General features: G+C 38.6%; 1 protein-coding gene across 1 annotated transcript; it reads left to right on the plus strand.

Annotated features, from left to right (window-relative positions):
* The first annotated feature begins 34,496 nt into the window (after positions 1 to 34,496).
* TMED10 (transmembrane p24 trafficking protein 10) lies at positions 34,497 to 58,913 on the plus strand. Its single transcript, XM_081315115.1, has 5 exons — positions 34,497 to 34,897; positions 38,763 to 38,883; positions 44,846 to 44,919; positions 50,462 to 50,588; positions 53,907 to 58,913. Exons 1-5 carry the CDS (start codon positions 34,583 to 34,585, stop codon positions 54,026 to 54,028), a joined length of 759 nt encoding a protein of 252 aa, XP_081171241.1. The 5' UTR covers positions 34,497 to 34,582; the 3' UTR covers positions 54,029 to 58,913.
* Positions 58,914 to 61,296: the final 2,383 nt, after the last annotated feature.

Here is a 61,296-nt window from a genome sequence, read left to right on the forward strand (position 1 = left end):
TTGGAAGTGGCTTGCCATTGCATTCTTTCTAAGGTTGAAAGAGAATGATTGGCCCAATATCACCCAGCAGACTTTGGGCTTAAGGCCTAAAATATATGGTCTCCTGCTTTATAGCCCAGTGCCTTAACCACTCCATTGGCTTTTTAGTTTTCAATCTGAGATTTTAATTGCCCAATTCTGTAGACTGGGTGTAGGAGGCCCAGTTATAGAGTGGTCCCACTGTTACTTGCATAGTTCGTTACAGGAAATGGCATTGGAAGGTGGGAATTTTATTTAATCTCCTGGGAATTGTTTTCTGGAATTATTTCCTATGCTATTTAACAGTTGTAATGAGAATCCCCCAGCTCAAGGAATTAGGATGTGTTCATGATTGGTGGACAGTGAAATATGCTTGCAAATATGCATATTATACGGTATGTGATATACAGTACATGGGTTATAGGTCAGCAAATAAGTATGTAAACCATGAGTGTCAGCTTTAGGAAGCTGCAGTTAACTGTAAGAGAAAACACAGTTGTAAAAAGTCATAAAAATTAAAAGTTTCTAAAAGTTCAGTCCCATTTCTCTGTTTACAGGTAGCAGTACAGTATTCTTATGACCTAAAGTCAGGGTGAGATTGCAGCAACATTATAATCTGAGGCAGTGTGGTGAAGAAAGCAATGGCAAGCTATTTCTTTACATAAGCCAAGAATAAATATAGAAAGAATGGACGTTCCTCCCCTTTTCAGGAGGAAACCCTTTGGCTACTGGGAAGGAGGATAAAGGTTTATCAGGAAGATCTAAGCAGTATAATGTGACTAAATCAAAGACTTTGGGAAGTCTGATAGCTGATGTCTGCACCAAAAGAAAAATCCAGAGTTTATTGAAAACACTTAGCACAAGAATATTCGTAGAACTCCCACAGTATGAATCAGGGAAACCAGACACTACTAATGGGCAACTGACACAGGCTAGGACTGGCATTCTCAGAATAAGTGAAGTAGTATGAACTTTTAAATTTTAGTCTCCCACCATGCCAAAGAATGGTGACTTTAATTTTTTTTTAAACAATGAAAATTAAAGTTGAGCACGACAAGTAAGGACAATTACAAAAAAACCTGACTTAGTCAAATTTAACAATGGGAAAGTTAAGGGTATGAAAGCGTGCCCCCCTTCCCTTGGTGCCCTAAGCATATGCTTATTTTTCTTCATGGTTAATCCAGGGCTGCTTTGGACATATTATGTGAGGACCTAGCTCTTTGGAGAAGTTTATAACACTGAAGTTAGAAACAGATTGAAAGCCACAAACCTTGTGGGCAGAAAGTCTGAACAACTGTAGGAAGAAGTTGAACGGATTGTAAAAGGAAGCCAGAAAACATAATGAGAGAAAAATAAATCAAGGACACATTGGCCATAGAAATTGCTAAGAAAAAGAAGACTGACAAAAGGCAGAAGAGATTTTAGAAAAACTGAAGCTGAAGCTTCTGACTGCTCATCAAGGGCAATCCCATGTAGACCACATCACAATGGTCCAATATGGAGATCAGAAGGGCATGAATGACTGTGAGTAGGGCCCCACCAATCTAGGAATGGGTGTAACTGACACACAACACAAAGCTACACAAAGGCCTCCCTAGCCACAGCTGTACTTTCTTTTTGAGCAGGAGTCACAAGTTCAGATTGCATATTGAATTTATTTGTGGCAGCACCCTACCATCCAGAATCAAAGATAGAAGATCCTCACAACAGGAGGTCCAAAAAGACATTCAATTTTGCTCAGGTTGAATTGATGCCTTTTTTGCCCCAGTCAGGCCCTCTGAGCTTTCTGGCACTGAGGCAGAACCACCCTAGCATGACTTAGGCAGTAGTTAGTCTAATGAAATACATTTAGTTTGGTAGGTACTTGTATTTAGAAAGCTTAGAATTCAGAGTTCTATGCATACTTATTGAGATAAGAAGTTCATTTACAATAATGGAACATACCTTTGAGAATTTATACAGACTTGCACTTTAAATTTTCTTCCAAAGTAACACAGCAGCATAAAGTATTCTTATACATATATAGATTTTTTTTTAAAAAAAGCCATGGTGGCACAGTAGTTAGAATGCAATATTGCTGGCTGATTCTACCCACTTCCAGGAGTTCGATCCTGACTGGCTCAAGGTTGACTCAGCCTTCCATCCTTCTGAGGTCGGTAAAATGAGGACCCAGATTGTTGGGGACAATATGTGAACTCTGTATACTGCTTAGAGCAGACATGTCAAACACAAGGCTCGGGGGCCGGATCCGGCCCGCGAAGTGGTTTCATGCGGCCCGCGAAGCCATCCTGGAAACAGTGAGGGAACGGCCCCCACTGCCTTGGCCCTGGCCCAGAGACCCTCCTTCTGCCAGAGACCCTCAGATCTGTCCCACTCCTGCCCATGCCCCCATAGGTACCCTTGATGCAAACGATGTAGAGCTGGCCATACACACTCTACCCACGCCCACCCAGTAGGCCACGCCCACCCAGGCCACACCCACCCGGCCCCCTGAGGGCAACCGCAATGCTGATGCGGCCCTCCATGAAATTGAGTTTGACACCCCTGGCTTAGAGAGTAATGTAAAGCACTATGGAGTGGTATACTAGTCTATGTTATTGCTATATAGATAGGTAGGTAGGTATTTATTTTATTCCATTTAGTATGGTCACTCACTCTAGAAGACTGTGGGCAGCTTAAAATGTTATTTATAAGGATAGGCATTATATCTGCAATAAAAGAGATATCATCTCTCAGTTTGAATTATTCCCTGCAATGTTAATACTGTTTGAATTATGGAGACTCTTTTCAAGCCTGTACACTATTATCTGTCACATGGATATCAGCTATATTCTGTATTTAATCTACTTCCCACAATCACATGATTTATAGGTTATATAATACTGCAAGAAGCTATGCTGGATTTATATTCAATATTAGCTATTTAACTAACTCAGCCTACTTTGTAGACAACAGAAATTACAGAATGAGGATATTCTGTAATTGCTTTGATTAGAAAAGTGAATAAACTATGAAATGCTAAAAATGTGGAATATAAGCTTTTCTCATTTCACTTACAGAATATGGCATAGAAATGAGCAAGATGAAGAGAATTTTGTCAACTCAGAAGTAGACTTTGTTGTTTTAGCCTCAATATTTACACATATTATTCCCAATATAGAATACATATACATATCCTGCCAATCACCAATTGCATGTGTATAGTATTTATTTCCTGTTTGTTGGTTGTTCCCAGAGATTACATTTAAAAATAAGCTCAATTATTATTTTATTATTATTATTTATTATATTTTTATACCGCCCTTCTCCCGAAGGACTCAGGGCGGTGTATAGGGCAATAAATACAAAACAGGATACAAAAGTTAAAAGCGATTAAATGCCCAAGGTTAAAACAATAATTAAAACGTATTTAAAACCCCAACCCTAACCCATCAGACCAGGTCAGACTGCTCAAATAGATACGTTTTTAGATCGCGCCGGAAGGAGCGAAGGTCGGGGGCCGTCCGGAGCTCAATTATATGTTCCAATAGTCCAAGTCTTGCACGCAAGGAGAGAAGAGAAACTTGCTGTGCAAGTTCACTTCTCTAACTGGCATCTGTCTAATTCTGGGAAAGCAGCCCAAGCCTCCACCTTTCCAGAGTGCTTACATAGGACTAAACTCTACCTTTACTCCACAAGAAAAAGAAAGCAACGTGGAGATAAGATTGGGAAAAGATTTTCCATGATTAAGTAGCAGTGATAGAGAAATGTAGCAGTTGTCTTCAATATTTATTTTCTTCTGATTTTAAACTCTCCAGTGGCTGTTATAAAAAACAACAAAATCAGAAAAAATATGTTGGTAACATATTAGTTGGCTGTGTCTCAACCCCTTTTCAAGCATACGGTTTTTCCTCCTTTAATCACTTGTAGTGCTAGCAATACAAGTTTGCACTTGCTAATACTTGTCGTCTGTTGACAATCACTAACCCTATGACTTACTGATTTTGAATTCCCTTGCAAATGACTGTAAATTCCCAGTTGAACAATTTTCTCTTCTTAACTCTACCAAGTTTACATAATTTTAAGAGAGAACTGGACACTTTAATGGAAAACTGAGTTATCAGTGGATATTGAAAATGCTTCCAGAGGAACAGGCAACATATTTTAAATGCCAGTTGCTATAGGAAGTAGCAATCTATTAACCATTGCTCCATGTTTGCTAACTTCCTGAATATATCTGGTTGGCCCTGTGGAACAGTCTGCTGAATTAATTGGTGTATATGTGCATTTATGAACAAATACACATACAGCTGCATGTACAGCTGCCTTATTTGAGGTTTCCTCCATAGGTATTCTCTTTAAAAGACATTGCATCTGAACACCCTCTATTTCTGTCTTTTTCTGCCTGAATCACTGATCCAGGTTCAAGGCAAGGTTGCTTCACCTGTTCAGGCTTGAGCGAAATGTTCCCCTCCCTCTAATCTGGATCGGCCAATCTCATTTCTGTTGCTGAGGCTTGGCTGTTTAACAGGCCGTTGCTCTGGAGACGAGCATTCAAAAACAGACTGACGTCAATGTGCAGCATCCATGGGAGTGAATCTCGCAACGTCACCATTCTTTCGCCCTTCCCTTTCAGCTATCGCTGGCAACGCAGACTGCAGCGTCAGTCGCGGAGGGAAGGGAAAGGAGGAGGCCCCGGTTGTCATAGCAGCGCAGGGAAGTAGGGTTCCGTTGCCAAAGCAGCGAAGAAAGTAAGTCTCGGTTGCCATGACAGAAAGAAAGACTGTTTTGCTTGGGGAGTGGAGCTGTAATTAGCGTAGGCTTAGGGCAGTGAAGGGTGTTCCAGGTATAGAGGCTTCATACAGAGTGGAAAAAGCCTCGGCTTTGATTGCAGAGCTCTCCGGCTGGTGGTTCAAATTGACGCCCCAGGAATAGCTCTTGGAAACGGGGACGATGGGAATTGTGACGTTTCCTTCCAGGCGTTTGAATCTGCTCCCATTTTTGGAATATCTGCACTTTAAACAACTCTTCTGCGGAGAAAAGGGAAATCCGTGTCTGACGTATTAAAATAATCACCTCAGGGGAATTAACTAAATTTTTCTCTTTGTTAAGGCAAAGCAAAAGATTTGGAGCTTTATTTTATTTTTGATTTCCAGGGTTAAAGAAGCAGAATTTTAACCAAGTTAGGGGAATATGTAAAATAGTCTGTGATCAAGAGTTTACATAAGCATGCACTTTGTATGAAAAAAAATATTGGTGTTGATTTTTTTAAAAAAATAAAACCTAACAGATTTTATTTCATATTTCTTTCACTTAAATTGACCTGTATGTGTTTGTCCATTAGCAAGCATGATTTAAAAGCAGGTCAACAAGGACAAGAATTATCAAATAATGGTTTAAAAATGCTGAATATTCATTGCTTGTGATTCTTTACACAACACTTCCTTTTTGTGATACATGGAAGTTTGCATAGAGCAATTTTAGAACCCTGGAAGGGAAAGCCATAATCGTTTCATTATTTAAAAACAGTAACTAAACCAGAGACTTATTAATTGTCCAAATATCATAGTTACTCTTTGCCTGACCTTGGGGTATATTGAAAATTTTTGAGTTTGGAAAATCCTGATTCAATTATTGTTAGAGCTATTTTAAAGTCAATGGATAATTACCGTTTCCTAGAGGAAAAGAATAAAATATCAGTTTCTAAGTATATGTCATATGCAATGCTCAGGCTGAAGAATACGGTCCAGTTAATATTAACTGGGAGTCAGTTTGGTACAAATAGTCCTTGACTTAAAGCAGTTCATTTAGCAACCGTTTGAAGTTACAACAGCACTGAAAAAAGTGACTTACAAATGTTTTTCACACATATGACTGTTGTCAGATTACTGACTTAAGATCTGCAATGATTCAATTAACAACTATGGCAAGAAAGATTGTAAACTGGGGCAAAATTCACTGAACAACTGTCTCACCAATAGAGATTTTAGGGTCAGTTGTGATCGTACGTTGAGGACTACCTGTTTAGTGGTATAAGCATGAGACTAGAAACTGGGAGTTCACCAAAGGCATGAAGGTGGTTGAATTACCGTACTTTGGGTAAGTTACACTCTCTCTCAGCCATAGGAATAAGCAGGGCTTTTTTGGGCATAGAACACTCAGAATGGAGTTCCGGCACCTTTTTCTTTTACAAAAAAAGCACTGGGAATATAAGGAAGTGAAAAACCACATCCGAAAATTTTGCCAAGAAAACTGCTGGGACTTCTATGTCAGAAATCTATGTATGTATGTTTGTCTATACATATACATATGGAAAGTTGTCACATAAACTAAAATTAGTTCTAGGACAGCCAGAAAGCTATTGCCACAAAGCAGCTAGGCATTAAAAAACTCATCTGTGAAATGCATAACATTTTAAAGATCCTATGCATCTTAAAATCAGAATCAAAAACAAAATTGCAATTTTTAGTTACAGCATTTGCATATCTTTCTATATATTTTTCTTTCTGCCTATGTTAGGTGAAACTATATACTTTTGCCAACTGAATCAGCAATAAATACTTTCCTCATCTAGGTTGTATGTAGACCATTTGGTGTGCTATGGAGCACTGTGTTAAAGGTCATGAAGTTACTCTTTCTTCTATTGTTATCTTGCTGAAACCACACACTATTTTGTTAAAATTCCAGTCTTTTGAATAGCTATAATTTCAGACTCAATAAATTTCAGATCCCAAGATGCTTCATAACGACAATGAAAAGGGTAAATAAACATGTGGCCAATAATATTAATAAAAATTGGGCTTCTGTATATGTAGAGCTGAGTCATATTATTTTAATTGGAGCTGACATCACTATTCCTATCTTCTAGACATATAGGGAAGTTTCTTTAAACATGTTAGGGAACATCCAAGTGCAGGTGATTCCCCAAATGACATCATGAAGTACTGTTGAAAATAATAAACATAAAACATAACAGTAACATATATATAATATAATTAATATAATATTTTAATTGATTTTATAATCTATATTCTTCTCCTCCCAGTGAAGCTCAGAACAGCAAGAAAGAAACAGAAAATTTAAAGAAAATTGTAATATTACATGCTCTACTATAGGCACGTATGTCACATTCAGATGAATCCCAAGACAAAACAGATTAGTTCAGGCTTCAGAAGTTGTAGACGTGTATCTTTCTTTGCTTTGTTTGTTTGTTTCAAACAATTCTGATGAGTCTCCCAAGGGAATTTAGTGATTGAAATTTAGAAGTGTTCAGAAATATTGATAAATGTATCTTCAAACAGTGCAACTCACATAAAAAGGGATGGGGTCAAATCATGTGATTGTGCCCACTACTGTGGCTTTCTTAAGGTCCACTTTACCACCAGTATTCACTGGCAATCACAGTGAATGGTTAATCAAAATTCTCTATAGGCAGTCCTCGACTTGCAACAGTTCGCTTATTGACCTTTGAAAATTAAAATTAAAATTAAAATGCCCTGTTCACCGCCCTGAGTCCTTCGGGAGAAGGGCGGTATATAAATAAAATTATTATTATTATTATTATTATTATTATTATTATTATTATTATTATTATTATTATTATTATTACTACTACTTATGGTTATTGCGGCATCCCCATGGTCATATGATCAAAATTCAGATACTTGGCTACTAACTCGTATTTACGACAGTTGCAGTGCCCCAGGGTCATGTGATCACCTTTTACAACCTTCTGACAAGCAAAATCAATGGGGAGGCCAGATTCACTTAACCACCGTGTTACTAACTTAACAACTGCAGTGATGCACTTAACAACTGTGGCGAGAAAAGTCATAAAATGAGGTAAAACTCCCTTAATGAATGTCTTACCTCCCAACAGAAATTTGGTCTTAAGTCAAGGACTATCTGTATTTGATATATTGGAGGACTGTTATAGTGAAGGATCATCCCAGTATTTCCAATAATACTCTCTGCAAGTCCATTCACCCATGAGCAAAATATTGGAGAAATTTTGTGATCTTTTATATTTAGGAAGATGTAGAAAATTTTCTTTTGGAAATGCATTATATTAGTCTTCACAATCTACCTTCCTTTGCTATGATCTAACAATGTCTTGTTACATTTCCTGTGACTTCAATGCAATTGTTTTTAGAGATCTACCCCCTTTGCTTCAAAATGTTAATTTTCAAACAAATGGGATAAAAACAAATTGATTGAAAGAAAAGCATGCTTTTCTCCTTCCTCCAAAACCTTCAAACAAAATAAAACAAAATTCTTAAGCGCTAATATTTTTTAGGTTTTAGATATGCTATATTTTTTTCCCCATAAAATTTCACATAAAGAAAATCACAGAGGAATCAGAGCAAAACCCCAGAAATAGAATGGCTGCTGTTGGATAAAACCTTGGCTATTAATAATGAAATTTTACTACTTGATGTGCTCAAAATTTTGAACATGTCATGAAAGCTTAATTATTGTGACAACAATTGTATTTACAAAATGCCTTTATACAAAAAATTACCTTTTTTAATATCTGAAATTTGATAAATGTCATTCCTCTGTATTAATTCTCTTATTTATGAAAAAGCCATCCAGTTAACACAAAGGTATTTTTTTTTTGCTGGTATTAAATAGTCAATGAGAAATAATAGAGATTTAGCTTTTTAAACAGAAATTCAGCCCAGTGTTGAAACAGATGATTCCTAAATCAGACAAATATTTTCCAAATTACCATACAGAGCAAATCTTTTACTCTATCATTCTCATTTGAGTAATACAAAATAAATGGGAATAAATAGAATTGATAAGGTTTGCCTGGTCCGCCAGTTGCGGCCCTATCTAGACCGGGATGCCCTATGTACGGTCACTCATGCACTCGTGACCTCTCGCCTGGACTACTGCAACGCTCTCTACATGGGGCTGCCCTTGAGGACCACTCGGAGGCTCCAACTGGTACAGAATGCAGCCGCAAGAGTTGTGTTGGGGGTCTCCCGACACTCCCATGTTACACCTCTGCTCCGTGAGCTGCATTGGTTACCAGTTGTCTTCCGGGTGAGATTCAAGGTACTGGTAATGGTGTTTAAGGCCCTACATGGCATGGGTCCGGAGTACCTTAGGGAGCACCTGCTGCCAGCATCAACTTCCCTCCGCCCTGTGCGCTCCCACAGAGAGGGCCTCAGGGTGCCACCGATCAGAGAATGTCAATTGGTGGCCCCCAGGGGGAGGTCCTTCTCTGTGGGCGCCCCGGAGCTATGGAATCGGTTGCCGGTTGAGCTCCGGATGGCGCCCGACCTTCGCTCCTTCCGTCGCGATCTGAAGACACATTTATTTGAACAAGCCGGCTTGGCCTGATGGGGGATGGGTTGGGTTTTTATTGTCATTTTTAATGTATGTATTTACTGTTTTTAGCTTGGGCATATGTTTAATTCTTTTTAACTTTTGTATTTTTGTATTTTTTATATGTCTGCCCTGTTCACCGCCCTGAGTCCTTCGGGAGAAGGGCGGTATATAAATAAAATTATTATTATTATTATTATTATTATTATTATTATTATTATTATTATTATTATTATTATTATTATTATTATTATTATTATTATTATTATTAGAAAGGAATGAATTTGTAAACTCTGAAGTAATAGCCTTACTCTAATTTAAACTTTCTTTTGCAATTTATACCTTTTTGAATTCTACATATTTTTCCAGGATAATGTAATTATTTGCCTGTTTCATTGGTTGGAAATAATTGCAGGGTTCCTGCAGTACAAGTAATATTATATATTTTCTGCATGAGTCTTACTCTGAATGGATGGGAAACAATCTGATATCTCCAGAACTTTGGACATTGGATCCTATTGTTTTTATCCAGGATCGTCAGTGATATTGGCAATTTTAATCCAAAACTTCTGAAGGATTCCAAGTTACTTACCTCTAAGTAAGAGATGATACATATTTCCATGTTACTAAAGGCTTCATCTCAAGATGACCAAGCTACTTTTAAAAAGATAGTAACAAGCCAATATTTTTTTCTTTCCTGTATATCAACTCAGTTAACTACTGTGCTTTGTTTTAGAAAAGTGAGAAAATAAAGTAGCCATCTGAGTTGATACACAGGCAAGAAAAAATAGGATATTATTAAAGGTAAAGGTTCCCCCGCACATGCGTGCTAGTCGTTTCCAACTCTAGGGGCCGGTGCTCATCTCCGTTTCAAAGCCGAAGAGCCAGCGCTTGTCCGAGGACGTCTCCGTGGTCATGTGGCCGGCATGACTAGACACCAAAGGTGTATGGAACGCTGTTACCTACCCACCGTAGTGGTCCCTATTATTCTACTTGCATTTTTACATGCTTTCGAACTGCTAGGTTGGCAGAAGCAGGGATGAGTAACAGGCGCTCACTCTGTTACGCGGCACTCGGGATTCAACCCGCCAAACTGCCGACCATCTGATCGACAAGCTCAGCGTCCTAACCCACTGAGCCACCACGTCCCTTATAGGATATTATTAGGCACCCTTAATTCAGGATCAACTCCTAATAACTGCATTAATTCAGATCTTTTGGCAACATTATTACTTACAGTTTATCACTGTGTGAAACTTGCTATATACTGTATAACATTCCAAATTATTTCAGGAACTTTGTGTGTTTTGAAACTTTCCTTATTTCTATTGGTACATCCCTTTCCCATAGGTCAAAGAGGTAACAGTCTATCAGCATATGAGTTTGTTTGATGTTGTGCAGCCTTCTAACATGTTGAGCTTGCCCATTAGTGGTTTAAGAATGTCCTGAAGCAGAGAAGGAGAAGTAATTTGGATGACGCACAATATCATTGTGCCTTCTTGTGTAATAGCCAGTCTTGTTTCTAACCTTGCCCAATATTTGGCAAAATCCAAACAAAATTGAGTTTTTGCTAGTTCATCAAGGTCAGAAGAGAGGGGTGAAATCAATTCTTGTATAGACATTTTGTCCCGGCTTAAATTTCTCTAATTTTTATCTAAGCCATCAAAGATATCATATATGAAAAATCATATATGGTTGTTACTTTTGTAAATGTGCAAATGTTTTTATTTTAATTTTGTTTTTCCCTACAATCCATATTTACTAAGCTTCCTTACCTTCTCCTTCTATACAGTTATATATAGATTTTGAATATATATATTTTTATTAAGAAGTTTTATTTTTTCTTCTATTACAATTTAAACCTATTACAATTTAAGGTTAAAGATAATAGAATAGAAAGAGCAAAAGTGCAAGAAAAAAGGAAAAAAAGAAAGGAATAAGAGAAGAGAAAAACTATTATCTCTTATTGCAAAAAGAAAAATATGTAAAGAAGTGACTTCATCACAAGAAGTATCAATCTTCATCACAAGAAGTGTAAACAAATTCAGTGACTTTTTAGCTGACAAGATAGAAATGACATCAAAAGTGGTTCTATAAATGACTGGCCAAAAGAATGACTTGGAAAAGAATGTCTGATTGGATATTTAAAGTGGCTGATGTTTTAAAAATCAAAAGAAAAACACAAATTATTAATCAAGAAAGTGATCTAAATATTTTTTTCTTATTGGATTTATAAAGATGTAAAGAATTCTGTGTGATGGGTTAAAGACATGACGAGAAATAAAATTCTGTGACAATATTTAAATGAAGATTGAGTAAATGAAATATAAACTTGGTTTATTTAATTGAGATTAAAACAAGATATGTTGTAACTTCTGATAAAGCCTTATGGACTTTCTGCTGACAGCAAGACTGCAAAAATGAGATTTTATGGATTTGCCTATAAATAAGAGATGGAACTGGGATGAATAGATAATTGTTTGTAATGTTAAAGCGGATAAATATCATGACTGATCTTGTTGCTATTAGGGCTACTAATTTCAGGCTCCATTCTATGGTAAAAGTTTCTATATTCCAAATATATCTGGACCCTTAGTCCATTTTTAACTCTCTAAGATCAAAATCTTATTTAGCTTTTTGACGTTCATTTCAGATTTTTATGTTCTTAATTTTATAGTTAAAATTTTCTTTCAGGATTGAAGGCAAACTCACCCCACATTTTCAAACATGTTCAGAAGATCTCTAATAGCTTTAAAGTAGTCAATAAGTCATTTCCAAAAGTGATTAGAAAGTAAGACTGGCAAATATGTCCTTTAAAAGGTGCTGGCAACAGTTGCAAGCAAGATGGCTATTCTCATCGTTTCCTAGCACTCACATCTGAGGGAGAACTTGCAAGGTGCTGCAGTCTATGGGCAATGTCCTGCCCTCATCTGAGAAGATCTGAAGAACCGTCTAATCACCAATTCTTTGCTGCAACCATTGGCACCACTTTTGTGGAGATATCTTCAGTCTACCATTCCTCCCTCCGGAGCCAGTTGTGAATAGGTTACATAGATTTTATAAGCATGTTTACTTGTTTTTGTGGTTTTTATTTTGGTAATGTTGCAGAGTGTACCAAGTCATAACATGGTTTGTTTGCTTCTGTGAACTAGATTTGTAGTTCACTAGTATATTTTAGAATACCTCTTTTTGTTTATTAGCCTGGCAATGCCTCTGGGTCTTAGGAAAGATTTTTCTTCAAGTCTTATTTAGTGCTTTATGTGACATAACTGGGAGAGCCTGGTATGAATTTCCCAATAGTGAACACCTTCCCTATGAAGACATAATATTGTGCTATTGGGTAATTACCCACACATTAATTTTCAGTGAGAGTTATAATAAATAATATATTTATGGTGTGGCACTATGATATATGAAAAAGATAACAAAAATTGTCATCCTTTGCTTATCACGAACAGAATTTTTAGCAGTTTGATATCAGTGGGGCAAGAGTAAATATGTAAGAAGAACCATTTGGGGCTGGTGTCATTCAGTATGCAATGACAGTGGCAAAAAAGATCCATTCGATGAGTCAATTTAGCAATGATGCAAAACTGGAAGGAATTATAAATGTGTTAGTGGCTAGGATAATTGTAAACATTATGTTATTAAAAGGAAGAATGAAATGAATAGCTAAATGAAATTCAGTGCTTTATGTGACTGGAAAAAATTAATGTATAAAAGGATTGTTTGAAGTTCAATCTCTGGCCAGGTTCCAGAACAGAACCAATTTTTATTTCAACAAGTCTAGAATGAAAAGGCAATTTACATTCAGGATGGTGGCACTTTTACCAGGGAGAGGATTACGACCAACAGTATTTTAGTTAAATATCTGGTCAGCCCCTAGACAGTTGTTAGCAAAATACAATTTTAGAAGTGTTAATAAGCAGAAATAAGAGGTTTGGTTTTGTTCAAAAATTCTGCTATTAGGCATTTCTAAAGAAATATGTATACATCCGAACTAGACTGTGTTGTTTCTCTGTGTCATATATGTGTTGTATGTGGGTATATGCATAATTTTTTGGTTATGTTTATGCAGTGTATATTGGAGGTGGTTACCCTTTGAGAGCTGAATGCAATGAAATTTCATTTTAATGTATGCTGATTAGTGTACATTTAAAAGGACAATAAAGTCTATTCTATTCTGTTCTGTTCTGTTCTGTTCTGTTCTGTTCTATTCTATTCTATTCTATTCTATTCTATTCTATTCTATTCTGTTCTAAATTGTAAATGAGTGAATTGATTGCTAAGCACATTGATTTGTGCTTAGATTGTAAGCTGCCCTGAGTCTTCGGAGAAGGGCAGGATATAAATGGGATTAAAATAAATTTAAAAAATAAATAAAAAAATGAGTGCATTGAAGCATTAATTCCAAGTAGAGCTTTCACAAAAACAGATTGCCCTCATGCCAACCTTTACTGTCCATTCAGACAAAGAGTGATATTCCAGTAGCTGCCTTTTAAAAAATGATCAAATGATATTGAATTAATGTATCCTTAAATATCTCATGGGGAAATATGAAATCTGCCAAGGAAATTATTGAAATTATCAGTTTGGGTGAGGTTGATTTTGCAAAAGATGAAATTCAAGAATCCCCTATACTTAGACATGATACAACTAAAGCTTACAAAGAAGTACAAAATTTGTATAGCATATGGCTCATTCAATTCTATTATTATAGTGGTGATTTTCTAACCAAGGGCCAAGGTTATTCCAACCAGCTGACTGTCTTGACTGGACCAATGAAATCTGGGTATTTGCAGGAACTTTTGGATGGGTGGAAAGGAGAGAAACTGTAATATGGGTTATGATTGTAATTTTATTTACCTAAAGCCATATTTCTAATGTGTGCTACTGGGTATTTTTGACTGTTACAGTTCTTTTCAAAATTAGATGCCACATGATTGCTTAAGAAAATTGTACTGTGTGTGATAATAAGTTATCTTATATCAAATCAGTTCTTGATTCAGTATGAGGTTATGTGTGAGGTTACCTATGAGGTTCAGTATTGTTTTTGCTGACTGACAGCAGCCGTTCATGTTGGACTCTTTCCTGGCATACCTGAAGACAGCAAGGGCTGGGAGTGAAAAGAACATGACATCACCCATTCCTTCACTCCAGGAAGCTGTGAGCTAACAGAAAGTGTCAGTGTCAATCTGCTTAATGACCTCAGCCCCCAAGGAGAACGGAAAGAGGCAAAGAGGCAAACCAGATAAATCTGTCCCCATGACTGAAGCATTAACACCAGTACTGCTAAAAGCTGTTGATGTATTCATTGTGGGAGAGTACATACAGTACATAGATGACAGAATGTACTGATATATATTGTTAGAAGAAAATTCTGTTTTGATTTGGGCCTGGTTCAAAGAAGCAAGGGCAACTGCTTGGAGCGGAGGAAGAGTTTATTTGACAGCGAATAGGCAGTTTAGCTATTGAAGGTGACCAGAAGTTAAAAGGCAGGGACAGTAACGTTTATAGGAAAGCCTGTTCTTTGTCTGAGAAGCATGCAGACATGTTTGCGGTGTGTTTAGTCAGCGTCAATAAAGGAAGAAAAACTTAATGGGTTTTTATATAATTTATTGTTTGTGGGTTCACTGTCAGGTCAGGAGTGGCCAGAGTTTATGAGTGGAGTGGATGGCAACTGTGGCATGTGGGTTTTCCCTTCTCACAGCACGAATGCCACAAATACAAGAAAAAGGATTACTTTGCTGTTGGCTGCCATATTTGGAAGATGAGAGAATTGGCAAAACATGGTGGTATTTACGGGCACCAGTTGTATGACTTGATGACTTTGCTAATCATGGAAAGCATCTTGATGGATCAATAACCACGCAGCATACAGTATTATAAGATAATGCTGTCTGGTAGAGGAGCAAATATAACTGCTTTCAAAATCATCTAAGTGGCTTTTTAGGATATGCCTGGTAGAATCTTAATTTTTTCCCACTGAACATATTGTGGCATATCAAAAATTTCTTTTGAAGTGTCTTTTAATTTCTGAAGTTTTTGATCTATTGAGATAGTAACATAGTTCATATTTGAAGATTCTTGAAGCAAAACATCTTTGGATAATGCCCTGTTTGGGAAATTTAGTCTTTTGACAACTGAGAAGTACATTATAAAATGTGTTCTATTTACCGGTAAGTAGATTTTAATTGAAATTTTTTACTCTATGTCTGCTTTATTACTCACTTGCTTGAAACTATAATGATAAATGGTTATTCAGCCAGTAAAGAGTAAACTATACAGATTGAACCCAAATGTGCTTGGGAGAAAGAGTCTGTCTTTTTAAAAAGAGGCAGAGTTTCAATCCTCGGCCTTGAAGTCTTAACACATCCCTTTTTAGTGCTATCCACAAAAAATACTGTTAGCATTGGTGAGAAAAAAATGAGGGAATGTATGATGCTGTTAGCTGTATTTGAGCCAGAGAGAATACAAGGCTGCTCTAGAGCAATATGGGTCACGGTTGGATGCTTTATATAACCCAGAAGCACAGAGAAAAACCAAAATAGCTGCCTCCCTGCTGCTCAGTTAAGTCTCCCCCATCAGACATGGATAAAATTAGAGCAGGTGGTGACGTGCACCTACGTCTACATAAGGACTCTAGGGAGATAGAAAAAGTCAGGTTCGGGACTCTGGCATGTGCGGGAGAAGCTGCTGAGACTTCAGACAGAATCTGTTCCTTGGGCAAATGTACATGAACTCAGAAGGCAAGAAAGGGGAAAAGGACAAGTTCAGGATGTGGAGTCATTCCTGTTATAGAGAAACACAGGAAATGGTGCTGCTTACATCAAGCATGTACCAAAATATTGGCAAGTGCACACTGACCGCACTGATTTTGAAATTATGGATTTGAAATTTTTTATTCAATCTACGTTAGAATTAAGGACATTTAATCAGTCCCTATAAAACAAGCCTGTTGGAATTTACAGCAAACATAATTGGGGTAGTTAGTAATTCTAATTAGGATACTCCTTGTGTTCCAGGATGAGGTTCCCTCCAATGGATAAGGTTTTTAAGGAAGAGGCAAAAATGCAAATTGCATCATGTTGAAAAGAAGCAGGCAAATTCTGAATATATTGCAAAGGAAAATGAGATAAAATGGCCCAGAGACCGTATTAAACAACCTGATTTATATTTAGGCATATAAATGCGCTTAAGATCAGTTTCAGAGATGCTGGCCATAATTCATACTGTCTTTAGGTCTAAAATAATTGCTTTTGAAATTGAGGTCAAAGCTTATTAATGTGCCTATATATGAACCAAATGTCAAACCTGAATCTCAATGTTCCAGCTTCAGCTCTGCTTCAGACTGAAGAACAGGATAAAGCTACAGATGGATTCTATTGAGATGTGTTATTTCAGGGGAAATAAAATATCATTGTTCAGAACTGTATTGTGTGTTGCTATAGTATAGTGGATGAGGGAAAATCCCATCCGAAGAGATTCAAACAAAAAACTTAAAACTTAGATTTTATTTGTCAGTCAAAAATAAATCTGTCAATTTAGATGGAGGTCAGAAAGCATCAGACTACAAAGACCTGATGAGGAACAGAAAAGTTAATCTCTTAGGTGGTCTTTAAGTAGGGGACAGGATACTGTAGTTTCATTTTGTCTTTTTTTCTCTCTCAGGAGGGAGCATTCCTCCTGGTACTGGCTAACTGCTAGGTAAGAATGTGCAATCCAAGAAAACTGGATTGCAGGTCTAGGAAAAAAATAAAATGCATAATTAAAATCCTGACTTTGTTTATTGAAAAATTATCTCAGTTGTGGTCCTTTGCTGGTCCCAGTTTGCCTTTGTTTTGCTTTCCTCTATCCTATTTCCTTCTATGTATTCCTGGTTGGAGAGAAGTAGGTTAAAAGGAACCTCTTTGAATTAGTTCCAATTCTTCCTGAAACTATCTAAATTAAGTCCTGTTATTTAGATTCTACCCTTGTAATCATCTGGTAGTCCCTTCCTAAACATTTATCAGTTTCACCTTAAAACTTGGTATATATAGAACTGAACACACGGCAGTAGTCAAGGTGAATGATTGTCTCCTGTTATTTGGAAATTATACTTCTGCCAATGCCCTATGGTGGGCAATTCTCACTGACCTTTCAGCATCTTTCAATATCATCAAGTATGGTATCCTTCTGGAACAAATCCAGGGTTTGAGAATGGGAAGGGCACTGTTAACATTGGTTTTTCTTCCTTTACGAATGGTTTTAGTTAGTATTGGTGGGAGGGGAACAATTTAGTTGTAGGCCTGTTTCCCCACCCTTTTTAATCTACATGAAACTTGTCATCTGTTTGGCATGGGGAAAATACCAGCATCTATGATGGTACTTGATTGTACCTCTCTGCTCTGGATTGTCCAAGTTATGCAGTCAAAGTCCCCCTGAAGTATCTGAAAGCCATGAAGATGTGAATGAGGAAGATTACGTTCTTACTCAATCCCAGCAAGACCAGGTGGTTATGCTTTTGTGTCCCTCTGATTCTGGGATGATTTCTCAGCATTGGTTCTGGAATTCTACTGCTCAGAATCGGTCTGTTATTTGGAAAATTTCCTAGAGTTAAGTAGATGGCAGCTAATGAAGAGCACTTGTACTGTACAACTTTAGCTGGCATTCAGATTGTATCTGTTCCTGGTTTGTGAGGCTCTGCTTGCACTTACTCATTCCTTGATGATTTCCTGGTAAGGTAGGGCACCACAAAGCACTCTACATGGAGCTGCCCTTGAAAATCATTTGGAAGCTGCTATTGCTCCACAGTGCAGAAGTGCAGGTAAGTTATGGGAACACCAGGGTACATTATGTAACATCACCACTTCACAATCTGCACTGGCTCCTCGTTGTCTTCTGGGTGCAGCCCAAAGTGCTAATTATCATCTATAAAACCTACATAGTACAGGATTGGGATATTTTTTTCAGAACCTTGTATCCCTGATTATATTTTCCTTATATATTATTCTAGATTACATGTTGCAGTTTTTTGGGGTTTTGTTTTTTTTGCATGAATTGCATCCAGTTTGATCTAGGAAACAACCCTTCCTTGTGGTAGCCTCTGCCCTCTGAAATGATTCCCCCCACCTCAATATTTGATTGGCCCAAATTCTGCTGGTCTTTTGGAAAGCATTACAAACATGCTTTCCCCCAGACATTTTGGGTCAGGGTGTTAGGTGTACTTGTCTTGGGAATGATATGGTAACAAGCCAGAATTTATGTTTTAAAAATTTATCAATCATTGCTTTTAATATTTTGCTAACCGTCTAGAGTTGCTTTGGCAATTGGATGGCCATATAAATTGTCTAAATTAATAACTGTATTTTCCATTTAACTAAAATACGCAAAAGTAGAAGCTCTGCATTTCTAATATGCTGATAATAATATGCCAGATAAGCCTTATGATCTGAAGTGTTCAGCTGTATTTGCTGGTGGAAAAAGTAGCAAAGAGTCTTACTCATACAGTACAGCCTAATATAGCTGAGGGTCTTTCCAGACTCTGTGGTTTCCCTGAAGGGAGGGGAGGAAATCAACCACTAACATAGATATCTATCCTGACAATATCACCGCTTGATTTTCCATTCACTAGATAGACAAATGCCATGAAACATATTTTTCTTGTTCAATAAAGTATGATTTTGTTTATTTATTAGATCTCTGTGTTGCCCATCTTCTGGGTGGCTATCTTATTTGTTCTACTGCTAGTTTGTATAACTAAGAGGAACAATCATGCTTACTTCATTTATTTTGTTGGAGGACAGCACTTCCCCCGAGAAAGAAATATTTTGGGAAATATTAAAAGGCAGAATATTATATTTCCCCAAAGGATCTTAAAGGCAGCAATCCCCTCCCCACCAGCCTCTCTGCCCCAAGCAGAAACCATGTCTGTAGAAATGCAGGTGTGATAATCCTTTCAGAAAGACTGGAGCCAGGAAGCGTAGAGCTGATTGGATTAGAAAGACAAAGATCCCTAGAATCAACAACCCCTCACCCAAAGAAATCCAACACAGGAAGTAAGCCATCAGCCACAGTGACAGAGAAGCAGGATATGACCTTTGGGACGTAATAGGATTAACCCACCACCATTAGAATACCAGAAAGGCACACTGAACCTCAGGTCAAAGTTCATGCCACAGGAACAACTCCAAACAAAAAAGCCCAAGAAAGTATAAAAACCTACCACTCCCTGCTCCATGTGGTCAGCTTTCACACAGTCACATTTCTGTCTGGCTCTGCTCTTCAATAAACGATAACCTTCTTTCTAAAGCAGTCTCCATTTTGTTTATTCCCGGCTTGGACTGGACCGTGATAAATATTTTTCTATCCACAATTTATAAATATTATTATAAATGTAGAAAGCTCTTATGCTCAAATCTTCAATGTATGTAAATTAGGAAACTAACAACAGATAAAACCATCAAACATTTTGTCCCCATTTCTTATAAATCTGCAGAAATATACTTCAAAATGATGAAAATATATACCCAACTCAGGCTAGCTATCTTTCCCAGATCTTTTAAAGTTCTTCTGAGTATTCCTTTTAAAATCAAATATTTTTTTCTTTGTTGGCCTTCTTGTTTTTTAAAATAGTATGAGTTAACTTCCATTGCCTCCTAGGGCTAGGCAACAGAAGTCCTAGGCAACAAAATGAATATTAAACTGGTGTTTTCTGCAGCCTAATGTTTAAGCATAAATGTTATTAAAAACCTGTTTATAACTCTTAGGGAGTTTTTGTCAGTGTGGATTTCTCTGTGTACTTAGACAAGTCAGTGTCTAAGGACTCATGACATGTCTTTAATATTGGGGGGGGGTATCTGCAGCAAATAATATCTCCTCAAGAAGAGAGTATATCAAGGAACCAGTGGCAGCTGATGCTAGTTGTGGGGCCCTTGCTCATGACCACTCATGCCTTGGTCATTTCCTATTTGAATTACTGCAATGCTCTATACATAGGGCTATTCTTGAAGACCACCCAGAAGTTACTCTTGGTCCAGAATGTGGCAGTGCATACATTGCATAGGTTCATCTATGTCCGTGGTGGCGAACCTATGGCACACGTGCCACAGGTGGCACACAGAGCCATCCCTGTGGGCATGCGTGCCATTGTTTTAGGAACTTCTAAGCAAGAGAGGGAGCAGCCTCTATCTGAAATACTAATGAATTGTGCTAGACCAACAGTCTCACTCAGTGCCTAAGCTAACACAACCTATTAAGCTATAAACTACTGTATGATGTACAAATAACTTTGGTATAACCCAATTAAATCTTGTTGTGGCTTAGTGAGCAATAGAAACCTAAATAACACATGGTCCAGTATTTTTATATTGAGAATCAAGTGGCCCTTCCTCCAGACACTACATTGAAAGCAAACTTCTTTCTTTTTTGATTCACACATGCTCTACACCAATAATTTGATTTGATATGAATCATTTCCTTATACTTATTTATTTGTTTTATTTAAAACAATTATATAGCCATCCATCTTATATGAATGGGTAGCTCCCAATCAACATTTAAAACAATACCTATAATAAAATAACAAATATATAAAATTAATGAAATAGATAAATTTATTAAAATGATAAACATAAAAGCATAAATAACTGGCATCAAAGTTAAACTTAATTATCTCCACAAGTATTGTCCCGAACGCCTGGGAATCATGGGCCAATAGCATACTCACAGTACCTCCTTTTTCATGTCTACTCAGAAAAATTGTTTATCAAATGCAAGGGGGGCTACTTTTAGATCAATGAACTACAATCCTTATTTACCAGGATAAGTATCACTATACAGGTAGTCCTCGACATATGACCACAATTGAGCCCAAAATTTCGATCGCTAAGTGAGACAGTTGTTAAGTGAATTTTGCCCCATTTTACAATCTTTCTTGTGACATTTGTTAAGTGAATCACTGCAGTCGTTAAGTTAGTAACACGGTTGTTAAGTTAATCCGGCTTCAGCATTGACTTTGCTTGTCAGAAGGTTGCAAAAGGTGGTCCCATCACCCCAGGAAACTGCAACCGTTATAAATATGAGTCAATTCCCAAGCGTCTGAATTTTGATCACATGACCATGGGATGCTTCAACAGTCATGGGTGTGTAAAATGGTCAGAAGCCACTTTTTTCAATGCTGTTGTAATTTCAAACAGTCACTAAACGAACTGTTGTAAAAGCTACAGTATATTATTGTGGAATTTATCTGCACGAGGAGAATGTCTCCATGGCTTTAATTGACAGTAATGTTTTCAGCAATTATGTTAATCAAACTTTTCTTGGGTCTTCTAACCCTTTCCCCCTCTGGGATCAAGTACATTTCACCAATTCACACAGAATGTCATTTCTTTTTTAGTAGATAGTGCCATAAAGATTTGATGATCCTTCTATATAAAGAGGAACTTGAGAGTGTGAATGCCTCATTCCTAAAACCTTCTGCATCGCACATAGCTCTCCACTATTTGGTCCTATTCCCTAAAATAGCTCCCAATGGCATCTGACATTTCCTGCATAAAGAGGAAGACGGTGCATATTGCACGTTCAGACCAAACATTGACCATCCAAGGGGATTTTAGTGTTGATAATTCTTCTGGAAATCCCCATAGCCTCAGTGGTCTGGCTGACTCAGAGCAACTTGCAGAAATATTAGCAAAAAGATGTGTGCAACACTACCTGCACGAGGGCATAAATTCTAACCATTTCCCTGTATTCTGTATTATTGGTAATTTATAACATTTCAAAAGCTGCACAGCTTTGTCTTTTTCTCCCATGTGCTAGCCACATTAAGGTTCGGATAGATGATTTCTCATAGTACTTTTGCTGTAAAAGTGGAATACTAGAATAGAGTAGAGTAGAGTAGAGTAGAGTAGACTTGAGTAGACTTCTTTATTGGCCTAGTGTGGTTGGACTCTTTTTAGTCAGGATTCAGGCCGGGCTATAGTACTGAGGCAGCATTGGTCACACTTGTGGATGAACTTTGGAGGATTGTGATGAGAATGGTGGCTCTTACGGATGTCTCAGTGGCTTTTGATAGCATTGATCATAGTCTCTTGCTGGACCAATTCCAGGAATTGGGAATGGGGAGCAATTCTCTTGCAGTTCTCCCCCTTTCTCTGATACCAGGGCTAATGGGAGAGGAGAGATTCAGCCTTGGGGCCCTATTTTGTGGGATGCCTCAGTTCTCAGATCTCGATTCTCTCCTGTTTAACATCTATATGAAGCCACTGGAGAAGTCATCTGCTGACGTGGAGTTTGGTATCATCATATGCTGATGATGTCTAATTACATATTTACTTTATGTGGGGCAGATGATGTTCAGATGCTGTCTCAGTGCCTGGAGGCTGTAAGAACCTGTATGTAGAGAAACAGGCTGTGACTTAATTCTAGCAACACGTACTGGTTGTAAGTTTGTAGCTCCCTAAGGTCAAGAGAGTTGACATCTTTGACTCTGGATGGGGTGACACCTCCCACTCCAAACACACACAGGTATGGTGTACAATTTGAGAGACCTCTGGATCTCATGGCTTCTGGTGAAAGAGTAGGTAGCAGTGGTAGACGGGGGGGGGGGCTTTGTACAAATCCATCTTGTGCATCAATTATTCCCATTGCTGGACTAGGGGACTTTGCTCACAGTCAGCCAAACTTTTAGCCCCTCCCATTTGGATTATTGCTATGTGGTGTACTATGCTTGAATACCATCCAGAAGCTGCAACAGATCCAGGGACATATAGTTTTATATGCCCCATGGCTGCATGAGCTACTGTTGTGTGAGCTGCACTGACTTACATTAGCTTTTTGGCCTTAATTCAAGGTGTTGGTTATCAGTTTTAAACCCATACATGGCACAGGGTCAAGTTACTTGTGGGACTACCTCTACTTGAAGATATGTGCCTATTCAATTAGATTAGATAGAGTGGGCATGCTCCAGGTCCTCTCCCTTAATGTCATCTGACATTAGCGATGTGCCTTCTTGGTAGCTGCCCCAGTCCTTTGGAACAACTTTCTACCTGATACCAGAGAGATCCTTATACTTTTAGCCTGCTGAGGGGCTGTCAAGACCTGGCTTTCTTGAAAGCATTGGGCTAGGATGGAAGTTGAGGTTGAGCTGTGAGAGTGATTGGTCTGATCCCTGCAGGGAGGGAGGGTACTTTTTTAAGTATGCTTTTTATGGATTGTTATTAGTCGCCTAGAGTCATAATATGAGATAGATGGCCATATAAGTCCTGAGAATGAATGAATGAATGAATGAATGAATGAATGAATGAATGAATGAATGAATGAATGAATGAATGAATGACGTTTGATGGAGTAGGTTCAGTTTACCAGAGTGGCCATTTTAGAAAACCCTTTCCTCTTGAGTGTCTGTTTAAAATATTACAAAAATAGTACAAATGTGTTTATTCCTTTAAATGGATTTAATCAAAAGGCACAGTATTTTAGTGTAAAGACAAAATCTCTTCATAGTGAATAAATGGAATGCTATAAAATAGCATTCAGTAGAAAAGCTATCATGAAGGTGTTCTAACAGGTTCAACCTTCACATATCTTATTGGACATTTCAGAACCATTTTTCTTAAGACAGGAGAGATATTTTATACCTGGGGATTTTTCAATAGTGTTCTCTTCCTTTTATAAATTCCAAGATTTTCTTTACAGTTTGGGGAAAAGAAGGAGAACCACTAGGAAAAAATAAATTCAATTATACAATCATATGAATGCCCTATAAAAAACAACAAAGAAAACCAGGCAACTCACAGGAGATGCTGGTTATCCAAAGCTTACCCCAGCATACATTAAAAGAAAGATCTCCACTGATCCCTATCTGTTCAGTTAGAACTGATTTGGAAAGCTTTCCATTTCCTGTTGCTTTAAGGATTATTTTAGAATTTTATGATGACAGCCATTTTACTTTAACAGATATTTTTATGAGATTGTCAGGCCTATTTTGATGGAAAGCAAGACTACAAATTTGGCCAATCATACAAGCCAGGCATACCTCTGGAAAAAAAAGAGGTGGGAGGGGGATAATCCAACATCCAGGAAATGCATAGTCTAAATGTGATGTGTACAACTGCTGCAGAAGAATTGAACAGAGGTGCCTTATTGCCTTGTTCAGACAGGAACAAGAAATGGGACATTAATCCTATTGTCTGCCCTGGAAAAATTGTGATGTGCTAAATAAGACCTCTATTATTTATTTATTTATTGGATTTATATACCTCTACCTCTAATAGGTGTGGCAAACTTTTGATGGCTGGAGAAAGGTAGACACTTACTATTTTTTTGCTGGGGCAAAGTCGTTGTGGGTTAGAATTCTGCTTCTTTCTGAATTTTCAAAATCAGCTTTCCCTCCTGTGTGTTAAGGCTTCAACTCTTGTTTTCATATATTTTGTATATTCCGTACTACAAAATAGGTGGAAAATGCTTACTTCAACAGATATAAGTATTAATGATGTGTTGCTTCAGAAGCCAGAACAAAGATGCTTAGAGCTAGCATATGTCCTTGCAATCTCAGGTACATACCGTTCATCTAGAACAGAGCAATTACATGTGGAACTACTGGACAGGGCGGTAACATAATGTTTACTGTGAAAACACCCCTAGCATATCCTGGCTAGGAAAAAGGCAAGTGGATGATTGCTGTTGTGCTCTTCAAAAGAGATATTTTATTTTGTTTAACATAAAATAATAGAGAATTGATTAGCTGCACTAGGCTGGCTTCACCCAGAGAGAACCCATGATTGGATAGTATTAAAAATACCATAAACATATAAATAAGAGGCATACTGCTCCTTCTGGATTCTTTCACCACTACTGTGTTCAGATGCCATCCAAATGCAGTAAACTTTTTTCCCCTGTTCCCAATCCCTGTTGCCTCCACATTTATGGATTCTGTAATCCTCCAGACTTGTGAGTATGGCAGTCATCATAGGCAAGGTGGTTGGTTTTCTCCTTTGGCTTCATAGTTTCACTATGTCTCCTGCCTGTAGGAGAAACATCCACCAACTTGGTAGAGAAACCATTCATCAACTTGGCTGTTGCAGAAGGATCGTACCTGGAGTGCTACCTGGGGTCTCTAGGAAAGATTGTTTATCCTTCTCCCACATCCCATTTGGGTATCCTCCAAATTATGTGAAATGAATAAGAAATAAGCTGTATAGAAATAGCCCTAAAGGAGAGAAATAGTACAGATTCTCACATGGTTGTGCAACTGATTCGTCCTGTAGATCAAAATAATTGAATGTGAAAATTGATGGCCAAGGTAGAATCATGCATCAAGAGAAGCAGGTATGTATATTTATATGAACAAATATAAAAAAATTGGAAAAAAGTAACAAAATCCCAGTTTCTCATCCCTCCTTATATTTTGCATACAGAAATGAAAAAAGGGGACACTACTGCATTTACATATAAGCAAGGCTTTTTTTGTCATAGAACACACTGGAATGGAGTACTGGCAACTTTTTTTGACAGATTTTCCAGAGTTGCGTTCTTTTCCTATTGTTTCCTTTCTTATCCTCGTTTATTTTTGAAAATGCCCTGCTGGCAGTACGGTGCGAGCGGGGTCTCCTCCAGCGTGGAGGAGCCATGAGGCGCCTCTAGGAGGAGCCATGAGGCGCCAGAGCACCACAGCCAGAGCGTGGCTTGATTGGCTGGGTCGGACCATGTGGTGTGGAAGTCGATGGTGGCAGTGGGAGACACATAAACATGGAGGCCATCTTTCACGTGAGGGTGAGCGAGCCTTTTGCCTTCCCTTACAGAAGATGGGGTGTGTGTGAGGTCAAAAAGAAGCAAAGCAAGAGGAAATAAAGGCGACTGGCGTAGAAGCTTGCCCAACAGCGAAACTTTGCTGTTTCAGTTCCTTGGGTAGTTCAAAGGCTGGGATGTCTATGAAAATCTCTTTTTAGTCTTTTATACTTTATATTCAAACTGCAGAGGGGAAGAATAAGAATAAAGCCAATGTTTTGTGATTTGGAGGTATTATTATTACTATTATTAATAACATATTAATTATGTATTGGTCAGATGTAAAGGTAGACCTACAGTACAAGGTTTAATCAGATCTATTTATTAAATTGGATTTAACTTAAAGGTAAATTAAAAGTAATCTGTTCACTGACAAAGTTTCAACTTTAATTTGTTTCAAGTCAAGATCCATATTAAACTCCAAATGTAAATTTTTCCACCTTGTTTGACAACTTCTTAAAAATAATTCAATCTTTTACAAGCAACCAAATTTTGTTTTATTGCGCCAATTTCATTCCACATAGAAAGCTGACATTTCCACTCATTAAACTAAATGGGTATGCCAGTGGTAAATGTCCCAAAAGATTAATAAAATGCCTTCTTGTAATTTAAAGCCACATAGTGCATGGTAACATTAATAGTATTAACTTACCTTGAACAAAATCCTAGTCTTTTAGATATACTAAAAATTGAAAGGGTTTTTTTTCAACTACAAAGGTAAACCTTGTAGGGTAGGCAAGGTGGGTTGTATGACATGTGTGAGTTCCGGCACCTTTTTTTTTTTTACAAAAAAAGTACTGCATACAAATATATATTTCGGAATACAATTAAAACAGAATAATGTAAAAATGCTTTTTGTTCTGTAAATAGAATAGTAGAGATCTTGTTATTTTAGAATAACGTTAAAGCAAAGCTGCACAAATGCAACTCTTCTCCAAATAAAAATAGTAGAGCTCTGCTCTGCTCTTCCCTGTTGAAAGCCTGGCAAGAGGTTGGTGTCAGAAATAAGGAAGTGTGGAGATTATGACTATGAGAGGAACTCAAAACAAAATGCTAAGAGAGAAGGCAGATTTATGGGAGAGAGATGGCTACTGCAAAGACTGGAAATGAAGAGACTCCTCAAACCAATTTTCAAAAATTACATTGAAATAAGCATTTAATAGATTGACTTAAAAACTAACCATGATGAAACCATTTGTATTTCTTATAGCAGGAGATTCTTCAAGTGCAGACCTACATCAAATGTGCCAAATCCCTGAAGACTTTTAATTTAATATTGTTTATTAATGGCTTAATTCTTGCCAGTAAAAAAAAGTTTGCTTGGCTCTATGTGTTTTGCCATTTTAAAGAGCCATAGTGGCGCAGTGGTTAGAATGCAGTATTTCAAGCTAACTCACCGCTCACTCCAGAAGTTTGATTCTGAGAGGCTCAAAGTTGACTCAGCCTTCCATCCTTCCGAGGTCAGTAAAATGAGCACCCAGATTCTTGGGGGCAATATGCTGACTCTGTAAACTGCTTAGTGAGGACTGTAAAGCATTATGAAGCGGTATATAAGTCTAAGTGGTAGTGGTAGTGCTACCATGTTTTCCTGAAAATAAGCCCTACCCCAAAAATAAGCCCTAGCTTGATTTTTTGGGGTGGGCCTAATATAAGCCCTACCTCAAAAATAAGCCCTAGGTTTGGGGCAAGGTGCACGCCTAAAAATTAAGTTAGGACGGAGGTGTGTGGGGAGCTGCCCCATGTGCCCCACACCTGCTTACCTTACTGGCAGGACCTTAGGCAGGCCTCCCATGCCCTGAAACTTGTTGCGCTATGTGGCTCATTGCGCTGGTGCTGCTGGTTGCAGCAGGAGGCTACACGGCACTTTGGGCCACTGCTGCTACTTGTGGCAGGACACGGCACAGCACTTTGGGCTGTTGCTGCTCCTCACAGCAGGACGCCTTGCAGTGCTTCGGGCCATTGCCTCTCCTCATGGCAGGATGCCATGCAGGACTTCAGGCTATTGCTGCTCCTTACAGGAGGACACCATGCAGTGTTTCAGGCCATTCCTGCTCCTCGCAGCAGGAGGCCTCATGATGCCTTGGGCCTTTGTCACCACTCGCGGCAGGACGCCATGCTTTGGGCTGTTTGCAGGAGACCGCAAGGTGCTTGGGCCATTGCCGACTGGTTGTGACCGCCCAAAGTGCTGCATGGCATCCTGCCGTGACTGGTGGTGATAGCCTGAAGCGCTGTGTGGCATTCTGCCGCGAGCGGCAGCAATGACTCAAAGAACCATGCAGCCTCCTACAAACAGCTCAAAGTGCCACGCAACCTTCTGCTGCGAACAGCGGCAATGGCCCAGAGCACCATGCAGCCTCCTGCAAACAGTCCGAAGTGCCATGCAACCTCCTGCCGCGAGTGGCGGCAATGGCCCAGAGCACCATGCAGCCTCCTGCAAACAGACTGAAGCACTGCGCAGCCTCCTGCCATGACTGGTAGCACCAGCATGAAGCACCATGCAGCATCCTGTCATGACCGGCGGCGCCAGCGCAATGCACCATGTGGCATCCAGCTTCAAGTGGCAGCAAGTGGCTGCTGAAGAAGTCAAGCAGCAGCACGACAGGTGTTGGGGTATGGGAGGCCTGGCTGCGGCAGTCCTAAGGTAAGATATCACCCGGAAATTAGACCTAGTGCCTCTTTTTGAGGCAAAAAATTATAAGACCAGGTCTTATTTTGGGGAAAACATGATATTAAGTAAATTATATTGTCCCGCTCTGCCTCAGTCGGTGGAATATTTGTCATCCTACCCTTTGAGGAATGATTCAGGACTTGGGAGGAATGAGTGAGGACTTAAGGCAAGTGAATTATGGCTACTGTATTCTTATCTTGAGAGGATGACTATATCTTTTAAGCCAAACTTGCGTTCAGAAGTGTACTTTTCATGTTGCAAAACTACAGTGCAATGGATGCACCTACAATATTAATTTTGTTTTCCATTAAATTCTTAAATGTAGACAATCATTTTCAAAACATGCTATTCCAGACTGATAATAGTCTTCCCCAGTCACACACTTTGACTTAGGCCATTTTAGCACCAAGTTTGTGAATCTGGATTCTTTTAGCAATGTTCTTGCGACCTGTGGTTTTCTTAACCATGCTTTACTCAACACAGTTTGGGGGTGTGTGTCATGACACACTGAAACATAATAATAGGAGCTGGATTTAAACAACATGTGAAGTTACAAAATCAATAACTATTGAAGCAAACAAGTTCTACTGTATGTCAGCAAAGATTCTGTTTTTTCAGCTTCACAAACATTCCGGCCTTGTTTCAGCAGGAATAATCAGCTCCTCTAAAAATACACTGACAGCTGCTTTTGCACATGTCTGAAATTGTGTGAATCCTTAAGTAGGGCATACATACTCAGTCAAGGTCAGCTTTCCACTCTTCAGTTTTAGTTCCAGAGCCAGAAGGAAACTGGTCAGTAAGAACCTGAGCAAGGCCTTTCCTGCCTTTTCAGAAATGTCTAGATCTGGCTCTGCCATCTTGCTTGGAGGTCACAGAGGAGCAGAGTCGTGGGGCTAGGTAGCAGCCTGAAGACCCTCCTTCTGCCTCTTCATTAACTTTTAATGTTGGATTTTGTTTGTCTTTGCCTCTTATTAACTTTTATATACAGTTTGATGTTTTAATATTTTACTTATACACTATCCGAAGACTCTCTGCAAGGGAAATGGGCAGTTTCTAGATTTGATAAATTTGGAATTTAAATTACAACTGTACACAATGCAGTGTCACAGACAGTTCTAGAGGCCCCTCAGGTGGCACTGTTATGTGAGATGCACTGACTTCCAGTTTGCTTTCTGGTCCAATTCAAGGTATTGGTTACTATATTTAAAGACCTTTATGGCATGGGTCCAGGGTATCTGAGGAACCGTCTCACTCCTATGGGACTAGCCTGCCCCACTCATTCCAGTGGAAAAGACCTACTTCAGATCCTGTTGGCCAGAGAATTTCCGCTGGCAGGATCTAGGTGAAGAGGCTTTTCTGCTGTGGCCTCCACCCTCCACCATATTCCCCTGTCTGAGATGAAATCTACTCCCACACTCTTGGCCTTCTGGAAGAGCCTAAAAATTAGGCTCTGCTGCTTGGTCTGGGACCCCAAGAGGGGCCTACTCAGTGGTAGGATTCAGCCAGTTTGCACCAGTTCAATAGAACTGATAGCTATTTTTTTTGTTGCGCAGGCCCAGAACCAGTTGTTCACATATTTGAATCCCACCACTGGGCCTACTATATCAGGAGTGGTTGACCAAGTAGAGAAGTTCTTCATCCCCAGACCACTCACTGTTTTGGTTTTTAGCTTTTAGCTTTTCTATTCAAATTTTGTAATGTTGTTTACTTTTTTGTACTGTAAACAACCCATAATTTGTTATTAGTAAGATGAACACCATATTTAATAATTAAATAATAATAAATAAAATAAAAAGACCACAGAGACTCTTTAAACTGGCAATTCATCTTGACTTCCACACGTCTTCTTGATTGTAACTCAGGGCTACCACTCAAAGATTTGAGACACAATATTGTGCTGAGCCATAATATGGCTAGTTTGATTTTTTTGCACCTTAGCCATGTAATTTATAAGTTCCTACTGTGTTTTTGTAATGTATGAACCTGGTCTTAGTTGAGAAGCATTTAAATAAACCTTGAGTTAATGTAGTGATGTGTGATCTGATTAACAAATCCACAAAAATTATTGAAGAAAAGTATTTTACAAAAAAAAGCTAATCGATCATAGGGCATCATTACAAGTGATTAGCACGTTATACTGACAGTATGCAGCACAAGTTACTTTTGCAATTTTTTTCGTTCTTAATTGTACTCTATGTCCTCAAGGGCATTTGTACTCAGTCCAGCCTAGCTGGTGAATCGGATTATCCTTACGGAACTTGAGAATGCAGAAGTACTCCATCTGGTCTAAGTCACCCTATTGTGGTCTGGATGAGGCACTGTGCCTAGAGAAGTCTTCTTTTAGAAAAGATATTAATACTGTTCCACCCCATGTGCCATTCTTTTTGTTGGTCAGTGTGTCTTCCTCTTGTGCCAGGAGGAAAGGGGACTTCCTGGGTTCATTCATTGCTTCCCATTCTTACCTTTTTGCACACTGGTCTCCACAAAATATGAATATACCCTGCTGAGTCAGCTATTATCAAGCCAACTTCCCCCTTCCCTATAATCACTGCCTCTCATCCTTGTCTCGTGTTGCATTAGAAAATCTTCCAGACAAAAGGGATCTTCCAGACAAAATGCCTTAATTTGAATTACTGCAAATAGGGACTATTTGTCCTACATCTTTACTTGACTCACGTAGCAGGAAAAGATATGAACCAAACCATCATTTGTTGAGAAAAGACAAATAAAGGCCAAAAGTATTTATCATGGAAGATCTACTCTTTTAATTGATAGTAAAGTAATATAGAAGAGAGCTGCCCTCAAAGATATCAATTGTGACCATTAGCATATAAAAGTGGTAATTATAAAAATAAACTATATGCGAGGTAAAAACTGAGGTAGAACAAAACTGTTTCAAACAGCAATTACCTCAATAAGAATAAGCATCCAACACATTTATACTGCATAACATTAATTTTCATCTTTTCTGTGTGGTGTTATTTAATATCTCAGATGTATACAGTATTGTATCTCTGTAAGCCCGGGTATGTGTTTGATGCCTTTTGGGATATTTTAGATATGTTAACAGCAGATCCATGAGTTTGTCTCAAGCTTAAATATTCATCTTTCTTTTTCTTTTAGGAAATCCTTTTCAAATTGCTGTGTTATTTTAGCAGCACATTATTTTTATCTTTTGCTGCTCAATATATTGCATGTGAATTTTTACATTGTATTGTTTTAAATAGACATTTTTATGATTTGTGAGATTGATCTATCTCTTGGGGAAGGGGAATGACTTCCTTAAGCACATGCTTCACTTTACAGACCTAGGAAATGGTACTGTAGAATTTATATTATTTCCTCTAGTTGCCAGAAAAAACACTGACTGTGAGGGCTACGCTTCTCTCATATGCTAGGGTTCAGTGTGTGTAGGGAGGACAGCAACAAAGGCATCCTCCCCCCCCCCAAAAGGTAATACCAGTAGTAACTAACAAGCCGCATTACCAAAATTAGAAAGCTGGTATAACAGAGGATTTCTGAGAAACAGAAGTCCAACTTATCACTAGGATGATATATACTGTGCTGTACAGAAAAACCTACACTTATATACATAGGGTATAGTTGCACAATATGCTTCATTTTGTTAAAAGCAACATATGGTTTGATGGTAATACTTTAACTTGCTTGGTATTCCAGCCACCTTTAAGATGGCTGGCCTGGTGACATTTCATTTTTAAATTTACATGATTTGGCATAAACCTCTAGTATACTGATCAGATCAATGCAGCCATTGCCCATGAAATGTGCAAATATGGAGGTACCACCTGCTTCTATGGTATTTCTCTTAGATCCCCTGCACATTGGGGGGAGGGTGCTAAAAATATAAAAAAGATGTAGTCATAGGTCAACCCACCCATCTGGATTAGGATGCTAGATGGCAAGATGATTTAGGAGTGAAAGAGAGGACAAACTGTGACTCAAATTTTGACTATAGCCACAATTAAGATGTGGTTTAAGCTTGCATAACATACTGAGCCTAACAAAATTACTATATGCTTTTGCATATTGTGCAAGCCAAGTTATAGCCAATGCTGTCATACAGCTTGGTTTAGATAAGCTTTTGTAGTTTAGATTCATGAGTTATCAAATTTGGAAGACCTAGCCAACTGTAGTTTGCTTAACTACTGTTGGCTGTAAGTGCTGACTAGCTAAGTAGCACTTAGCACCAAATGTAAATCTCCCACTTTAATAGTCTTATAACTATTTCGATTGTTTCTGATAAATGAATGTAACAAGGAGTTGTACATAAATGTATGCCACATACATACGTTCTCCGAGACTCATTCTTTATATTAGTCTTTATATTTAGTGTAGTGTGAGAATTCAGTTGTTACTTACACATACATTTCTTATCAAAAATTTACTTTGAATTATTTATATTTCAATGTCTTTTTATTTGAAATATTTTAATTTTCTCCAGTAAAAGGCAAAGCAGTTAACACAAATTAGAAACAAAATATAATAAATCACAGATTGGGCGAGGCCTGGCAGGTTTGACACCGTGGACTAGACAGTCACTTGTCTGAGATGATATAGGTTCTCCTGCTTGAGCAGGGGGCTGGACTAGAAGAGCTCCAAGGTCCCTTCCAGTTCTATTCTTAAATATATCCTGATCAATTTATACTTTGAAAATGTTAGTCCAAAAGGATCAGTACAGTTTTTTTTACTTATAATGTTTGTGAATTTCTATTTTTTCCTTCATTTTTCTTGTTTTAAACGTCCGCTAAGATTAAAAAACAGTGGACTTCGGACAAAATGATATAATACGGACAATACAAGGGTAAACTCAGAAATCAAGAGCATTCCTGACTGAAAGTTCACCATGATATTAAACGAGCACTGTCTTTTGCCATCGTGCTGTGATTTTTTTAAAAAAATTCGGTTTTTTTTCAAAGCAGTAGAAACTTGACTACTGTGGCAGTAGGCAGCTACTGCTAAGACAACATAGAGTATTTAGATCATCAATTGGATTTTATTTAAATGCTAATAAAAATCTGAAAATTCCATCCATTCCAGCTAAGCTCTGACTGTCCCTAAAGTGCTTTTTCAGAAGGCAACTGACGTTTCGCTTCTTAGCCAAGAAACGTCTTCAGTTCTGACTGAATAATGAGGGATGGCAGGATTTATATTCCTTGCAGTCATCTGGCCATTAACACTCCTCCACCACTGAGTCAGAACTGAAGAAGCTTCTTGGATAAGAAGTGAAGTGTCTTCAAGGAGAAACAAAGTCCTGTTACCTTTTGAAATCGCACCTTTACACTATTCAGGTGACCCTGAGGGCACAGAAAAAAACCCCCAAGTAGCTTCAACGATTCTCAGAAAAGAATGCTAACGACCAGGTAAGACGACTGCAAGGAATATAAACCCTTCCATCCTCCACCAATTCAAGCAGAACTGAAGCAGCTTCTTGAATGAGAAGCGAAAAGAAAAAGTCCAGCTGCTTTTTGAAAAAGGTACTTTTGGGGCAGCCATGGCTGAGAATCTCCATTGACTCCGACGAGATTTGGAGACTCCGCGGACAACCCGGCATTGAATTACGCTCTCTATTCCAGGGGTCGGCAACCTTGGCTCTTTTATGACTCGCGGACTTCAACTCCCAGAATTCCTGAGCCAGCTATGCTGGCTCAGGAATTCTGGGAGTTGAAGTCCGCGAGTCATAAAAGAGCCAAGGTTGCCGACCCCTGCTCTATTCCCACCAATCCGCTGAACTTTCTGGCCCTTCTAGCACAATCGATCTCGGCAGCTGCCCCCGGAGGCGCCTGACTTCCCGTCATGCAACGAGCGAGGCGGTCACGTGCTGGAGGTGGAGGCAGAAAGTCCGGCCTGGTGTCGCTCGGATCTACCGCCATGCTGTTGCTTTCGCTGCTCCGCGGCCGCCTTCAGCACAAGCCGCCTTTCCTGACGTCTCTGCTTACGCTCCTTTTCCTCGTCCTGCTGCCGGGGCCCGCTCAGCCCATCTCCTTCCAATTGCCGGGCAAAGCCCGCAAATGCCTCCGGGAGGAGATTCACCGCGACAAGCTGGTCACCGGCGAGTACGAGGTGGCCCCCCCGCCGGGCTCGTCTAGCGGCCCATCGGCAAACCTCAAGGTGCAGGGCCGGCGAGAGCGCAAGCGGGGCAGTTGGGCGGGAGCGAGTGGGGGCTGATCGGGCCCTTAGAAACGTGTGTCCGTCCCTCGAGTGATACTTCCCTTCCCCTGCGCGCTACCTGCTACCTCCTCTCGGGACTCCGAGGGCCAGCCTGTTACCGACCTGCTTGTATTTCCGTTTCCTTCCGCATCTTGGGACACGTCAGCGTTCTCTGCGTCTCCTAAGAACAGGAGTCTTCAAACTTGACCCTTTTATGACTTGTGGACTTCAACTCCCAGAATTCCTCAGCCAGCTTGGCTGGCTGAGGAATTCTGGGAGTTGAAGTCCACAAGTCATAAAAGGGCCAAGTTTGAAGACCCCTGCCTAAGAAGGCTGAAAAAAGGCCAGTTTTGTGTACTCGCTGGAGGGATACCGTGCATAGCAATAGCACTTAAGACTTATATACCGCTTCACAGGGGTTTACAGCCCCTCTCTGAGCGGTTTGCAGAGTCAGCCTATTGCCCTCAACTGGGTCTTCATTTTACCTCCCTCGGAAGGATGGAAGGCTGAGTCAGTCAACCTTGAGCTGGTGAGACTGCATAGGCCAGGGGTAGGCAACCTCGGCTCTTTTATGACTCATGGACTTCAACTCCCAGAATTCCTGAGCCAGCGTGGCTGGCTCAGGAATTCTGGGAGTTGAAGTCCATGAGTCATAAAAGAGCCGAGGTTGCCTACCCCTGGCATAGGCCCTCTCAACAATTCCTTCGCCCGGGATATAAAGGCTGTTTATTTGTTTTAGTTCCCTCCTTGACTCGTTATTTTCACATACGTAGAACTTATTCATTCCTGACTTTATAGCTGAGCTTTTTTCTGTGTGTCCACCGTCCCATGCTGTAACTGTCCAAAACACAGTACTGTAAGGATTTATTCCCTGGGTTCTCAGAATAATATGACAGTAGGGAGTGTGACCCAAATAGCAAAAGACTGAAAGGGTGGGGTTTTTTTCTGCTTCACAGAGAAAGAGGAGAGACTATTAGGTGCAGAAGTTTGTGATCTTAAATTAACTGCAGTGATGATGCTAGGAAGCCAAGACTAAACCCATGCCCTGAAAATACAAAAGCATTATGAAATTCCAATATTGTATATTAAAGCTTGTTTCATAGAATGTGATATTCTTACCAAAAGTGGTAGGACTGTTTGGAGTAATCCCTACATTATCCAATATTGCAGGAAAAAAATATGTAGTACTATGTAAATTGGAACAAATTCGGTCGAATTTTTTATTTTTATTATGAATACACTATTCCAGGGGTAGGCAACCTTGGCTCCTTTATGACTCATGGACTTCAACTCCCAGAATTCCTGAGCCACCAGCTGGCTCAGGAATTCTGGGAGTTGAAGTCCATGAGTCATAAAAGAGCCAAAGTTGCCTACCCCTGCACTATTCTTTCTCCAAGCAAAATTCTTCCCTCATGGAGACTTTCTGGGATCTTTAATAATATGACTACTAAATGTGAAAGGAAATACATACACTGTTATATTTTGAACCATCCTTATAAATCCTTCTGAACTAAGTGGAAATGTATAAATGAAGCCAAAATTGTTTATGGCTTGGAAGCTTGTACATGTAGACCTTGACTTATAACCATTCATTTAATCATGTACAAAGTTAAAATGGCAGTGAAAAAAGTGATTTATGACCATTTTTCAAACTTATGACCGTTGCAACATCTCCATAGTCACATAATCAAATTTTGGATGCTTGGCAACTGACATGTATTTATGACAGTTGCAATGTCCCAGAGTCATATGATCACCTTTTGCGACTATCTGACAAGCAAAGTTATTAGAGAAGACAGATTCACTAAACAACCATCTTACTAATTTAACAACTATGGTGATTCACTTAACTGTGGCAAGAAAGGTCATAAAATCAGGCAAAACTCACTTAACTATCTTGCTTAGCAACGGAAATTCTGGGTTCAGTTGTTGAATCTGGCTTCCCCATTGACTTTGCTTGTCAGAAGGTCGCAAAAGGTGATCACATGACCCTGGGACACTGCAACCGTCATAAATATGAACCAGTTGCCAAGTGGGTGAATTTTGATCACGTGACCAGAAGGATGTTGCAATGGTTGTAAGAGTGAAAAATGATCAAAAGTCACTTTTTTCAGTGTTGTAACTTCAAATGGTCAGTAAATGAATGGTTGTAAATAGAGGATTACCTGTTCTTTGACTTTTTCTCATAATAATAGAGTCAAGGTGAAAGTGCTGTTTTTGAATAAAAGAGAACTAAGCCAGATGATGTTCCCATCTTCAAGAAAGGGAAAACAAAACGGACCCAGGAAACTACAGATCAATCAGTTTAACATCAATACCTGGGAAGATTCTAGAAAAGATAATCAAAAAACAGATCTGCAAACAACTAGAAGCAAACAAAATTATAACTAGTAGCCAGCATGGGTTTGTTAAAAACAGATCATGCCAAACCAATCTTATTTCATTCTTTGATAAAGTGACTAAACTAGTAGACCAGCGAAATGCTGTGGACATAGTATACTTAGACTTTAATAAGGCATCTGAGAAAGTAGACCACAACCTACTACTTGATAAGATAGAAAAATGTGGGTTAGACAGCATCACCACCAGATGGATCTGTAGCTGGCTGATAAACCGTACTCAACGAGTAGTCCTCAATGGCACCACATCCACATGGAGAGAAGTAAGTAGTGGGGTACCACAAAGTTCCGTCTTAGGCCCAGTATGTTCAATATTTTCATCAATGACTTAGATGAGGGAATTGAACTCATCAAATTTGCAGATCACACCAAACTGACAGGAAACTTTTTAATTATTGTGATTGCTTTTCATTATGTCATTTTGTTCAGGTTAATTCATTGTTAAGTTTACATATTTACCAAGCCATCTCAACACATACATATACTTTTGATTCTGGAGGAGTGCAACAGAGAGGTTCTTTAGCCCAGGGGTGTCAAACTCGCAATGTCACGTGACGTGTATCGCAACTTTTTTTCCATTACCGGCAATGGGGTGGGCGCGGTTTCTGCATGACGCATCTGACCCGCGGGTTGGCAGTTTGACACCCCTGCTTTAGCCTCTGTCCCAACTGCATATGGGCAACGTATTGTTCAGGTTGACACAGCGTTTGTGCATGGAGAGGTGTGATTGCTGCATAAGCATCGGAGAGGTGTGATTGCTGCATAAGCATCTATGGAACATCTTTCATTCTTTGTTGTACCCCCATAGTTGTGGAGGTTGACTTTTAAGCAGTTTGCCCAGAGTTTTATAAGCAATATGCCTAATGGTATATAAGTAGCTGTCATCAGTTGCCAGCTTAATAGAATTGTAGATGCAGCCAGACATTGGGAAGATCTAGTTCAGAACACCATGTGTGATTTAATTTTGTATGAAAAGAACCGTATTTGAATATTCTTATAAATTTTTACTGCATAAAATGAGACTTTAAATATATTTTAACATGTTCTAAGAATACAATTTATTATTTGATGTATTGTTGTTTTGGTAGTGGGGAAAAGCATTTATATAGTTTGTTCAAGTTAATTGTGTAGCTAAAGGTAGCTATCATTTGCCTTTACCAGCACTGCTATTCTACTTTTAATGAAATGAATGATATCTCCCATTATATTGTACCCTCTTTTGAGACAACTGCTTTTTGCTTAGTGAATACTGTTATACTAATATAACCTATTTAAGATGGTAGAGGATAATAACACATGGTTTTTTTTGACAATCACAATTAAATTAAATTTAAATTTTCAGCTATGTAAATGGACAAAAGGAAAATAATAACCCACCCAAATATTTAGCTATTTTCCTGCTTGCTTCTTTAATTTTTTTCTTACAGATTACTGACACAGCTGGGCATATCCTTTATGTCAAGGAGGATGCTACTAAGGGCAAGTTTGCTTTCACCACCGAGGACTATGATGTGTTTGAGGCTTGCTTTGAAAGCAAACTCCCTGTGGGTGAGTGTGAAAAACTGTTAGATGCTTTTGAGAAGTTCCTTTTTACTTTCTTTGCAGAATTCACTTAAAGAGATAATTTTGGGTATGAAGAAGGGATATCTGCTTTGCCAAATATTTTTGATCTTTTGAAATGAAATGCATAAGATTACTTAACCCCAATCTTTTAAAATTACTGATGAAGATAAATTATTTTTTACTAAAAATATTTGAAATTGACCAATAATGCAATCATAATATACTGAATAGAAGAACAATTTAACATGTGAAATACCAAGAACACTGTTACCAAAGAAGTATGTGACAGATAAAATGTCACTCAGCTACTAGGACTAGTTTGTAGATTGTGTTTAACTATAATAGTTTTTCACTTACCATATTGTGAAATGCATTTACTGTTTGCAACCCATAGTTTATGTTGGTGTTTTATGTGAACCAAGTAATTAACTTCAATAAAAAATAGCTTAGTCCCCATTCAAAATTCACAAAATATGGGCACAAGCAATAATTTTTAATATTCCCAGCCAGAAATTGCAGGAGAACAAGGAGAGGGTATTGATTTTAATCGCTTTATTTTAATTGATAAATTGCAGTATATCAAATATTTAGCTTTAATTTTGTATACTGCCCACATACATGTGAAATGGGGTAGCTACATAAATTCAATAAAGTGCCATATTTTCTAACCTCTTCCTGAATTTTTTTTGTTCTCTAGACTTGCTTCACATGTTTTTTTCACATAAGAGTTGTTCTGCCTGCTCTTTATTTTTTCTGCCCTTGCTTTGTATGGATGTTACATTAGATTTGGTGATACTAGAGCACTTTATAATCCTTGGTGATGGAAGTTGATCTGTTTATTAGATATCTGCTAATATCCTTGGATCAGGCAGGTAGACGTGTTATTGATATGAACATGATACATAGTGGTAAAGGTTGAGGATCTCTTGCATTAGTGTTTTGTCTCCTGTGAGGAAAAAGGAAGTGTAAAAGGCACTGGTTGTGTACCCAGATTTGGTGGACAATTGCCCAACAAGCCTTAGAGCTAAAGGTATTTTGAGAAGCTATGCATTTATTCATCTTTCAGTAGAATTACAGGATCAGAGTTCAGCAGAAGTATTGCATTGTCATTTTCATACTGCTTCTGATCAGGGATAAATAGCCGTTGAGGCTTGAAGAAGCTTTTATACTCACTGCTATAGATGAATTTTCTAAGTATTGTGTTTCCTATACTGCATTCTGAACTCATAAAAGCTGTGTACTCAGCACTGAGGGAAACTGAGATTTTATCAGAATTCTTGCCAGCCTATTTCTACCTTTTGAAGGATGTTGCTGAATTGCTTGCACCTTACAAAAAAGCATTCAGAGCTTCTTATTTGACAAGTGTCAAGTTCTGTATCAACACAGCCGGGTAAAGTCTATATAAATGATAATACCAGATACTTGATACTCTTTGAGTATTATAGGTTATTATGACCGTCAATAGTTTTTTTACATGTTGTTCATAAAATAGATGGATATTCTTTAACAGTTTAGGCAGCAGTGTATTTATCTCTGCCTGGGGAAACCAAAACTAAGATAACAGTTATTTGAGCTGTTGAGCCAGGTGGAGTTTGAGCAATTGGGATTTCTCAAGCTTGTAGCCACAAAAATGGGGAAGAGGAAGTGAAAGACACTTTTTTTTTGTACAAACATCCCATAGAGGGGAGAGGTGGCCCGCAAGACGTATAATGATCCCACAGTATGTGCAGAATTGCTAACACAATTTTTTTCTTGCGTCATTTACTGTGCTGTTCAAGCTGCAAAGTTGCTCCTATTTTTGCAGATTTTCCTCATATTTCTACTATACGCTGAAGTTTGAGAGTAATGATGTATGTACTAGTTATATCTATCAGATCAATTTTGAGTAGGTAGTTAATATTATTTGCATTTCTGTGTCCTTCACACAAGGGTGCCTTTAAAAATAACCCTTACATGGACATTCAGTCATTATTTGGTCAGATCTGAGATTGTTGTTGTTGTTCACTCTTTAATCTTGTTTTTCTGTTTCAAATTTTCTGAAGAGTTTCAGAGAGATATTTTCCTCTGGATCTAGAGCTAGTGAACAGTTTGAAGGCATACATCTTTCTCTGGCTTCCAGGGTGGGTATTGGAGTTGCAGCTCCTGATAAATGAAGAGAAAGCCACCGATAAAAAGATGGAGGGGGAAAGGAAATTGCACACTGTAGGACCATGGTACTCAGTATGCTTTAGGAAGGGGCACCCAACATTCACCTCCATCCAGTCTTTCTCTATAGAAAAGCTATGTGGAGAAAAGCAAGGCATTCCAATGGCAATTAGGGTTCTTGTACATCTAGTACCAATTGAAAAGAAAGTGGATAAGAGTGGCACTGGATGTAATTCAGTTGTATACTGTACCTGAAAGAGTTATATGTGCTTTTTGAAAGCAACATCCATACTTACTTTGGGTAAGTGTATTTGCTGAGACTTGAAAATGCTCTTAATCCTTCTGTGATTTACAGGGGAATAAGTGGCAATTAATTCTACCCATGGTCTACCAGTAAATGATGCACTGAACCCATTTTGATTTTTATAGGACTCATCAATTCCATATGGATTAAGAAAAGATTTGTGGCAAAAATATTTTGCAAACAATTTTTCACATGGATCCTGCCTCCTGGTAGTGTTTTTTTTGTGATGACAACAAAACTTGTCAAAACAAGTTATTGGATATTCTGGTTTGTTTAAAATGGAAAGAATCATTTGTTTATTGTAATTTTACCCATCAAACATACTGTGCTTTCTTATTTGTACTTTTATTTTGAATGCTATTTTTTATGTTAAATAAACAAAGTAACAAAGAACCATAAAATGATTTGGAAAGGATATTTTCTCATCAACATTTCTCAACTATGAGAAAAGTTTCTCATCAGCTATGTGAATTTCTATTTTTGGATGTCCAACAGAATATATTTTTATTCTATTTTACCAGTAAGTTTTTTAGATTTATCCATAACTTGTTGAAAGTACTATATGTATTCATTATCCTGACAGTTCCTACTATTTTAATTATTTGTCCTAACAGTTTCCAGATTCAGCTTTTGGGCATTTCTACTGTTGCAATGTAAGAACCAAAATGTTGCTAAAATTTTTGTAGTTTATGTAATGCAATTCTTTGTATATGTGCAAAATGAAACCTTGCTGATTTCAGTCATGTTTATTCGCTACATAGGTATTTGAATGACATTTTAAGAATTATTTCTTAAATTGCTCCATATTGATTATGTGGTTGTAATCAGAATTCATTTTCATAGAAACAGGTAACAATTGTGAGGTAGAAATTGGGGACTGCTTTTTTATCCTCAGCTATCTGAAAGGTACATTTCAGTATATTAGAAATTATTGTTGGCAGCAGCATCATTTCCATCAACTGAAGGACATTTCTTTCTCTTATCCACACAAAATATTTCTTATTGTATTGTGCTGCCATCTATTTGTGAAATAGAGTAAAAACATACCAATATTTTTCTACCTTGAGACAGAAATGTTGGCATGCAGTCTGTGAAACAGCTACATCATATGAAACTCTAAGAATTTATTATAAGCAAAAGAGGCAGGACAGAGAGGTAAAGTTTACTTGCTTCCTCCACTAAATCCATAGGAGCTAATTTTGTGGCTTCCCAGATATATATGCAGCTGCTTCTGCTTATAGCTCTGCTTGCTTGCTTCTCACTATATAATACATCAGGTTTCGTGGCAAGAGAGCCTTAAGCTACCACCAGCTTCCAGATGTTCCAGAAATTGCTATTGCTGTATATGATACATTGCCAGTGCTGGTGCCTTCTCCCTGGAGAACACATATGCATGTGTTAACCAGGATTTCTTTTGAGAAGTGAAAACAGCAGAACGCTAACCTCCTTCCCCCTAAACTTGAAATTTATTTTTTTGTGCAAGGTAGAGTTCAGAATAGAAAATCCTTTATTTGTAAGCATGAAAATCAAACTCACACATTCATGCTGTTTTTCCATTTAAAATCTGTTTAAAATCTGTTCCCTAAGATGCTAAACTAAACAGCTGGGTGATTGAGTTATGATTGTTGGGATCCCCTGTGATTGGTTCCTTCTTGTGTCCCATTTTCAAGATCATTTTCAATAGTCATATGTCTGACTTAACATAGCCTTAGTTATTCTGCCAAAAAACTTCCATTGCAAGCTTCATTTCTTACATTTCCCACTTAAAAACTAAGCTCATGTTCTTAGAAATAATGGATATTAAAAACAGGTCAGAATAAGGGGAAAAAGTAGAAATATTTTTCCTTTCCCCCAAAAATGAAATAGCAAAAGCAAAAAAAAAATCCTCTTCAAACTAACAGCTGTTGTTTAACCTGATGTATATACAGCTTTATCCTTTTCATGAATTTCTGGAAATAGAACATTTCTTCTTCTTTTTTTCAGAAGGTCTTTCTTCTAGCTACATATGTACATGAATGAAAGTGAGCCATGTTAAACTCTATAAGATTTAAGTAAACATGCCATAATTTATATCCAAGGTATTGGTCAGATTTCAACTGAAGGTAGATTTTCCATTTTTCCTCTTTCCTGATCTGTCTTCCTTTTTCCAGAAATCAGTACATGAATTATCATAACCAATGGAACATTTGTATGTGGAAGTAAATGTTTTCTGTGTACAATTTCCCCCCCTTGGTTTTCTTAAGAGAGATGTCCATTCTTTGCAGTATCAGAAAGACAATCTTAGCATCATTTTAAGATAGGGAAATGATAAATAGAATATAAGGCATCATTTTTGCAGATAAATCAGTAATATAGTCATCAAATTAGAACCATAATGGAGCCCACCCATCATGCTTTAACTTGTGACAGTCATAAAATCATCCTTTTGACTTATCTTCCGTGGTTAAGGAAATCTGTGGTCGTAAAATCTGCAAACCAGTGGTTTACTATGGATGTTTTGCTGAAAGTTGGAAGTAAATGATAGTTTTCAGCAAAATTGTCATAAAATGCAGTCACATGACTGTGGAATACTTGCAAGCAGCTGTAAATAGGCCTAGTTGCCAAGCACCCAAATATGGTTATGTGACTGCAGGTACACCCGACTGTTGGAACTTCAAATTTGGGTCATAGATTTACCTCAAGTAGATCTGTCGGAACTTCGAACAGTCACTAAGCGACCGGTTGTAAGTTGAGGACTACCTGCACTTGGAGTCTTTTAGAGATTGAACAGCTGCCTGCACTGTGTATAACAAAGCAGAAAGCTTTGTCTATAAAAGTTTAAAGCCTTAGGGTGTGATTTTTATTGCTTGGAGTTGAGATGATGATACATACTGTACTTTTTAAAATACCTATGAGTGTATATTTGCATGTAATTTATTAGCAGCATTCACTGAGGATTAATGACAAAGCTCTCTTTGCCAGCCCACTTACTTAAGGTTTATTTATGATGGTAATGGTAAAATGTGAATTGAAAAAAAAAAGACAGAGCAAGCTAGTGTTTTTAGCAATTTCCCAGATGGTGGAGAAGTTGGCTAGGTGGTCTGCTTTTCAAAGTAATTTCATCTGTTCCATTTAATATATCATTTGGCTTTCTACTGTTTCCATTTGGATAGACTTGGCCTGTTAGTTCCAGCTAGCCAATCTGGCGTTATTAAATGGTACTTATATATTTTCTTAGTGTTTGTGGGTGGACTGAAGGCCAGGAAATTGGAGTGTCTGCATTCTGCATTCTCCACATACATAGTTGCAACAGCTTCTTATTACTTTGGGGAGTTCTTTCTTTAGGAGAACCCTGTAGACTTTTCTATGGTTATAATAATAATTTGGCTGTGTCTTTAACTGTGCAGAGGCTTATAGAGAGTCAGTATAAATCCCTCTATAATAGGGAAGGGAGCAGAGCTGGGAATTTCCTGGCAGTCAAAGTACTGCATACAATGAATCCTTTCATTCCATTTCCAGGAACAGGGCGGATGCCAGACCAGCTTGTGACCTTGAATATGAAGCACGGAGTGGAAGCAAAAAACTATGAAGAGGTATATCTCTGCTTTTTCTGCCTTTGTCTCTGCTTTCTTGCTAGCACTCATGTGATGCTGTTGATGACCTTGACTCAAAATGTGATGATATTTTTGTATTTTAATGTTGTGCTCACTATCTAACTTCACTGGCTATTGCTTGTACCTAGTGATGTTTTTAAAATTTGCTGAGGTCATCGAAATTGGTGAAGTTGGATCAAACTGTATTTGATTAGAGATCATTTGTTCATTTCTTTAAACAGTTTTATAATAATACCTTATTAATGCAAACTATATTAACCTTACTTTAAAATAAGTTACTGAATTATTTCACAACAGATTTCATTTAAGGCTATTATTCCAAAGACATTTCAGAGGAACTACCCTATTGAATTCAGTACCTTGTTTCCCCAAAAGTAAGGCCTATACCAACAATAAGCCCTAGCTTGATTTTTGGGGGTGGGCCTAATATAAGCCCTATCCCAAAAATAAACCCTAGTTTTGGGCCGAGGCACAGACCTAAAAATCAAGCTGGGGTGAGGGTGTGGAGCTGCCCCACCTGCCCTGCACCAACTTACCTTGCAACCAGGCCTCTCCTTGCTGGCCCACTTCTTCTGAGGCCTCTTCTGCAGCCAGGCCTGCATTTCTCAGTCACAGGGCTTTCCGGAAGGCCTGTGCAGCCAAGAACTGAGCTATGGATTCAATCTGCAAGACCTCGGTACTCGGCTGCTTAGTCCTTCTGGAAAGGCCTGACTGCAAAATGCAGGTCCAAATGCAGCTGCGGAACTTCGGCCCCAGAAGTAGTAGTCTGGCTGGGTGGGGCTGTTGGTGCTGGAGGTGTGGTAAGGCCTACCCCGAAAATAAGACTTGGTTCCTCTTGGAGGCAAAACCCCCCCCAAAAACAACACAGTCTTAATTTCGGCGAAACACGGTAGGATTTACTTTGAAGTAAATATGCACAATGTTCTATAATTTAGGCTCAAATTCTGCAGTTTATGATCATTCATAAATGTTTCTCCACAAGGCTTTTAGAAAGAGGAAAATTTTGATAAAGCATAAAGCATACCTTTAGCTGGCTTGATAAAGTGTGGTTCCTATGAGTGTTATGAATGGAGATTCCTAGGTTTATTTAGTAATTACACATTTTCTTGATCATAGTCTATAAACAAAACATCTTACTTTTTCCTTCATTTAAAGTAGATGAAGGCTACCATCACGTGTACGGGTTGTTTTGCAACTCTCATAACTGTCTAGAATCATGTAATATATCTTCTAGGCCTTTTTGCTTTAGGTGAAATTTATAAAAAAGCTGCAATATTTGCAAACAACAACGTTTGATTGCCCTCTTGTGGCCTTCCAATAAACTCTTTAAATTTATTATGTATTCCGTGCTCATCTATATTACAATATTTGGTAGCAAAGTAATTTGAAGAAAACATTCAGTAGAAAGTATATTTAGGATTACAGTCAAAATCCTCTTGCAATTAAACATAAAATTCTTAAAGCCACTTCTTCCATGTAGCATTTCTGGTTATGTGAGATTTCATTTCCATTTGAGAGACAAATGTATCTTAAAATTATTTAATATTTTTAACAATTCTTTAAATGTTTGGTAAAATCAATTAGAATTCACTAAACTGTTATCAAGACAAAAAAATTAAAGGTTTGATTTATAAGTGAAGGAACTTCTGTTTAAGAAAATTATGGGAATCATAGCAGCTGGAACATTTTTAAAGATTATTGATAAAAAAAGAAAGTGCAGATATTTGACTTTCTCATTAAGTGCTATTTATTTATTTATTTATTTATTTATTTATTTTATTTATTAGTTTTTATAAACCGCCCTTCTCCCGAGGGACTCGGGGCGGTGTACAGAGGAAGGAAGGTATACAGATCGAACAATAAAAATAATAAGAAACACTAATGAACACAAACTGGGACCCCAATTAACGCTATCATGCCAGGCCAGCCTGCTGAAACAGGAAAGTTTTTAAGTCGCGACGGAAGGTACGGAGGTCAGGGGCCATCCGGATTTCTGTTGGTAAGGTGTTCCAGAGGGCTGGCGCACCCACTGAGAATGCCCTCCCCCTGGGGGCCACCAGCCGACATTCCTTGAGCGGTGGCACCCTGAGGAGGCCCTCTCTGTGGGAGCGCACAGGACGGTGGGGTGCTGACATCGGCAGAAGGTGCTCCCGAAGGTAGTCCGGACCCATGCCATGTAGGGCTTTGTAAGTCATCGTTAGCACCTTGAACTTCACACGGAAGGCAGCCGGAAGCCAGTGCAGCGCACGGAGGAGAGGTGTGATATGGGAGTATCGGGAGGCTCCCAAGAGTGTCCATGCCGCCGCACTTTGCACCAGTTGAAGCTTCCGAGTGGATCTCAAGGGCAGCCCCATGTAGAGAGCGTTACAATAGTCTAGGCGAGATGTCACAAGGGCATGGGTGACTGTACGTAAGGAATCCAGGTCCAGATAAGGCCGTAGTTGGCGAATTAGTCGAACCCGGGAGAAGGCCCCCTTGGTCACAGCTCCAATGTGGTCTTCCAGGGAGAGCTGCGAGTCTAGGAGGACACCCAGGTTGCGGGCCCTATCAACAGGGGGAAGTAACTTGTCCCCAATGTTAAGCAGTGGGACGTTCTGAATCTCCTGGTTTCCCGGTACGTACAGCCATTCAGTCTTGTCCGGGTTCAGTTGAAGCCTGTTTCTCCCCATCCATTCCCGGACCGCTTTCAGGCAGCGGGACATCACGTCTAGGGCATCACTGATATTGTTTGGAGTTGAGATAAAAAGCTGGGTGTCATCAGCATACTGATGGTACCCTACTCCAAAACTGCGAATGATCTCACCCAGCGGTTTCATGTAGATGTTGAACAGGAGAGGCGAGAGGACCGACCCCTGAGGGACTCCGCAAGCGAGAGGCCTCGGGGTCGACCTCTGTCCCCCTGTCAGCACCGACTGCGAGCGACCCTGGAGAAAGGAGGAGAACCAACGCAGAACCGTGCCTCCCACTCCCAGTCCCCTGAGGCGTCGCAGCAAGATACCATGGTCGATGGTATCGAAAGCCGCCGAGAGGTCTAATAAGACTAGGACAGAGGAATGGCCCCTGTCCCGGGCTCTCCAGAGATCATTCATCAGAGCGACCAATGCCGTCTCCGTGCTGTAGCCCGGCCTGAAACCCGATTGGTACGGGTCTAGATAAACCGCTTCATCCAGGATCTGAGGAAGTTGGTGCGCCACCACGCTCTCAACAACCTTCGCAAGGAAGCGAAGATTGGAGACTGGACGAAAGTTATTCAAAGAGGATGGGTCCAAGGTGGGCTTCTTGAGGAGAGGTCTCACCACCGCCTCCTTCAAGGCGGTGGGGAAGTGACCCTCACTCAGAGAAGCAGAGATGACCGCTAGGAACCAGCCTCGTGTCGCCTCTCGAGCTGCATAGGCCAGCCAGGAAGGGCACGGGTCCAGTAAGCATGTGGAGGAGCTTAACCTTCTCATAATCCTGTCCACTTCCTTAGGAGTTACAGGATCAAATTCTTCCCAGATGACGTCGACAAGACTGTCCATGTCTTGTTCTTATATATGACATCGCGGGAAATGAATATAAAATTATTCCCCTTTCAAGGTTGGAGTCCACCTTTAATCCTCATCTGTAATAATACAGTATCCCTGATGTTGCAGATTGCGATTGTCATGGCCAGATCACCATATGTGAAGTATTATTAGTTGGAGTGATCCTGAATTTTTAATCTCCCCTTTTACCACGATTCCTGCATGGTGATAGCTCTGCAGGCAGGGTGAGCCCTGCTAGCCACACAGAATGGCCCCAAAATTAAGGGGTTTACATCTATTGAAGTATTACACTTCTAAGTAAATAGGAAACAATAATTAGCTACATTGGATAGTAAATATGTTTTGTAGTTTCAGTGTTAGGCAGGTGGTTTGTGGTACCTTGTCCAATTGTCTGTTACCTTGTAGTGTTCAATCAGAGTTGTATGCTATATTATATAGGAAAAAGAAAGTGGTTTTGCCTTCAGGAAAGAATTGGTTGCTTAGCAATATAATTAGTTCCAGATATTAGAGCTAGTACTTGTGCCAATTTTATGCCTATGAACATTTGTGCCTGGTGATGAAGGATAGGAAATAGGATTTTAGGGATGTTGAAATTCTACCCTTTTTATTCTGGGTACATTTTTTATAATCTCATCATAGCCAAGCAATAATTGGATTGTTTATTGTGGCAAAAGATGGAGTATTGGCTATGAGCTTCCTGACATTAAAAGAATCTCAAGTGGTGGGATGTGTAGACACATGTCTGATCAGAGTAGACAGTGCTGATCCAGATATATCTATTCTGTTTTCAATTAAGGCATTTTTGTCTAAAGTTTTTTTTAAAAAAACCTGCATTTTAAGATCGGAACTGTTGGAGACATACTGTATTTCCTCAAAAGCCCTACCCCAAAAATAAGCCCTACTTTGGGGGTAAGACGCATGCCTAAAAATCAAGCTAGGGCGGGGAGGGGTTGGAGCTCCCCACGTGCCCCGTACCCATTTACCGTTGCAGCCAGGACTTCCATGAATTGACAACTGCCTCTCCTTGCCAGCCCATGTCTTCTGCGGTGTCCTCCAGCCTGCATTTCACCATGAGAGGCCTTTCCGGAAAGGCCTCTGACAGGGAAATGCAGGCCGGAGCTCCATTCTCAGTTGCAGAATGAAGCTGCTCCTTCGGCCACAGAAGTGGGCTGGCTGGCTGGGGCTATTGGTGCCGCCGTGGCAAGATGAGTGGAAAAGACAGCCCCAGAAAATAAGACCTGGTGCCTCTTTTGGAGGCAAAAAAGTAAAAAAAGACTGGGTCTTATTTTCGGAGAAACCAGGTAGATGGGATTGGTATAAAAATGCTGGGGGAAAAATCTGAAATTAACTTGCTCAATAGATGGTGGAGGAATCTGCATAAACAAATGTGCAGTAATTATAGCTGCCCTTATTGCCCTAGGAATCTGCTCAAAGAGCTTTAGAAAGGTAGTCCTCATTTACTGACCACTTGTGTTCAGTGACTGTTACTACAGTGAAGTTACAGGGTTCTGAAAAAAAGAGACTTAAAAGCATAGTAGCGTCTCCACATCATATGATTGCAACTGAGGTGTTTGGCAATAGGTACATATTTATCACAGTCATAGTGTCCTGTAGGGTAGCCAAGTGATTGGCATCTGCAACCTTTACAGCTGGTTTCTGACAAGCAAAGTCAATGAGGAAGCCAGCAGGAAGTCGCAAGCCATGGATACATGACATGTCACTTAACAACCTGCAGGGATTTGTTTAACAATCACAGCCACTAGTGGCTTTACTTTACTTTATGACCACATCGCTTATTGACACAATTGCCAGTCCAAACTGCAGTCAGTAAATGAGGACTACCTGTACTCACAAAAAATATTTTAATAAGTATTGCCTTAGGGTATACCATGTTTTATTGATGGCATAGTGAACTGTGTTTCAATAGAGGTCCACATTTAAATGGGAATGGGTTGATACCTTCTGGATCACTGACATATAATGTCATCTTTTATTAGATTGCTAAAGTGGAAAAGCTGAAGCCGTTGGAGCTGGAGCTGCGACGACTGGAAGATCTTTCAGAATCTGTTGTTAATGATTTTGCATACATGAAAAAGCGGGAAGAGGAGATGCGGGATACTAATGGTATGTACTTAGGGGCCTCTACATACCACTAATATGTCTCTCTGGCTAGAGCAGACATGTCAAACTCGTGACGTCATGTGATGTCGTGTGACATATCAGGACAGTTTTGCCATTGCCGGCAATGGGGTGGGCATGGCTTCCACGTGATGCGTCCGGCCCGTAGGCCGGCAGTTTGACACCCCTGGCCTTGAGAATACAAATAATCAGTTTTTTATATAAAACATGATAATTAAATATTCCATTACTCTATTGTTTTAATTATTTAATAAGAATATAACTTCCCATACAGTTGCATTTCAAAATTTATTATAAAAGTTTGGAAATACAAGATAAAAACAATAAATCAATATCAAATCAAAAACATACCAAAAATATGAAGTGGAAAAGAAAATATAAACACCTGACAGTCATTTAGGGAACAACTAAGCAAAGATGTCTCCAAAAGCTGTGGTACCTGATGAATTTCAGCATACATATTGGCATGGAGAAAGGTCACCACGTGTCACTACTATAAACAAGATAAGTTTAGTTTAGTTTATTAGACTTATATACCGCCCTTCTCCCGTAGGACTCAGGGCAGTTCACAAGGTTTTTTAAAAGAAACAATACCACAATTACAAAATTTAAAACAATTAAAATGGTTATATTAAACCTTGAATATAAAAATCCTAATTAAAAACCAATTAAAACCCCAATTAATACCCTCAGTCCAGGCCAGAAAGCTCAAAGAGCCAGGTCTTCAGGTCCCGGCGGAATGAACGGAGGTCAGGGGCAGTCCTATGCTCTACAGGCAGCTGGTTCCAAAGGGCCGGCGCACCCACAGAGAAGGCCCTCCCCCTGGGTATTGTCCGCCGGCAATCTTATTGGCGGTACCCTGAAAAGACCCTCCCTGTGGGAGCGCACAGGACAAAGGGAACATAAAGTCTCCCCGATAACCACCGCCACCCCTCCACCCCTACTCTGAGCCCGTGGCTGGTGTAGCACACGGAAACCTGGGGGGCATAACTCGGTCAGAGGAACCCCTCCCTCCGAGCCCAACCAAGTTTCCGTGATGCATGCCAGATCCGCACATTCCTCCTCGATCAAGTCCTGAACATTAAGCATTAAGTTCATCAAAGAAAGGAAATTATGCTTTGAAATAAAAAAAATATCAAATGTGATCCAATTCTACTTTCCACTCTAAAGCTCCAAGCCACTCTTTTACATCTTGAGGATGAAATAATTTGCAGTACTTGACTTATGACCACAATTGAGCCCCAAATTTATGTTTCTAAGCGAGACAGTTGTTAAATGAGTTTTGCCTCATTTTACAGCCTTTCATCCCATAGCTATTAAGTTAGTAGCACAGTTGTTTAGTGAATTTGGCTTCCCCATTGACTTTGCTTTTCAGATGGTCGCAAAAGGTGATCACATGACCGCAGGATACTGCAACTGTCATAAATATGAACCAGTTGCCAAGGGAATGAATTTTGATCACATGACCATGCAGATGCTGCAGTGATCATGTGAAAACAGTCATAAGTCACTTTTTTTAAAAGTGCTGTGGTAAGTTTGAATGGTCACTAAACAAATTGTTGTAAGTCGAGGATTACCTGTATTCACTGCTTTAGCCCAATGACAGTTGACATAAATTCACAGAGACCAGAAAAATATAATCTGACACTAGTAGGACAGTCTTAACATGAATGAAGTGCATGCGGCTCATATTCTGAAATTCTCCTGCACTATACCTGTGACCATCTCTGCCAGCTAAGTTGGAAAGCAGACTGGAATTCCACCAACAAAATCTTTAGTCTGTTTCTTTCAAACAATAAATGTTGTCAGTAGCTTCCCCCAGTTTGGAGAAATGTTCTGATAATAAGTTATTGTAATGGACCCTAGTGATTCCTCATATTCTCTAGCTTGGAAGTTGACAGAGTTAAGTCAAATATACCACATAGGTCTTGATAATATGTGTGAGATAATGTTCATTCTTAGAATGAACCTACATTTTGTGTACCAACCTTTTTAACGATATTACCAGGTGATTAATAAATGAGAATGGTAAGCCATCCTGCTTTTTAAAATTTTCTCTTCTCGATCCCTCTCCAACTGATTACCTGAACTCTGTTCTGCATGTTTGGTTATCATACACTCTAATTTTGCTATGCCAATATAATATGTTTCTTTTTGCCACTTTCAATGTCAGTGTCAAAAGAAACAGGTTTCCATGTCACTCACTGTCGGATATGCACATCTAGTTCTAAGAACAAATTCTGTATTCGGAATGTGATCAGAAGTAACTTATGAGCATGCTTTATAGTATGTTTTATAACTGATTCTAAAACTTAAAACTTTCCCTTTCTAGAGGGGTGTGATTCAGTAGAAGCGATGGGTATAAGCAAAACATAATTTTGAGGACTGTTTATTGACAATGCATATCTCTTCAAATCCAGTTGTTATGAAACCTAAGAATATGAATCTAGAATACACAATAACAGAGCTGGAAGGGACCTTGAAGGTCTTCTAGTCCAACCCCCTGCTCAAGCAGGAGACTCTGTACCATTCTGGACAAATGACTCTCAAATCTCTTTTTAAACAGCTTCCACTGATTAATTGTTTTCACTGACCAGAAATTTCTCCTTAATTGAATCTTTCTTCCTTAAGCTTCCATCCATTGCTTCTTGTCTTGCCCTCGTGTTTTGGAAAAGAGGTTAACCCCTTCCTCTCTCTGACAGGCCCTTCAAATATTGGAAGACTGATACCATGTCATCCCTAGTCCATCTCTTCATTAGACTAGATATTCTCAGTTCTTGCAACGGTTATTGTACAATTTAGTCTTCATTCCTGTAATCATCTTTGTTGCTCTTCTCTGCACTCTTTTTTAAAGTCTCAACATCTTTTTTGTGTCATGGGGACCAAAACTGGATGCAGTATTCCAAGTGTAGGCTTACCAATCCAGTATAAAGTGGTACTAACATTTCACATGATCTTGATGCTACCCTTCTGTTGATGCAGCCTAGGACTTTATGGCTTTTGGGGCAGCTGCAGCACACTGCTGGCTCGTACTTAAGTAACTGACCACTAGGACTCCTAAATCCCTCTCGGTTACTGCTGTTGCATCAGATGCCACCTATTCTATACTTCTGTATTTGTTTTTTATAATTTGAATTGTATTTGTTGAATGAAAACAGAACATCTTTTAATTATATCTTATCCACTGAGCCCAAACAGCTATAATAGATTTTTACTGATAATTTTTATATCAGCATTTCAAGTGAAGACATAGAAGGCGGTTTGTGTGGCATTTTTTTCTAACAATGGGCTTTTTTGTTTCAGAATCTACCAACATTCGAGTACTATACTTCAGCATTTTCTCAATGTTCTGCCTCATTGGACTGGCAACTTGGCAAGTCTTTTATCTGCGGCATTTCTTCAAAGCTAAGAAGTTGATTGAGTAGCAAGAAGGGGTAATTTTCCCTTGTTTTGATACCCCAGGAACAACACAGAGACCTAGCAATGACTATTGAGAGCCATCTTGGACTTGATCTGCAAAAATGAACTTTTTCTACAATTACCCACCAAAGGGAGGGAGGGAGGGAGGGAGGAAATACTGGCACAAAAACTGAGGAGGAAATTAAGGAGTATTGGATACATTTGGAAGAGGCCATAGTTTGATTTTAAGAATTTTTGGACGCAAATAAAATTGTCTCAAACTGATTTTTTTTCTTTACATGAACAGCTAAATGATGTTAATCTTATATATCACAAAGTCGCTCGTATCTTCCACTTCAATACGCAGAATGTGATATATTTGAACCATGGAGTTGGGTGAGGGAATGGCTCAGAAGTACTTGGAGCAGAACTTCACAGAAACAGAGATTGCAAATGATTAGGAGCCACATTTCAGGAAGGGAGGATAAATGACCAGTGACAGCTTTCTATGAAAATATTTGGTGTCCATGTTGTTATGTTACTTCCAATGGCTTAACAGAAATGATGCCATTGTTTAAATTACAGAAGGACTTGAGGTGTAACTTCTTCAGATTTCTTATCCTATATACTCTGATATAATTTCTGCTAAATGTCTATGGAGATTCTCGCTCATCCAGATCATTATAGTCCCAAAGGTGTTGTTCAAAAGGCAAATGGACTTTCTTTTTTACCAACACAGTTACCTTTTGAACAACACCTTTGGGACAATTTCTGCTAAAGTGACACAGCTCTTGAAAAAGCACCTTGAGTACTGTAAGAGTTTGTTTATTTAATCAAAAGAAGCTTTCCCCTTACTTATACTTGAAATGCATGCTTTTATTTTCTTTTTCTTACCTTTTTCTTTACTTCCTCCATTCAACAATAAAAATACTACTTAATCTGTATCAGACCTGCATTGGACAGATTTAAATCTGCTTATAGTTAGATGCTTAGTCTTTCATCCATGTATAGAATGTATAGAGCAATCAATTTGTGTGATAAAACATAATCTGTACTTCTTTCTCAAAGTGTTTACATTTTCCCAACACTTTATAAGATTTACATCAGTGGCAAAAATATATAATAGTTCTAAATTCTATTTGTTGATTCTATATGGCCAGCACAACACCTGTTCGGTGTTGGATAAACGCACTTCTAAACTGCTATGCATTTTCTGATTCCTATGCTGAAAACATCAGTTCATTGAGAGCAGCTTATTTGGCTGAATTTTTTTCTTCTAGTCTAATTACTAAATCCCAGCTCCACTGTTTTAGAAAATATAATTACTAAATTTACAAATAGTAAAGGTTCCCCCACACATGCGTGCTAGTCGTTTCCAACTCTAGGGGCCGGTGCTCATCTCCGTTTCAAAGCCGAAGAGCCAGCTTGTAAGTGTTGTAACTTACAGTCTATCAAATAATTTGACTCCATTAACAGAAGGATGCCTGTTGTGAACCCAGTTTGCCACTCCTGTCTCAAAATCCTAATTTCTTGACCACAAAGCAAAAGTAACTTATTTTTTAAGTATTCATAGTATAGTGTACAAAGTATAAAGAAGTCCTCTCAAGAAAACTATGTTAAATGTAGGATATCACACAGCTATGTAAAGGTCTTAGTATTTGTCATAATTTTCTTCTTGGATTTGTTTCTCAGTGTTGTGAGATTTGCTTACAAGTTTTCATATGGATTATTTTAGACACTTCTCTGGCAATTTCTCTAAATATTTAGAGGAAATTAAACCTGAGATGTGATGGAAAATAGGCTTTAGAACAGGGGTTCCCAACCAGGGTTGCTGGTTTCAAAACATGGGTTTTCAAAATTATAGTGTATATGCATAATTTGTTGCCATTATGTCAAACTTTTGTAAGGGGTGCAAAAATATATCACAAGCATTCTAAGGGTATGGGGTATAGAAAAGGTTGGGAGCCGCTGCTTTAGAAGATAAAAGGCTTATCTCACATGGCCTTAATTTAGTTTTTAGTAGGAAATCTAACATTTAAAGAAAAACTGGGCAGAATTAGCATCTTTTAGTAAGTGACATGATATACACAATAGTTTTGCCTTCCTGTCATTAGTGTCTTTGCTCCTAACTGCTATATTATACATACAAGTAAATAAAACAAGTTTAATTTTATCTGAAATCTGGCTGGGGATATTTCTCAATAAAATAGTTTTTGGGGAAATTATTCTTTAAAGTAGTGTGTCTGTAAATTGATCAAACCTTTACATTTCATTTAACTGACTTTCTAAAGTCTGAATTGAATAATTTGTTTTTACTTTTTTACATCTAGTACATTTTGGATCTCATTTATATTAGCCTCATGAACAGAGAATATAGTTTACCAATTAATTGAATCTATATAAACTACAATGAAATCAAAACATTGTGCAAGCTGTAAACGAAGCCCTAGATACATATAATTGTTTAATTAAGTAGCCTTTCAAGTCTAAAAGGGTTTGACAGCCACTTTTGAGGGTATTGGGAGATATTTGTTGGAAATTGTATACATGTGCTGAAACCTTAAAGATAACATAAGTGGTGACATTATTTCTGCGTCCATCTATGAAACTAGATTCAGCTAAAAATACCGTAAGGCTGCAAGGTAAGAAGCTGCAGTGTGTAAGCTATTGCGTAAGCTATTGTGTTTGATTTTGTCTAAATCAACACTTGTTCCATGTGAGTGTTTGTTCTGTGTAAAGACGGGGAGTAATCAGGGCAGAGTTTGACTTATGTATACATTCACCATTGTATGCTTAAGTATGGTTTATATTTGTTTCACCAAAATGTGTTCTATCAGTTTCCCCGTCTCGCTATTTATAACTCTTAGTACAGGTAATCCTCAACGTATGACCAAAATTGAACCCAACATTTCTGTTGCTAAGCGAAATAGTTGTTGAGTGAAAGTTGCCCCATTTTATGACCTTTCTTGCCACAGTTAAGTGAATCACTGCAGTTGTTAATAACACAGCTGTTAATTGAATCTGGCTTCCCCACTGACTTTATCAGAAGATCACAAGGTGATCACAGGACTACAGGACACTATAGCTGTCATAAATACATGCTAGTTGCCAAGCGTCCAAATTTTGATTATGTAACTATGAGGGTGTTGCAATGCTTGTAAGTGTTGTAACTTTTCAGTGCCATTGTATCTTCAAACAATCACTAAACAAACTGTTCTAAGTTGAGGACTACCTGTAGTACAAAGAAATTTGTATATTATTTTAAACAAATTATGTATACTTTTGTGCATGAACAGTTGAGAAAAAGTTTCATTTCAGGGAATTCTTAAGTCTGGGATATAGTACAAATTCCAACATTCATAGCATTTAAGTTTTGTACACAAGGAAAAGTGAAGCAGCAAATAATAAAGGAGTACTTAATGCAGTCCCTTCAGAGATCTGTATAATGCAGTATTTTTCAACCTTGGAAACTTCGAAATGTGTGAACTTCAATTCCCAGGATTCTCCAGCCAGCAAAGTGTTCCAGTCTTACCAAGGTTGAGAAACGATGGTATAGTGTTTAGGGAAATTTTAATCCAAGGACATACCAATGAAGCCATTAAAGCCTTATCTTTTTGTATGTTCTGATTTCTCCACTAATCAGCTGTTATGTTGACCAGCAGCTAGGATGCTTTAAATGTATCTTGTTATATTTTAAATAGTATAAACTGCTTTACTGAAATGTAAATTCACTTTTAAATACATGTCAGATATTTAAGAAAATAAATTCTCAATATACTCAATCCCATTGAATATGTAAGCATATAAAAACTATAAAACTAATTACCTAATAGTAACAATTTAAGTAAGGAATATACTTCAAATTCCACAGAGTAAGAATTCTTTTTTTTATTTCATAAGAGTATGAATTCTTAAAAAAATTTTAGCTAGGAATTTCTCAGGAGTTTGGCTCTCTTTGAAATGATTATTTTGTTGGCCACAGAAACATGAGATGGCATCTATTCACAGCTGTTTAAGAAAAGATGACTAAAATCAATCCCTTTGAAATATGTAAAGAAGCCTTCATTATCCCAATGCCTTCCAGAGGAAATGGGATTGCTTTGGGCCATACTGGATGGGAGTTGCAATCCCAGAAGCCTGAAAAAAATGCCAGGTCAGGAAAGACTGCTTTAGAAGAAAGAGTAAGTGGCTCCATTTATCTGATTTTTATTCAAGCACAGGGAAAACAAAGGACTTAGAACTGGTCCTTGACATTTGGCCGTCCCAGCATCCCTACAGTCATGTGATTGCACTCTGGGCGCCCAGCTTTTGAACCAAGTTGCAGCCATGTTGCAATTTATGACATTCCTGCTGGCTTTCCCCAAGAAGTCAACGGGGAAATGGACAGGAAGTTGAAAGTTGCAGCTGTGAGGTCCTTCTTTAATTACCTTGCTTCACAATAGCCATATGGCATCACACTTTACTACTGTGTCACTTAGTGACAGCAATTCCAGTGCAATTGGCATTTGAAGTCAAGGCTACTTGTCTGCCAAGACATATTGAGATCAGGTATGTTGTCTGATTCAGAAAATACTAAAAATGAATTTAAAACTGAAACCAGCTCTTCTTTTGGGTTTCATGGATGACCAAATAGAAAGAAAACATGGGATTTGTTTCTATATATAACAACAGCAAAGAGACTTTTATATGTACAGAAAGATACATTCCCACAACTGAAGAGTGGATTTTGAAATTAATGGAATTGGCAGAGTGACAAAACTGACTACTTTGATGAAAGATAAAAGCCTATTTAGTTTTGCTTCTGTTTGGAAACCACTGTTGGAGTTTTTGGAACATAAGGAAGTTTTGATTTTAGGATTTCATTATTACATTTGGTGTTATTAATAAATGCATGCTGTTTTTGTTGTATAATTTTAATGTTTTGACTTTAATATGTATATTTTATGTTTTTGCATTTTTGTTTTAATTAAATTACCCATGGCACTGTTCATGAGTAAGAGGTTACTATTTGTACCTTTACTAAAGAGAGTCAGAAGTCAATCACCCTTTTCTTTTTTTGTCACTTTGAATTTTCCCCTTTTGTATTTTTCCCTTTTTATTTTGTATTTTAAAAAAATAATAATGTCGATTTAAAAAGATAGTTAAGACTTATCTTAATTAAAAATAATATTTTGTAGTTTGACAGATAATTTTGGCATTCAGAGTAAATTGTGTAAAAGGTCAGTAGAAAGTTCGCTAGCAATTTTTGGCTCTAAAAAATATAAGTACCTTAATTAATTTTAAACTTGTGAAAAAATATGACTAGCTTTATGGTAAATTTATGGTAAATGTAAATGTTCAATATTAATGTTTTGTATTTGTATTAGTTAAGTATTGAATGTATATGTATCAAAATACATTTATCCTTTTGAAAAAACCCACTTCCTTTGAGAAAATAATGGAACTGCGTGTTACAGGAGTCAAGAAATACATCACAGACCAGCACTTGATACAGGAACCATAAAAGACTTTGAAAAGATATTTACAGTGCATCCAGAAAGCATTCAGACCCCCTTCACTTTTGTCAATTTTGTTATGCTGCAGCCTGATTTTACAGTTGTTGAAATTAATTTTTTCTCATTAATCTACACTCAGTATCCCATAATGACAAAGTGAAAATAGAATTTTAAATGTCTGTAAATTTATTAAAAAGAAAAATTGGCATAAATATGCAGACCCTTTGCAACAGTATGTGAAATTTAGCTCTAGTGCCTCCCATTTCTCTTGATAGTTTCAGACATGTTTCTACACTTTCTTTGGAGTCCACCAGTGATAAATTGATTGGACATGATTTGGAAAGGCATACAACTCTCCATAGAAGGCCTCACAGCTGAAAATGCATACTGTAGCAGAGCAAAAGCCACGAGGTGAAAGGAACTGCCCGCAGAGCTCAGAGACAGGATTATTGCCAGGCACAGATCTGGGGCAGGCTACAATAAAATTTCTGCTGCACTGAAGTTTCCTAAGAGCACAGTAGCCTCCATTATTCTCAAATGGAAAAGGTTTGGCACAACCAGGACTCTTCCAAGAGCTGGTAGCCCAGTCAAACTGAGCAATCAGAGAAGGGCCTTAGAAAGGTGACCAAGAACCTGATGGGTCATTCTGACTGAGATTCAGAGATCTTGTGTGGAGATGGGACAGAGTTCCAGAAAGACAACCATCACTGCAGCCTTCCACCAATCTTGGATTTATAGCAGAATTGCTAGAAGAAGCTTCTCAGTGCAAAACACATGAAAGTCCACTTGGAATTTGCAAAAAAAAAACCCCACATCAGAACGACCCTTAGACTGAGAGAAATAAGATTCTCTGGTCTGATGAAACCAAGATTGAACTGTTTCACCTCAATTCTAAATGTTTGGAGGAAAGCAGGCACCATTCATCACCTGCCCAATATCATCCCTTAATATCATCCCTCCTTAAGTAACACCAGCTGCCTGCAATTAGTGCAGGTTCGCATCCCACCAGGCTCAAGGTTGACTCAGCCTTCCATCCTTCCGAGGTAGGTAAAATGAGGACCCAGATTGTTGGGGGCAATTAAGCTGACTTTGTAATAATGCCGCTTGGGGGTGTGTGTGAAAGCCCTAATAAGCAGGCATATACATAGAATGAAGGCTACTGCTAAGCTTGTAAGCCGCCCTGAGTCTTCGGAGAAGGGCGGGATATAAATGGAATTAAAATAAAAAAATAAAATAAATCCCAATAGTGCAGCGTGGTGATGGCAGCATCATGCTGTGGGGGTGACTTTCAGCAGCAGGGACTGGGAGACTGGTCAAGGTTGAGGGAAAGCTGAATGGAGCAACGAAAACCTGTTCCACAGCACTCAGGACCTCAGACTGGGCTGAAGGTTCACTTTCCAACATGACAACGATCCCAAGCACACAGCCAAGACAACACCAGAGCGGCTTAGGGACAACTCTGTGAATGCCCTACAGTGGCCCAGCCAGAGCCCTGACTTGAACCCTATTGAACATCTCTGGAGGGACCTGAAAATGGCTGTCCACCAACAGTTGCCATCCAGCCTGACTAAACTTGAGAGAATTTGCAAGGAAGAATGGCAGAAAATCCCCCAATCCAGGTGTGCAAAAAAAAGACTCAAGGCTATAATTGCTGCCAAAGGTGCTTCAACAAAGTACTGAATGAAGGGTCTGAACACTTATGCCAATGTGATATTTCAGTTTTTTCTTTTTAATAAATTTACAGATATTTCTGAAATTCTGTTTTCACTTTGTCATTATGGAGTACCGAGTGTAGATTA

This window comes from Vipera berus, assembly GCF_964194415.1.
Source record: "Vipera berus genome assembly, chromosome: 1".
NCBI classification, from domain to species: Eukaryota; Metazoa; Chordata; class Lepidosauria; order Squamata; family Viperidae; genus Vipera; species Vipera berus.

Coding starts and splice junctions, on each gene's coding strand:
- TMED10 (XM_081315115.1), top strand. CDS start 34,583: ATGCAACGAGCGAGGCGGTCACGTGCTGGAGGTGGAGGCAGAAAGTCC. Junction 34,898..38,762: donor GCCCATCGGCAAACCTCAAG/GTGCAGGGCCGG, acceptor TTTTTCTTACAG/ATTACTGACACAGCTGGGCA. Junction 50,589..53,906: donor GGAGATGCGGGATACTAATG/GTATGTACTTAG, acceptor TTTTTGTTTCAG/AATCTACCAACATTCGAGTA.